Genomic DNA, 56,754 nt, shown 5'->3' with positions numbered 1-56,754 from the left:
TTCATTTCCTGCTAGGCCTTCTCAAAGATCAGCTCCCTTGTACCTACGTGATTCCACGTAACACCAAGTGTCTGCTTTGGGTTGAAATAGTTCTTAGAAAATTATGCCCAACAGATTATTTGGTAACCTATTACAAACAAACCATGGAGATGTCGAAAGGCGTTTTCCCAGACACCACCATAGTGAGTGGCCCAATAAATTGTGAGTTACACAATTAGTGTGTGGCAGTATTAGGTCTCCAAAAATTTAAACACCTTCATTTAAAAATGTTGCATTCCTAAAAATGCTAAGGATGATTAGAGCCTTCAGAGAATCATAACCTTAACACCATGGAGAGTCTCGTCTTGGTGTTGATACCTGCGAAGGGTTCTGAGTGGCAGTTCTTAATTCAGGTCTGGTCAGGTACCAATGGCTCACATCTGTGATCCTAGCTATTTAGGAAGCTGAGATCTGGCAGATCTAGGTTCAAACCCAGCCCTGAAAAAAAATAACCAGCAAAAACGCAAGGATTGGAGGCATGGTTCAAGTGGTAGTGTACCCAGCCGTGAACAAGAAACCTGAGCAAAGTGTGAGGCCCCAAGTTCTAATGTGTGCTTCATTAGTCTGGAATGTGGGATTCTAACACTATTTTTGAAAAAGTGAGTGGAGAGAGTGGACACCCGCCTGTCTTTCCTGCCTTTATAAGAAATGGTTACAATTTTCCTCCATTTGGTATGATCAGCTTCATTATTACTGTTGGTATATGTCTTCTATTCCCTGTTTCTTCAGAGAATTTATTGTGGAGGGATGACAGATTTTATTAAAGGATTGTTCTGCATCTACTTAAGGTGACTATGTGATTTTTGTCTACTCTCTACTTAAGGTGACTATGTGATTTTTGTCTACTTTCTCTACCCTTTTTCAAAACAGTGCTTGAATTCATTATTTTAAGCAAGAAGGCAAGACACCATAATGGATGGGATGCAAATAAGAAAGTAAATTATTTGTATTTCCAGATGAGGTGATCCAAACGTAAAATATCCCCAAGACTCCACCAAAAGTAGAAAAACATTAGATCAGGTAAGTATGTGCAACAAAGTACCAGAATTCTCTATCTTGACCAAAGGCCAGATGCTATCAGACATGCCTGCCATCCCACAGTACAATGCATCAGTGACTGGGTGGAATGGCCCGTCCCTGTCATTACCCAAGGGACACTGGGAAGCACAAATAGAAAGGTCCCAGTCAAGGATGGTCTGAGCATAAAACAAGCCTTTATCTAAAAAAAAAAAGAACCAATACAAAGCAAGGCTTTGTACTGAGGCGGCTCGGTGGAGTACCTGCCTAGCCAGTACAAGGCTTTGAGCTCCAAGAAACAAAGGCCTATCCCCAAGTATATAACAGGTACTCAAATTTGTGGGATTGATGAGTGAATAAAAGTGTTCAGGAAAATCGCCAGATTAAATATAATACCTATAAAAGCTCTTATAAATGGCTCATTTCTTTTTGTATATATGTCTTCTGTGTTCAGAACACGATTAAGCACAGATGCTCTCATTTCATTTCCCATGGATTTACTGCCCAACTTGAAGACTTGTTCTTTCCTAGATAATTTGGCTACTGTTTTGTGTTCAGATCAGATTAATAAAAGAGTTCTGCAGAAGGACAACAGAGGCAGCCAGGATTAAAGAAACAAGAATTGTGACAAAGATCTGCTTCTTCTCTCCATTAGAATTAAATGATGCAAATAACCATGCTGGAAAATGAAATGATTTCAGCTTTATAAAGTGAATTTTTATTCATTTTAAAAATACCTTCTATTTTTTGTGGGGGTCATGGGGCTTGAACTCTGGGCCCGGACGATGTCCCTAAGCTCTTCACGCCTCCAAGTCCCACTTCCCACTTTCTAGCAATTAATTAGAGATAAGAGTCTCACAAACTTTAATGCCCAGGCTGGCTTTGAACCCCAATCCTCAGATCTCAGCCTCCTGAGTAGCTAGGATTACAGACATGAGCCACCGGGCCTGGCAGTATATAACTATTTTTAGATACCAGGACTTATAAAGAAATGAACTATTCATTATTTGAAAATATAATTTAATGTATCTGAAAACATATGAAGATGCAAAGCTGTGATATATTCACTCAGTAAGGTCCTGTGACAAGATGAATGATTATGCACATCATAATAATTAAGCTAGAAGTACATTGTGGAGCTCTTAGCAGGCATTCACAAAATGCCTTCATTTCTTCTTTTCTGTGCTTTATTGTAATTGCTATCCAGTGCACTAGGGTACTAAAAGCAAAAGCAAAAGCTAGACAATCACATTTACACATTGAAATTTCATGCACCAACTTTTCAAAAGAAAGCACACAAAAGTTTATTAGCCAATTGTTATAAAATACTTACTGCCTGACACCATATTAACCTGACCAGAGATAATCTTTAGTATATTCTTTTATAATTTTTTAAAAATAATTTCTTATTGTGATTAATAGAAGGGTTACATTATATTCACCAGATAGAAGGTGCATTACTTCACAAACATTGATACCCTTTCTCATGACATGGTCCCCATTTCCCTCCCCGCCACCCAGTATATTCTTCAATAAGCAATGAACGTGAACATCCGGACTCCAAACTTTAGATGGAATAAAAATACCATTATTTCCACATGTCTAGCCTATACATATCTTTATTGCATGTGTACTTTTAACATACATTTTTTTATTAAAGCAGGAAACCATTAGAAACCATAAGAATTGTTGAGTTGGCATTATACAGAAATTAATAGCTATATTGGTCTAGAAATGTTAAACTTCATTCTTTTCCCATTTGTACAGAGGTAAACACACTGTATAAAATATGCAAGGTCTTATCTATGTGATTAGAGAAACTAAATAAGTATTCTCTAAATAGTGAAAACAAAAAAGAAACCATAAGAATTTCAATGTGATTTTAATAGCATACATCTTAACCACACAATGAAAATGATCAATTATCAGCATAATTCGCAGTGATGTCTATTAAGGGCCATAAACTTTGAACTTTAGGAACATATGTACATTCATTAAAATAAATTAGATTCCTACTACTTTTCCTTCTATACATAACATTTTATATATGCCTTCATTATTTATAGAAAGTGCTAACCACTTCCTCAAATATCAGGCACCTCCATACTCAAATATTAGGTACACAAATGAACACATGTGTATATTGTTAATGAATTCCTATGTAAAAGTAAATATATATTTATATAGAACATTTTTATACTCAGAGATATTATTAATTAATCACTTAGTTAAAGACTTGGCTTGATTTAAAAAAAAGTTATCCTGGAAGACAACTCACAAATATTTGTTATATGGGCCAAAGTTAAAGTATTATGAATTCCTGTAAAATTGTCAGGTTAAGAAAAAGATGTCTTGCTTAACAAGACCTTCTTATGCCTTCTTCTGAGAAATTCATGCACCAAAGAAGAGGAACTCAAGAATAGTGAACTCATTAGCCTTTAGCTTAGGGAAAATGATGGAAGGGGTGATAAGACCAAGAGGCATTATACTCATAATTCAACATATTGATTGAAATAAATTTGTATAGATATACTGGTCTTGGGGCTTGAACTCATGGCTTGGGTTCTGTCCTTGAGTTTTTGTGCTCAAGGCTAGCACTCTATCCTTGAGCCATAGTTCCACTTCTGGCTTTTTGGTAGTTAATTGGGGTTAGGAATCTTGTGAACTTTCCTGTTCAAGCTAGCTTTGAATTGTGATCCTCAGATCTGAGCCTCCTCTGTAGCTAGGGTTACAGGCACAAGCCACTGAAGCCTGGCCTATGATATCTTTTGTTGTTGTTGTTGTTTAATGCTCCAGTTGAGGTTTGACAAGTACCCATCCATTAAAGGGTTACTAAAATGTCTGGGTGAGCTCAGCCACTTGTCTCTTGCAGGCTTACAGTAGTCTCACCTTTAACACAGTGACACATGTTGAGAAGTCTAAGACAATTTTAAGATCTTACATGTTACTTTTCACAAATGCATGGTTTAAATTATGAATCTCTCAGGGTGAGCAGGGAGAGAAAAAGAGTAAAACAGAAAATTTTAAAACTACGTATAGGTACTTCATTCTAGGATGTGAGATACCATTAATATCCTCAGTGTTATTATTATTGTCCTGAGAGCATTCCTTACTTTATAATCTTTTCCATCCTACTAAAGCAGTACTAGGTTTATGTTTGTCTTTTAGGTGTAGGAATTGAATGTATGGTGGTTAAGGAACTTGGCCCAAATAATAAATTTAGTAGGCACACTTTTAACAAAAGTGGATATGGACTATATCTGATGCAATGAGAAAAACCATAGAACATACAAGGCCAATGATCCATTCTTAAGCTGTTTGTTTCCACAGGTCATGGGGCTTAAAATATTAAAATATTTGTGACATTGTAGGTGCCACATTGAACACTTTTATCATACTTGTAGGTCAAACTCGTCATTCTAAATAAGTTTTATACTTTTTATTTTTTCTTTTGTAAATATCTCTTTTGCCTATTTTTTAAGGAAGTTCAATTCAGCATGTCAATTTAGAGTAGTACAATGTATACGAGGTACCAAATTCCACCAATAAATTGTTCTTGCACTGTGACATCTACATCTGCAATTTATGGTTTTTATTACAAAATTTTATCTAAGTTTTATGGTTGTACTTGGACATTATTATACTGAATAACAGTAAAGTTTATAGTTCAATACTAACACAACAATTTAGCCTTAGCGGAATCAGAATCTATTCTACTAAATTGCTTTGCATGACTAAATCAGTCTGAATTCCAAACAAAGCCTACACAATGGAAAAAAAATATGGTTCCACATGTGAGGTAAACCCCTAAATCTACAGCTTTCAGATGTGTGTGTGTGTGTGTGTGTGTGTGTGTGTGTGTGTGTGTGTGTGTACTGGTGATTGAACTCAGTTTTTGTTCAAAGGCTGAGGCTCTTCCACTTGAACCACAGCTCCAGTTCTAACTTTCTGGTTATTAATTGGAGATGAATCTCATAGAGTTTTCTACCTGGGCTAGGCTAGCTTCTCATAGTGATCCTCAGACATTACCCTCCTGAGTCACTATGATTACAGGTGCTAGCCCTCAGCCCTCAGCTCAGCATTCAGATTTTTAAAAAAGTATAATCTAGAATTTGTTCATTCACTTCATGGGATAAATCTTAAAACCAATTTTAATTGCTTCATCCTATGTTCTCATTTATATAAACTATCTATAAAACCTCACTTGGGTGGCCGGGAGTTTTGCCTGCTGGTAGAGTGCTTGTCTAGCATACACAAAGACCTGGAATCTATTCCTTAGTACTTCATACATAGAAAAAGCCAGAAGTAGTGCTGTGGCTCAACTGGTAGAGCTCTAGCCTTATGAGAGACCAAGGACAGTACTCAGGCGCTGAGTTCAAGCCCTAGCACTGGCAAAAATAAAATAAAACCTCACTTTTTAGCTAACTTGGAAGGAAAACATGCTCCCATTTTTTAAATATTCAAAAGTGTTTTTTTTTAAAAAACACAGTATATTGATGTAAAAATCAATGTTAATAAATTCTTTAATAAAAAAGCACAGTATATGTAGCTCATTAAAATTAATTAATCAAGATGCAACTACTAACCTTTTCTAGAGGCCCACGGAGGCCAACTTGTAAAAATAGGACTTTGCTTCAATCTAGCACCATTTGTCCATTTGAAACAGATAAACAGATCAGCTAGTTTTTTTTTAAAGGTTTCTTTTCCACCTTCCATCTATTCTTCATTCTTTAAACAATGCCAACGATTATGATTACAAATGTACAGATAGGCATGGCAAAGGGGTCTTCCTGTCTTGAAAGTTTTCCTCTTAAAATGGAGATGTTTCAAAGGAAGAGAAAGACCTGAGTTTGGTCAGATAGTTGAAGTAAACATAGGAGAGAGTCACCAAGACATTTTTACAAAGGCCTAAAATAGGTGTGATTGTCCCCAGGACAATGATTAAACTAAGTCTAACAAAAACAAAGGGCAAATCCTGCAGGAGGATGCCCAAAGCTCCCAGAAGAGGGTTCTGGGGAGTGAAGATTATCCGCAGGAGAGAAATAAAACTGAATAAGTACACTGGGTACAGCCAGCCCGACTTGTATACAGCAGGATGACCAGCCACACGCACCATCTCTACCGTGTCAGACCACAGCAGGAAGCTCCAGAGGAATATATCCCCGCGGATATCTCGCTGGGACATGGTCCTTAGGACTCCAGAATGAAAGTAGGGCTCCTGGGGTGCTGTTAGTACATGAGCCTGGCTCTGTGGCTGTGCCTCAGCAGTGGTCTTGGTGGCCTGGGAAAGTGCCGGGTTCCCTTCACTTTGCTTCACTTGATCTGTTACAGTCTTTATCTGTTGCAAAGGACTCGTATGGATGTACACATCTTCAGAATCTGCAATAAATTGATGTATTTGCATTATGATGTGTAAAATGTAAAACTCATTTAAATGTTATTAAGCCAGATATAGCAGCACATACCTGTAATTCCAGCACTGAAAACCTGAGGCAGGAGAGAATTTGAGACGAGCATCGGCTGCACAGTGAGGCACTGTATTAAAAGCAAAGAAACCTAGATAGATAGATAGATAGATAGATAAATAGATAGATAGATAGATAGATAGATAGATGGCTAGGTAGGAATATGCATACAGACATACAGGCATACATATTGCTACACTAATCAATCCAAACTTGAACTTGAAATAAAACTGTACATGTTTTCTAATGGAGACACGTGGAAAATAGCAACACACTGGGAAAAAATACAGAAGTGGAGAAGGTTCTTTGTTAGCAAGTCTATTCCTGTGCACAATGCTTCTTGATCATAACCATCTCTGTATCATTCTCCCCTCTTCTCAGAGCAGCCTGACTAAGTTGCCTTGTGTGGAGAAGGTTCTCAATGGCTAGGTATCTCCTGGATATGGATCCTGAGTCATGTTTACCATTTTATCATAACAGCCATTCTGTACCACCACAGGCATTAATTTATTCTCCAGACATATTAAGCACACATATTAAGCCCACAGACATATTAAGCCCACAGAGTTAATGATGCTGGGATGGAATTCAGTTAGGAATGGACAGAGAGGGGAACTAATACCTAAATCTAGTTGACTCCAAGCTCACAAACCCTTCACTTTATAGTTACTATTACCTAGAGGCAAGATATCATGAGCTAATTATAAAGTATAGAAGTATCATAAAATTAAATGAATCCAAAAGTTCACTCTTCCAACATCATCATTTTTCTCATGGGGATCACCATACCTCAGTTATCTGGGTAGAGAGCTTGGTGTTGAGGGGCAGGAAGTCTATTTGACCTCTCTAGGGCCCTAGGGAGGAGCCACAGGCTGAATTCAAGACTTGAAAAGCTTATCAGTAGGACTGATTAATATAAAGCAACTGTTCCCAGCCAACAGACTATATTGTCAAACACCAATCATCTGACAGGGGGGGTTGACATGAAGCCATTGCTATGTGTATACAGTGTGTGTGTGTGTGTGTGTGTGTGTGTGTGTGTGTGTGTGTGTGTGTGTGTATGTGTGTAGGTATGCTAGGCTGGGGATTATGAAGAGATAGTATTGTTGATGGGGCTGGTGGGTTTCTTGCTACAGATGGATCCTGGAGTCTTACACAGGCCAGGAAAGCTACATCCCCAACCCAATGGACATCATTATTTATACATGAAAGTAACAGCTTTCTTTTTAAACAGTTACTCTCTTACACCCCAATTCTGTTGCTAAGAATTTCTTGGCCTTGACTAAATTTATCCAGCAAACATGCTGAGCTACCATAGTATCTGATAAGATAGAACTTGGAGCTACCATATTACCTGATAAGACAGAACTTAAAGAAAGTCATTGGACTGAATAGTTCTAAAGGTCAAAATGGCAGAGTCAATAAAAATGTGTTGAACTGTATTGAGCTGAAAGTGAAAATATTTAAAAATACATTTTGATTAATGACCAATCAATCAAATGCTTGGCTAAACAACGAGCCTCTGTTGTATTGCCAATCATTAACTATTTTTGAAAACTAAGTTTAGCCAGGTACCAGTCATTCACACCTGCAATCCTAGCTGCTTGAAGGTTTTAAGGTTTCAGGACAGGACAGGCAGAAAAATACCTCATGAGAACCCTTCTCAACAAAGAGCTAGATATGGTAGCATGTCTATTATCTTGGCTACCCAAAAGTATAATATTGGTGGACATTGCCCAGATACATCCTTAACAGGAAACAAGATTGTATATGAAAATAACCAACAAATTTAGCAGGGCTGTAGACATGACTCAGTGTTAAGAGAACCTATTTAGGAGGTGGTATACCCTGAGTGCAATAAAAATAAGTAAACAAATAAACCAGAATAGAATACCTTTATAAATGAAAAACAAAGAAGTTCATACTTAATGATACATCACTTATGGTTTCAATCATTTGAATTAACAAAATACCAGGGCCCCTAACCCTTAGAAACATCTCTACTTTAGAAGTCAAGGTATCCTCTGTGGGTATCATTTTAACATAATAGTCAAAGAAGACAGAAAAATACATGCTAACAGACCATTATTAAAAGGAGGAGGAGGAGAAGGAGGAGGAGGAGGAGGAGGAGGAGGAAGAAATCTTTTTTTAAAGTCTGCTAGGGTCTACAGAACTTTCCTTCCCTCTCTTAGTAGAAAAAGCTATGTGAATGAAAATCCAACTCCCTTGCCAACTATGAGAACACAGCATGTTAGGCAGTTCCTAACTGCAAATTCAGCACTGTTTCAAGGCCAGGAAGTGGCAATCTAAGAAGTGATTCATTGACATTTTCTATACAGTCAGTGAGAGTTATATTATGTGAGCAATGAATTCTTAGCTCAAGTTTGGTGTTTTAAAATTGTTATTGTCAATATGATATACAGTGGAATTACAATTACATAAGTTAGGTAATGAGTACATTTCTTTTTAGACAATGTCACCCTTTCCTTCATTTTCTCCCAGTTTTTACCTTCCATTCCCACACAAATTATATAGTTCCTTTTCAACATTCTAGTGAGTTGTCTAGTAAGTTGTCTGTTGCATTTGTTTACCCCTCCATTTCTGTGCCCTCTCTTACCTTCCCAAAGATAGATAAACTAACCAACAAGACAAAAGATAAAAAAAATAGCAACAATGAAAAAAAATCTTGTTTGCATTTTCTGGAGTTCATGTCACTAAATATCATTTTATATGATCATATGCATATAGCTATTGAACCTTTATAACCCTCTCCTAAGAATTTTCCCCTTTGTTCTCACTGTGTAAATATCGAGAACTCTGTATAATTTATGATGTCCAAGTATATAATTTGTCTTGCCATTCAGTATGTTTACTTGTAGATTTATAGGCATATTCTAGTTACCACAAATAAAGGAGACAGTGCAACCCATGTTTCTTTGGATCTGGCTTATTTTGCTTAATATAATTTTTTACAAGTCTTTCCATTTCTTTACAAAGAATGCAATGTCATTCTTTCTGATAGAACTCCATTGTGTATAAACACACATTGTATATATATACACATTCATTCCACTGAGGGGCATTTGGGTTGATTCCATATCTTGGCTATATTAAATAATACTGCAACGAACATGGTTGTGCTGGTGGCTTTAGTGTGGCCTTGTTTGTGGTCTATTGAATAAAGGCCCAGGAGCGGAATTGCTATATCATAGGGAAGCTCCCTGTTTAGTCTTTTGAGGAACCTCCATACTGCTTTCCAGAGTGGTTGAACAAGTTGATATTCCTGCCAACCATGCAGTAGCTATCTTTTCCTTTTGGCCACATCCCTGCCAGCATCTGTTAGTTTTCTTGATATGGCCATTCTAACTGAGGTGAGGTAGAATCTCAATGTTGTTTTTATTTGCATTTATTTTATGGCCAGAGATAATTTTTATAAAATATGAGGTCCCAACCCACATGCCACTGGTCAATTTGGCTGGGAATTTAGTATGTCTCCCAGGTTAGCAAGGATTGTTTTAGTCTTACGGGTATCAGAACTCTTTTGCCTTTTCTCTCCAGTGAGAAGTACCACAACCTTGACTTGGAAAGCTCTGCTGGTTTGGTAAGGGAAGCAGAAAGCTAAAGAAACCACCAAATATTTTGGTTACTGGGAGGACCATCACCTAAATCTGAGAGCAATTCAAATGTCTTGCATTAAATACTGTTCCTTTTGGTTCTGTGATTAGTTTCCCCATCAAGTTTGTGCTTTGGGTAGTTGTTAATTGTTCTATTTATGTAAAACAATCCACAGAACAAAATTCACAAAAGCTCTAACTCAGAGAGAGCAATCTGCTCACTTCCCAGTGACTGACCATGCCCTGAGACCAAACAACAACAACAAAAATGGCAGCATTCTTTATAGTTCTCACATCTTTGTCAGTGGCTGAAACATCTTTTTTGTTAACTATGCAAATTCAAATAATTAAGCTAACATTGGGGTGAGGCTTAGGTGTGGTGTCTCACTTTGTAATCCCAGCTACTCAGGGTATGGAGGTTGAAGAATCAAAGTTCAAGGTTGTCTCAGGTAAAGTCAGAAAGACTCTACCTAAAACCAAATGAATTTGTGTTTAAAAACCAAATGTTAAATGAAATATGAAATGCTGTACCTGATTGATTTCAAGTGTCTCCTCGGTGCTTCTAGGATGTTTGCAGATGGCTATCAGGTGTGGTTTTTGTCTGTAATGAGTAAGAAGCTCAGGAACATAACTAACTCTAACTCAGAAACAGTATGGAGATTAACAGTCTGCGGTCAAGAAGTGAGGTGGTATTTGCATGTAAATAGTATCCATCTTCTTCCCCCCCCCCCCCCCAGTCCTAGGGCTTACTCAGGGCCTAGGCACTGTCCTGGAGTTTTCTCACTAGCGCTCTGTGCTCTACCACTTGAGCCATAGCATCACTTCTGGCTTTTTTTATGTTTGTGGTACCAAGGAATTGAACCCAGGTCTTTGTGCATGCTAGGCAAGCACTCTACCACTGTGCCAAACTCCTGGCCCCTCCATCTTCCTTAGTCCTGCAAATCATCACCAGATTATTCAAAACGTCTAGTACAGTGGAAGTGTTACATATGTGTGTATTATGCTAGATTATCAGCATAACAAGAAAAGTCTTATGTGTTCAGTTCAAATTCAATGTTGTTTCTTTCTCTTTATTTCCCCAAATATATTTGCTGGACACTTGGCTGGATTCAGAGGTGCCAGGAACATGGGTGTGGTGGGTGGTCAGTAGGTTCAGGAACTTATCTCAATGTCCCACAAAATCCAAATTAGTCCAGGGAGTCTTGGGAGACACATCTGAGGTGTGGCAATTAAGCACAAGTAGGATTAAGTGACCAATGGAAAGGGACTTGTCAGGTCGCTCCTAGCTAGCTTGCGTTGAGAGACTTTCAGGAGCAGTTAAGGAGACGAGGAGAAAGGAGTCATTTATCATGTGGTTTCTGTGTATCTGCTCCTGTTCTAACCCTTTCATATGTATAAACTTGGCTTTAGAAACACTATGATGCCCATGATATTATGTTCCCATTTTGATAACAGGAAGAACAGAAGATTAAAAATGCTTGCCAAGGTCACATTGCTAGTAAGTAGAGAAAACAGTACTTAAACGCCGAAGCCTTAAACACTACGTTTGCTGGAGATAGATTAAATAGGGCCTATGGGTGACAGATAAACATAAACATGTTAGACTTTATTCTACATTTGATGGGAAGCCTTTGCAGAGGTCTGAGCAAGAGAAAGAGGAGAAGTGAAGGCAATGAGGACACAATGAGGTCAGAGGAGGCAGTTGGTACTCACTCAATTTCTCAGAAAGCCAGACTATTTTGATCTAAGCACCTAAAAACAATTTCTCAGAAATCTCTCAGAAAGCCTGACTATTTTGAATAAAAGTAACCAAATTCTATTTTTCCCCAGAACATAAAATGTTCTAGAGAAAACTAAGAGCTCATGATTAAGTCATAACACTGAAGGGGGAGAATTTTAGAGAAGCAAATTAATGATTCTTTTAAGATAATTTTTAAGACAGCAAGTGAGAGATGCAAAGCACTTTTGATTATAATTTTTTTAGGACAGAACAAGATGGAAAAGGGCAACAAGTTAGAATACAGGCTGCAGGGGAATGTACTAGTGATGTTGTTTTGAAACTGTATGTTTATGGAGGTAACGAAGACAAGCAATGGTGTCATAAATGCCACGAAAGATGGATACCTGTTAATTATGGGTACTATGAGGAAGGAATGAGTATCTAGAAAGCATATAACACATTCATCTGTCTCTGAAGAGTCATACAGATGTTAAATACAATGTAGCAATATAATCGCTATGCAGTGGCTTGCTTTAAATTGATCAGAATAGAATATAAAATGACCAAGTATAGATCGTAGTGAGTGATTACAGGTGGCTAAGCACTGGCTGAGGCTACACTGTTGTACAAGCACTGACTATATTTGGGAAGAGGGAATGTCTAAAAGTTTGAGAAACAGGGTCACACCAATATCTTAACAAGGTCATGAGTTGATTTTTCATATTTGCCTATCCATACCACAAAGAATGGTATCATTCCATAGATATATTATTTGCAGATATGGAGACAACTGAGCTCCAGTTAATAAAGAGATCCTCAGCATTCAGTGACATGACCTTGATGGCCTGGAATTGGTCATGGGGGTAGAATTTACACCAATGGAATTGGCAACACCACAAATCACTTTCCCCATTCATACTCCTGCCCTGAGAAGCAGATGGTTCAAAACTCATCTCAATACTATTACCTAGTCTCAAGACCTTTACCACATAAAGATGATAATAACGATGTCTAAGACAAATATTCAGCCCATAATCAGTTCTGGAAAAGTACACATGAACAAACGTTCTTCACTGTGAAAGAGTTGTAGGAGCTTGTTTTATGAAAGATACAGAAAATGTAAGAACTCTAGAACTCAGTTTCAGTTCCTTGCCATGCATTGCATAAATCTGAAACTAAGTGTGTCATTTCTGGATTGTATGCAATATAAGATTTTAGGAGAACTTTTTGTCTGAAGATACAGCTGGCAGGGAAAGGATTGAAGATGGGTTTCCCCCTACCATTAATTTAGAAACTCATCTAATACAAGAATGGCTAAAACTTGCTCACAAATTTTCAAGTATTCTACTTTTGAAGACTGGGAAAATGTTATATTCTTAATTTCATCATCTTCAGCTTTCTATTGAGAATGTATTGCGGTTTCTCTACAATGGAGATATGTGTTGCTAACTAGAGAGTATTTTTGATTTGCTATATGTATAAGTAGAAAATCATTGTATTAAACAAATATAACATTGTATTAAACATTATATTAAACATTTCTGCTGTTTATGATGTCTCTTCCTAGACAGCTTTAACCAAGAGGGTATAAAATACAAAACAATTCATGCTAAATGTTTTACGTTCCCTTACTGTTATATCACATGCACACTCGTGTGTACACACACACACACACACACACACACACAGGAGACAACAGGAAAGAGGCTAGCGGCCTTGGGCAGAAAAGGTTGGAGATGTGGCTCAAATGGTAAAGCGCTTCCTGCTAGGAAGCCTAGGACCTATGTTCAAACCCCAGTACTATAGACAGACAGACAGACAGACAGACAGACAGACAGACAAGCTATATTTCAGTAAAATATAAACAGGAAAATGTGAGAAAGTATTACAATTGCTACATACAAATAATTGTAGGATATTTTTTCTTTTCCTTTAGTGGAACTGTTGCTTGCTAGACTGTAGCTCTACCATGAGCTCCATGAAATGGGGCTTCTGATGGGTTTTACTCCCAATTACCACCTCAGCATCTACTAGGACATCTGTTATTGGTACAGAATAGATTCACCCTGAAGATTTATTTACTGGGTGTGGGGAGTAGCAAGAGAGAGAAGGAATTTCTTTCCTGGAGTCTTTCAGAATGAGGGAGTAGTAACTCTCTAAGGGAACCAAATCACTATACTGATATTCAGCAGACAGAAGGTCCTTAGTGTCCTGCACAGAGTCAACTACTCAGATTACATATGACTCTGGTCCTGGCCATAGTACTGATCTTATGACCAAGACCTGGAAAACCTGGCAGCACAGCCTAGGGACATGCATAGCTCAAGAGTAAGAGAATATGTGACACGTCAGTGAGCCATCAGAGTGTGCCAGCCTGGACTGGCACCTGCATCGCCAGAAGATTCAGGCAGAGAGATGGCACCACCCCTGGTGGCCATAGATCAAAGCATGTGCAAACCTCTCTGGCAGTGGGGTCACCAGGTAAGGAGAGAAAAGGGCTGATGCATGATTCCAAGAAATGGTAAATTCATAGGAAGCAACTCTTCCCTAGCCAGAGCCCATGTACACACCCAGAAACAGGGGGACCTGTGTCCTAACAGTGCAATGCAAGCAGAGCTTGAGCAGAATGATATTCCCATACTTCAACAGAAACAACATGACCAAGAGTGTTTGCACATGATGTAGTCAACCAGCTCCTGCCCATCTAAAACAGGAACAACTTCACTCTTGAGAGGCTAATGATCTCCTCCTTTCATTCAAACTGAGGCTGGGGAGAGTTTTGTGTAGCTGAATGATCACATGCAAAGTTAAGCTTAATGTTCTAAGCAAATACAGGCCCATCGCGTGTATTGTGTGTATTTTCCTTATTCAGATCAGTCTCTCTGAAGTATGAGTTTCAAAAAAAATCCCACAACTTTCAAGTATCTCATGTCACATGCGCAGCTATTCACAATTTTATTTTGTCTGCTTGGGAGAAAAGGAACAATCTGATAACACATTGTGGAAATTGCTGTCCAGATCAAATGGAGCCCATAACTGAAGACTTTTATATTTGATAGCATATCATATCCTCTTTGTCCACTGGCATAGTACTCCCCTCTGCACAGTTTTTGGTCCAATGCATACAGTTCATCTAATCCTGACAACTGTTTTACCAAAAGCTACAAACCACTCAGGAAGCTTATATGTGAGGGTGGCAGTTCAAAGCCAGACTCAGCAAGAAAGTTGACATGATTCTTTTTTGCAATTTATCACAAAAAAACTGCAACAAAAAGCCAGACATAAAGCTGTGGATCAAGTGATAGAGAGCTAGCCTTGAGCAAAGAAGCTTATAGACCGTGTCCAACCCCTAAGTTTACTTCCCAAAACTTCCTTCTTCTACATAGCAAAGGGAGGGAAAGGAAGGAAATAATCTCCCCTCTGGGAGAACACAGGGTTCCTCATATTTGTCCTGGAGCACATTGCAAAACAACACATTATATGGAAACCCCATTCACCCTGGGCTCATATTGTACAATAAGCTATTTCTTAAAAAGAAACAAAGAGGAACTCAAAATGCCGTTCATTTTATTCTGGGGGGAAAAAAGTGGCCTCCCCCTCTATTCTCCTTTCAACTACTTGGTAGGCATGGTTTAGATATACTTTCAAAAAATTCTAAAGTATTTGCACTTGCTTGGTCAGCATTTAACTTGATATTTTTGTCATGGCTCCTAAAAGTTCCTATAAGCACAAGACGAATGTAAGAGTTGCTTATGAAATCTCTCTCTCTCTCTGTCTCCTGTCTCTCTCTCTCTGTCTCCTGTCTCTCTCTCTGTTTCCTGTCTCTCTCTCTCTCTCTCTCTCTCTCTCTCTCTCTCTCTCTCTCTCTCTCTCTCTCTCTCTCTCTCTCTCTCTCTGTATTGGGGTTTGAGCTCAGGGTTTTTCTCTTGCTAATTAAGTACTCTACCAACTAAGCCACACCTTCAACCTTTTTTGCCCTAGTTATTTTTGAGATAGGGTCTTACTTTTTGCCTGGGACAATAAGACCTGCAATCCTCCTGTTAACATTTCCCTCCACAACAGGGTTGAAATGCACTGCTCTCAGCTTTTTGTGTTGACATAGGGTCTTGGGTCTTGCACACTTTTTTTGCCATGGTTGGCCTCAAATATGTAATCCTCCAGATGGCAGTTTCTCTCTATCTGAGGACCAAGTACGAATGTATAAGTACATGTGGGAACTCACATGATATACTTTGAAGAGATTCTCCTGGAAGTTGCTGGAGTTATCTATGATTAAACCTCCAGAAAAGATGCAAATAAGTGGCTCTTGATTCCTCAAAAAAATCACTTAAAATTCAATAAATATCATCATAGCCATTCATTTAAGAACTTGCATTTGGAGTTAGGAATGTCACTCAGGGCTGGTGCATATGCTTTGCATGTAGGAGGCTGTGGGTTTGATCCCAAGCATCATAAAAGAAGAAGAAAAAAGAAGAAAGTATGTTTGGATAAATCAATAACAAGAAGAAATAACTCAGAAAGAAGTCATTCTTTTCTTTCTCCCATCCCTTTTCTCCAAGTTTCCCAATTTGTATCCATCCACAGTTTTGCTTCTCCTGTTATCAGTGCTCCGATGTCTCTGGATCGCTGGAGAAAACCAATGCTTCTTGGATCTACTCTTTGTTGTAGCCTCAGCACTGCTCATGAACCTATCACCCTTCCTCCAGCCCACATCATAACCAGTCCTCACTACTCCTCACCCCACCTCTTCATACTTCCCTTCCAACTTCTCCACTCTGCCCAGCGAAATGTGTGCCCTGTTTGACAATGAGATCAGGGCATTATTGGATAGCAACCACTCATTTCTTTTCTCCCCTCTCCTTCCAAACAGGATTTGATTACCTAGGAGTTCAGCCAGGATGTTTAAAAACTAGGAAACAACTTATTTGAAACGAAGGTATAGCTGAGTGGATTTTCTGCTCTTCATTTAGGATGTACAATTCCAATCATTTTCTGAGGTCTTCTTTTTTTTTTAATAATCTACACATATCTAAGTCCCATCCCAGAAATGCTAATTCAGTTCATACGGGTGGTTGTGCACTTACAGATTTAAGTACTGTAGTAAATTATTTCTGTTTATTATAACTACCAGCAAAGGTGGATACAAATCCTATGGAGACATAAATCTACAAATTTGGCTAGCTCAGGTAAGTTAATATAGTGACTATTATATTTAATTTATTGGTTATTCATAAGTTAAACAATGTGTATGCAATAGTGAATTGAACTTATCTTCATTAAACTTTCTTAAGAAAATGAATAATTCTAGGATATAGAAACAAAAGCCATATAATGAATGATTGTTGTCCTTAAGGTACTGTGTTATCTCTCATCTCTTTTGCTGTCCCTTGGTTATCTCATATTGTTACAGTATCTCATTTTGTTACCTGATGTATCAGATATATTTGTATTTGGTTATTTGAAATTGGTTAGGGAAGGGGGAAAACAAGATGAGGGGTGGGGTGCGGGGAGGGAAATGGGGACCAAGACATGTGAAAGGGTATCAATGTATGTGAATTAATGCACCTTCTATCTGGCAAATAACATGTGACCCTTCTATTAATTACAATAAAAATATATGAAAAAAAGAAAATGAATAATTTTCACATGCAGTAATAAAGAAGACAATGGATAAAGAAAAATGGACAGTTAGGATGTCAAAAATTAGAAAATCTCTGTATCAAATTGGAAGGTAATTGATAACTCCACAGCATATATTCCATCTATGACAGAGCAAAACCTAGCTTCCTTAATGTGTATAAAGCTAAAGAAGCCTTAGTTGTTGTTGTTGTTTTTTAAAAAAGGAGGGGGGAATATACCAATAGAAAAATGGATAAAGGCATAAATATATAATTTTAAGACATGAATATTAGAAGCCAGGCATGATGGTGCCTTTGTGGTGACATAGTGAGACCTGTCTCCAAAGCTTTAAAAAGAAAGAAAGAAAGAAATCACAAAGCACCAGTAGAACTATGAAAAAAAAATTAAGCAGCCACTACTACTTGAGAAACTAATAAGATACTATTTTTGACTATCAAAATGACAAAGGTAAAATGGAACAAATCACAAGGTAGATAAAAAAGCAGGTCCTATGACCCAGTAGTATTTGGAGGAGAAATGAGAAGGTTCTTCAGAGAAAGCCATGTGACTATATCTGTCAGACACCTTGAAATCTTCTGCAGACCCTAAGCCAGAAATGGTCTATGCCCCTGAGATTCCTCTTACACTTGGCCCAAACGACTGGGTATTAATGAGACTGCGCAGAAGGAACTGGCCCTGAGCCCTGGTGAACAGATTTAGTTGAAAGCCTCACCCTGCCAACCCTATACCTGGCACCCTCACTGACACGACAGAAGAAACCGCCTCCCGTGCAGAGTGCTGAGGTGTTCCCCTTAAATAGCCTGCTGACCTCATCCCTGGAGAGTGGGCTCTGACTATGCAGAGAGCTCGCCTGCGGTTATACCACTCTTAGCACCTAGCAGCAGCCCTACCATCCCCTCACGACCCTCTTCTATAGCTCTCTATATGGGCAACTAGCCCATAAGACTTCCTGTCCTCTAGCATGACTGTTGCCAAGGAGTCTGGCACCACCAGATGCCCGGGTCTTCTGAGGACATAATGCAGTCATCATCCTGATACCATTCGGCTCTCATCCAGTAGCACTTAACTCCCTCCATACCCAGCTCTGGGCTGGCCCATCGCTTCACTCACTTGTTTTTGGCTTCCCATATACAGCAGAACAAAATGGAGCTGGTGAACAATGGAGTTTTAACGAAATATATCATAAAAATAACATAAATGATATAATAAGAATGATTCTCATTATATATAGTTAAGAAAAAGCTTGAAAATCAGTTTGATTTTTTTTTTATTTGTCTGTGTCTTGGTCCTGGAACTTGAATTCAGGCCCAAGGCCCTGTCCTTGAGCTTTTATTTTTTCCTTTTTTTTCCCTCAAGGCTAGTGATACTACCACTTGTACCCTAACTCCATTTTCTGTCTTTTTGGGTGGTTAATTGGAGACTTTCCTATCCTGGCTATGAACCATGATCCTCTCAAAGTTCAGTATCCTGACTAAGTGTGAGCCATTGGTACTGGATTAAAAATCAGTTTTCTTAACTGAAGAATATACAAGATGCTGCCAGTTGCAAATTCTTTCATTTGTAAGATTAGTTGGTTTCCCTTTCTTTTTATCTCCTAACTTTATAAGGCTTCAAAAATGTATTTATATTGTTTTAGAGAAATAAAACATAAATAAAATAATAATGTTGAAATTACCAAATACAAATATATCTGATATATCAGGTAACAAAGTGAGATACTGTAACAATATGAGATAACCAAGGGACAGCAAAAGAGATGAGAGATAACATAGTACATTAAGGACAACAATCATTCATTATATGGCTTTTGTTTCTATACCCTAGAGGTCCAGGGAAGGGGGGAAAACAAGATGAGGGATGGGGGAGGGGAGGAGGGAAATGGGGACCAAGACATGTGAAAGGGTATCAATGTATGGGAATTAATGCACCATCTATCTAGCAAATATCATGTAACCCTTCTATTAATTACAATAAAGAATAAATGAAAAAATAATAATGTTGAGGGATACACATGGTGGTATATTCCTGCAATCCCAGTCAATTTGGGAGGTGGAGATTGGGCGAATGGCAGTTTGAAACTAGTCCAGGCAAGAGAGGTTTGTGTGTGTGTGTGTGTGTGTGTGTGTGTGTGTGTGTGTGTGTGTATGTGTGTGTGTTGTATGTGTGTGTTGGTCCTGGCACAAGACCTCGTCACAAAAATTAATGAATTTATGTATCGAGTTCCACAGATAAAAATTCACAGTTTGTTTTATTAATATGCCTGATAGGCAGGGCATGAAGGTACAAGCCTGTAATGCTAGCTACTTGGCAGATGAAGATTGTGGGATTGTGGGTAAAGGCTAGTCTCCACAGAAAGAAGTTTGAGAGACATCATCTCAGTCAATGGCTGGTAGGAGGATCATACAACGGCATCCAGGGCATAAAGCAAGGTGCTACCTTAAAAATAACCAAGGTAGCCCAGAGCCAGTGGTTCATACCAAATCCTAGCTACTTGGGAAGCTGAGAAGTGAGAATGACTGGCAGGGGTCATGGTGGCTGGCGTTGGCATTGATGCCTGTCATTCAAATGAACAGTGAGGTATTACTAGCTTACAGTCACTTCAGCATACAAACATTACAAATTAAACGTCCTACTCCATAAAGTTAAATGGAAAGGTGAAGAAGTTTAAGACTGAATATACACAATAATCAATAAAAAAAATACTCTTGTGAGGATTGACCTCTATTTAATTTTCCCATCTTAGAGGAATGTTGCATATGTTGATTTTGATTAATGTGATCTTCAGCTCCTTTTATAATCCATAATTAGAAACACAAAATCTTCTAGGATACAGGTGCAATAGCCATATGAATTCCTACAGCAAGATATCCAAACAGAATTCCACTCTTCCCCACCTCCCCTTCTTTTTATGTTGGTTTTGGGGTTAGAACTCAAGGACAGGGCTTTTTACATCAGAGCAATCTCTCTACCATTTGAGCCACAGCAATATTGCTAGCTTTGGGGAGATTAATTGGAGATAAAGAGTCTCACAGACATTCCTGCCTGAGCTGGCCTTGAACTGCAATCCTTAGATCTCAGCCTCCTGAGTAGCTAGGTTACACATGTGAACCATCAGCACCTGGCTTCCATTTTCCCCTTTTCACATTTTTGAAACAAGGTCTCCCTATATAAGCCAGGCTGGGTCTTGAACTCACAATCATTCTGTCTCAGACTTCTGAGTGCTGAGACATGCCCAAATCAAAACAAAAATCTACATTAAGGTACTTGATTTCCTTTCTAGGGTATACAATTAAGTTACTGGCAGTACGTATTCATTTGCTTTATTAATGTATAAGTACTACCAAAAGGAAAATAAGAATAATTATCAGAGTAAGTTTAAACAGTTATATTTGAACAGCTTCATGTTAGATCCATCAGCAATGCTAGCCCTAAGAAATGGTGTCAGGAAACCTGTCTTCAGGTCACAGGTAGGTAACAGGAGAGAAAGGGAAAAGATAAGTGCAACTTTTTTTTTTGCCAATCCCGGGCCTTGAACTCAGGGACTGGGCACTGTCCTTGGGCTTTCTCAAGGCTAGAGCTCTACCACTTGAGTCACAGCACCATTTTTGGCTTTTTTTTCTATGTATATGTTACCAAGGACTCGAACCTGGGTCTTTGTGCAAGCTAGGCAAGCACTCTACCACTAGACCAAACTCCCAGGACTGGTATGTGCAACTTTAAAAAATATGTTTAAAAGAGTACTTACACTTTTGGCTCCCTCTAAGAGGGTATATCCTGACTTTTTCAATAATATCAACAAGGATCAAGGATAAGATGACCAGAGAAACTGGCAGGTCAGGTAAGGAATCGGGTAGTAAATCCACAGCGGAGCCACTGACATTCTTTTGAACCTGTTGGTAGAGAACCATTTAAACTCATTAAATTATTATACATTATTCATTCAAAATTTCTCCCAATGATCTGCTCATAATTCTAATTTGATTAGAGGTGAATTTATTAGAGACATCAAAAATTTGGTTTGTACAAAAGCCATGTAATGAGTGATTGTTGTCCTTAATGTATTGTTATCTCTCATTTCTTTTGCTGTCACTTGGTTATCTCATATTATTACAGTATTTCACTTTGTTATCTGATATATTGGATAAATGCATATTCGGTTATTTGAAATTGGATAGGGAAGGGGGGAAAACAAGATGATGGGTGGGGGGGGAGGGAAATGGGGACCAAGACATGTGAAAGGGTATCAATGTATGTGAAGTAATGCACCTTCCATCTGGCGAATGTAATGTAACGCTTCTATTAATTACAATAAAAAATATATGAAAAAAATTGGTTTGTAGCATCTCAGTTTCCCAACTTCACAAGATTTTTGAGTCTTATTTATAATGATGTAATAAAGATTCACAAGAGTAGATGAATTTTCACATAGCAGTCATCATATTAATGGTGAACAGAACAAGACAGAGGCCACTATGACTTTGCCTATTCAACATAGCAGGAGAGAAAGAAATACACAGTGTAAGCATGGAAAAGAACGAAAATCAAAAATATCACTATGTGTGAACTATACAATGTATGTGGAGAGAATGCCCCTCCATGGATGACTTATTGTAAAAATACCAATGACATAATTAGAAAATAAGATTCTGTAAAAAACTGATACCATTCAATGTATCCTTAGTCAATATTTCCATGGCAGATTCTAAAATTTATGTGGAAATTCAAAGAACTACTAGAAGGAAATAAGAATATTTGGTTACACACCCAATGATTACCAAGCTCTAAGACAGGGAGGTGTCTGGTTAGCACAAGGATGTAAAACTAGGCAATGAGACAGAGCAGAAAACCAAGATACAGATTATAGATAAGCACACCCAATCCACAGCAAAGGTAAAACCACAGACAAATATTGAATGTTAGTTGAAAATAAAAAACATAAAACTTGACTCTCAATTGAGAAAAATGTTCAAAACTCAGTTCCAGGTAGACTATGAGTTTAAAGGAGAACAGAAAATAGCCTACAAATTTTATATATAAGTGTTTAATCAATTTAAATACTTGTACATGTGCACAGAAGATGTGTTCAGTCCCGTTTCTAGTAATGTTATTTGTAACAGCTAAAACTGAACATCAAGAATAGAACTAGCAAAAAAAAAAAAGAATAGAACTAGCAAAGTGCTGGTGTCTCATGGCTGTAATCCTAGCTACTCAGCAAGCTGAGATCTAAGAATCAAATTCAGAGGCAGCCTAAATGGACAAACCTAAGAGACTCTTATCTCTAATTAACCAGCAAAATGTCCAAACTCATCATTCAAAAAAATTGTACTCGTTATCCAACTTATGTAACCATAACACCTCTAGACAATAACAATACTTAAAAAGAAATTCAACCTTAAAAAGTCAGAAGTGGGGACATGTCACAAGTTGTACAGCACCAGCTATGAGCATATACTTTTCATTAAGAAAGCTCTGGGTTCGATCCCTAACAATTTATAAATACACAGAAGAACTGTAATATCTTCAAAAACTGACATATCTATGAAAATGGATGGTTTGCATACTAAAGCATCAATAAACATCATGCTAATTTTTTTTTTTTTGCCAGTCCTGGGCTTGAGCTCAGGGCCTGAGCACTGTCCTTGGACTTTCTCAAGGCTAGAGCTCTAGCACCACTAGAGCCTCAGCACCACTTCCGGCTTTTTTCTATATATGGTACCGAGGAATCGAACCCGGGTCTTCATGCATGCTAGGCAAGCACTTTAACCACTAGGCCAAACTCCCCGCCCGATCATGCTAATTTTTGGGGCCAGTCTTGGAGCTTGAATTCAGGGCCTGAGCACTGTCCTTGGGCTTTCTCAAGGCTATAATAGCTCTACCACTTGAGCCACAGCACTATTTCCGGCTTTTTCTGCAAATGTGGTACCAAGAAATCGAACCTGGATCTTTGTGCATGCTGGGCAAGCACTCTACCACTAGGCCAAACTCCTGGCCCCATGCTAATTGTTTTTAATAAGCCAGCTATAAACCACTTCACAGATAAATAAAACCTAAAAGTTTATTTGCCCTTACATAAAATTCAAAAACAGGCCAACTTTTGAGTGGTAGAAGCTACCTTTGGGGATGAGGTTAGAGTTACTATAAGGAGCATGGGTGGAGCTGGATAAGGTACATTTCTTGACCTCAGCCATGGTTGCCCTGGAATTTGTTTGGTAGTATTCCACTGATACTGTATATTTATACTTTTTGGATTCTTTTGTTTGCACATTATATATATATATATATATATATATATATATATATATATATATATATTTTGCCAGTCCTGGGGCTTGAACTGAAGGCCTGAAGGCCTGGGCATTGTCTTTGGACACGTTTTGCTCAAGGATAGTGCTCTGCCACTTGAGCCATAGCGTCACTTCTGGGTTTTTCTGTGTATGTGATACCAAGGAATCAAACCCAGGGCTTCATGCATGCTAAGCAAGCACTCTACCAGTAGGCCACACTCCAGCCCCGTATGTTATATTTCAATGACAATTTAAGAAAAGGAGGGAAGAAAAATATGTAATGAGTGACTCATCATAAAAGAGAGAGAGTTAAAACTCGAAATATAGCCTCATCTAAAAATGGATAAGCATTGAGAGATTGCAATGAGATACTTTAAGTTCTCCCAAGATACTTGTCTTTTATTTTCCAGCATATTGAAAATTAATTTAAAAAAATCAGTAGAGCCTCACCAGACCTGAGAGGGCAGGCTTGTAATCCTACCAGGTATGAAACAGAAAAGAGAGAAAACTATGAATTTGAGGCTAGGCTTGCCACATAGCAAGTTCTAGGCCAGACAGAAGTACATATCAAGTCTGTGTCACAAACAAAAACAGTAAAGCATTCTTTTTTGGGGCTGTCATGGATAATCAAGTTCCACAGCTTAGAAGTTTTATTTATTATAGTAGAGTCCTCTGGAAGCCATAGTTCATCAACACATTAGGCTGTTTCCAAGTAAATGCTATATCCACAGTATTTGTCAAAGTCCTAGCATGGAAGACGTCGTTCCTTTGAACTTCGTTATATTCTATTTGGAATCAAGAAAAAAAAATCCTGAAAAGCATCAACTTAGTAAGAAAGAATAAGCAATGTAGGGCTGGGAGTTTGGCCTAGTGATTAAAGTGCTTGCCTTGCATGCACGAAGACCCGGGTTTGATTCCTTGGTACCACATACGTAGAAAAAAGCTGGAAGTGGTGCTGAGGCTCAAGTGGTAGAGCTCTAGCCTTGAGAAAGTCCAAGGACAGCGCTCAGGCCCTGAGCTCAAGCCCAGGACTGGCAAAAAAAAAAAAAAAAGAATAAGCAGTGTAGACCAACTTCCAAATTTCTTACTTAAAAAAGTATTTCCAAATAGCATTGCTGCCTCTCACATACCAAGCCAAAAATAATTCATTTTTTGTATCATGGAAGGACATAGAATCACAGACACAACAATGGTCCTTGTATTCTCAAACACCTGTCTCACACTGTGGAAGGAGAATGGATGTAGTACACTTGAGAATGAGCATTGAACTGGGTGTGGTGGCTCACATTGCTCAGGAGGCTGAGATCTGAGGATCAAGGTTCAAAGCCAGCCTGGGCACAAAAGGATCTGAGACTCTTACCTCCAATTAACCACTAGAAAAGGGGAAATGGGGCTTGGCTCAAGGATAGGACGGTAGCCTTGAGCTAAAGAGCTCAGGGACAGTACTCAGGTCCAGAGTTCAAGCCCCACAATCTACAAAAAAAAGAAAGAAAGAAAGAAAGAAAGAAAGAAAGAAAGAAAGAAAGAAAGAAAGAAAGAAAGAAAGAAAGAAGGAAAGAAAGAAAGAAAGAAAGGAAGAAAGGAAGGAAGGAAGGAAGGAAGGAAGGAAGGAAGGAAGGAAGGAAGGAAGGAAGGAAGAAAGCAAAGCAAATGAGCATTGGGGTTGCAGTCCTCCCTCAAATGTCAATAAGCGAACTTCTAAGACCTCCAAATCTTGTAGAAGAAGTGAGTTTCATACCTCGGTTGTGGCTATAGAGAAGCTGAAGCTCGGAAGTGTGGTGAGGACTACACACATCATCAGAACGGGTCTCCTAGCAGAGGAGAGAAAAAAAATAAGCAACAGCAAGAATATCACATGCAGAGTTCCGGTGCCATTTGCTAATTCTGCAAGTTCTTATTCTATTCATCTCTAGATGCTTCCCCTTTCCTATTTCCCAAATTTGAGTATGTCAGAAAAGCACGTGCAGAAAAATTTTTTTCTTTGATGTATTTTCTTTGATGAAAGAATGAAAGATCTCTAGATAATCCAAATAATTAGAAACTTATAAGATTGCAAAAAGTGACATTCAGTATTCCCATCACTCGTTATCTGGACTCTGACTGAAGACATAGGGTTCTGGTGAGAATTTAAGAAGAAAGGAGTAGGAGAAAGAAGAGGAGGAGGAAAAAAAGAAAGAAAAATAAACAGATAATAGATGCAAAAAAAAGAGGAAGAGGAGGAAGAGGAGAAGGAGTAGAAGAAAGCTAGCACAATTTTCTTAACCTGTAGAGTATCATCTATAGTAAAATGATTTTCATAAAAACATACTAAAAGATGTTAAAACCATGGATCATTCAACTTACTTAAAGCAAAAATGTTAGAATCACTTAAAAACGTTTGGATAACTTTCACTTGAACCTAAAAGTAGCATAGATAAATCATTTTTATTTTTTTCAGCTTTCAGGATCTCATTAAACAACCCAGACTAGCCTCAAATTATGATCTTCCTGCTTCAGTCTCCATAGTGCTGGGATTGGAGACATGTGACACCATGTCTGGTCAAAAATTACATTATTTTTAGCTTAATTTTAGACCAGTTATTCAAGTTTAAATGATCAATCCATCAGCTCATGATTGAGATAAAATGTACCTATAATTATATCTTATTGTTAAGAAAATAAAGTATGATTAGGTTTATTAACATATAGGAACATGAGAAACTCAAAGTCTTTCTAAAATGCATCCTTAGATGCATACTATGTTAAGTTTAATAATGTGTACTGACAGCTTTGAAAAGTTTAATCTTTCCTCAGTTATTTCTTACCTCCCCCATCCCAGCCTCATCTTGAAGTGTAAATATGTATTAGAAGGGGAGACTGCCGTGCTGTCTTAAGCAGACCTAGTAATGACCTGGCTAACGCATTACAATAATATTTATACTCAATAACTTTGCTTCTTTTTCCTAGTCGGGATCTACATTCTTAGAACCTAAGATCCCCAAGTAGCACTGGCTAAAGCACACACAGGGTCCTCTTCCTCTCAGCTTGACCTCTGAAAGAGGAAGGGTGCTTGGTAATTGACTGTTCCCAGCCTACTTCTTCACCTGCATTAACTCCCTTGATGATCCCATCCACTCCTGTGGTTTGAAACCTGTCATAACCATCAAATATTAACGCTGGCCTTTTCCCTGAACTCTGGACTTGTGCACACCACTGTTTGATATCTCCATTGGATGTCCAAGAGGTAATTCAGACATAACACGTTCTCCCCCATACCTGTTCCACTCCCTCTGTGTCTGATAAACTTCCCAACCCCACTGCCAGTCTCACAGCACACCTTCCAATGCTCTCACAGACAGCATTTACTAACTGGTTTCCTGTCTGCATTTCTGTTCTCCCCTAGAAACATTTTCTCCACATTTTAATAAATGAAGTCCTATTTTTTAAGGTGATACAGGTGTCATGACTACTCTGCATAGAATTCTCAGATGCTGGGGAAATGGCAAAAGGCAGGAGAGGGCATTTGATAGGCTTTGGTTACAGAAGTTGTTTCGTGGGTAGATGGCAGTGACAGTGGGACATAAAGGTGATGTACTTGATACCCCGGAGTTATACATAACTAACTGCCAACCAACCACCTGAACAGATGCACCGCTGGCTGGACTATGGAGGACACGGATGGATGAATTGAAGGAAGGGCTGTTGGACTTCTGGAATTCCAGGAAGTGAACCTGTAGATAGCACCACTTGGCTGCAGGAAGTGTTTTAAGAAAAAGATGAGCAGGAAGAGTGATGAGGGGATAGGGAAGTGAAGGCAATGGAGAGAAAAAAGGGGAAAGGAAAGGGAAGGAAAGGGAAGGAAAGGAAAGGAAAGGAAAGGAAAGGAAAGGAAAGGAAAGGAAAGGAAAGGAAAGGAAAGGGGGGAGAGAAAAAGGAAGAAGGATGGGGAAGCAGGGAAGGAAAGGAGAGAAAAGAAAGACTGCTTGGTATAGAAGCTGGACAGGCTGGTTCTACAAGCCCAAGCTGGTGCTACCCTATTTCAATTGACAGGCCAGGGCCACCACCCAGGAAGGACTGGCAGATGGGTCAGAGAACAGAGCATTTCCACAGAGAATCATTGTCAAGCCTGAAAACCTAAAGGAATTTCCCCTCCTACCTTTTGGACATATCAAAGACCCATGGATTCTTTATTGCTTTTGCTTTCTCATTTGAGGACTGATAAAATATCATATCCCAACATTGCATTTTAAAGTACTTTGCTACAGGGTGAAACATTTCCCCAGATCTAACTTTGAATTAGTAAGGATGATTTCGATGATAAATTTTGACACTTTTGATATTTAGGTGGGATTTTAAACTTAGAATGGATCCTGGAATGATTAAGAGGGTGGAGACATTGGGAAGCATGAATATATTTCCCACATAGAGAGAACATGACATTTGAAGTTCCCAAGGGCAGAATGCTATGGGTTGGATTTTTGTCTCCCAAAGTTGTATTGGAGCCCCAATGCCCAGTACTTCCACATACAAATTATTTGAAAACAATGCTTTTTTTATAGAGGTAATCAAGTTAAGATGGGATACTATCACGGATCTTTATTCATCGTGACTGATATCCTCCAAAGAAGAGAAAATTTGGAAGCAAGAATGCCCAGTGTGAGAAAATGCAAGCAAAATGGTCATGTCAAGATGCAGGCATGGACCAGGATGATGTATCTATAAGCTGAGGGATGCCAGACATTCAGAAACAAGGAGAAAGGCATGAAACATGTAAGGGTTCTCTCTTACATCTCTCAGATGCATTTTGTACTTGATCATGACCTCCAGAACTTGAGATGTTGATATTTTGCTAAGTCAGCAAGTTTGTGATAGTTTGTTACAGTGATCCTGAAAGACCAAACACAGTAATGGAGGTTTTTTGCTAGTTTTCTTGTGTCTTTGAAAGTCTATTCATGGTAAAAAGTCATAGTAGAAGACATCTATAGTTTGGGTGGACTAAAGCAAGAACTGAGAAGCCTGGTGTAATTGATGGATGAAACTCTGGAAGGCCTTAGTGGGCATTTGTAATAAGTTGGCTCTGACAAGAACATTCCCAGAAATGGGGCCTGTGAAGAAAGTACTGAGCTCAGCCACCGTGAGCTAAAAGCTTCCTATTTACATCGCCAAAATTCTGGTCCTGAGATTAGTCACAGAGGTAGTATGATGGAGAGAAATGTCAGATAATTGCTTAGGAATGACTTGGAACTCAGAAGCTTATAGTGAGTCTCTCTTTGACTCTTAAAGTCAAAGTTCCAAGAACTTCTGTCTTTCCTGTCAGTGTGGTCTTCACTTTCTAACACAGAAGAATATTCCCTACACTACAATTTAGTAACTTCAAAACTATGTTGCAAACACTTTGGGAACACATGGTATGCACATAGCTCAAACCTTAGAATCAGTCTCTGAGTGATGATGTTGAAATTTAAATCTTCCCCAGTTCCTACAGTAGGAGGTATAAGATAAGTTCCAAGTCAGATCTTTCTGGCTTGGAAATTCATGTCGTAACTACAAGGTTACAGAGCTCATTTCAAACAAGTGGATCTTTTCACAGTCCTTAATAACTGTTATCTTATTCCTCTCCCCGCTCACCCTCACCCTTATCTTCTGGAGTTTCTGTTCCTGTTCCTGCAAGCTCCATTGATTCAGGCTTGCATTTGTGGCCTATGAATTCACTAAGCAAAATGTTCTCCTAGTAAACCTGAGCCCACACAGCCCACGGATTCGAAACCGGCTCAATGCAAGGCTTTGTGTGGACTGATGGGGTACAGTGGAGGGAAGGGAGAAACAGAACGAGAAAAGGAAAAAAATTTCCCTGAGTTTGTGTATGGTGGTACACTTGTAATCCCAGTTGGGGATAGGAAGAGATAGGGAGGATTATAATCTGATGCCAGCCCTGGTAAAAAGTTCAAGACCCTCTCTAAAAAAAACTTAAGGCAAAAAGTTCTAGGGGTGGGGATAACATGCTTGAGCACGTGTGTGAGGCTCGGAGTGCAAATTCCAGTACACTCCTATGTTATCAGCGTTAGATTTTGATGGCTATACCCTGGGCTAATAAAGGATTTGTTGGGGGAAGGAGGAGAGTTGGGTTTTTTTTTTGTATACGACCTTATATTACTCTCTGAATTTTTTATGTATAACCAATTTCCACAGTAGACTACCAAATACCTGAAGGAAGAAGGCAATGCCTAAGATGCCTGGATATACCCCTACAGTGGCCTGAGCATAACAGCAGAGGCATAAGGAATGTGTATAGGGAGATAGTTTGGACAGGAAAGCAAGGGTGGAAGGGTAGGTATTCTTGAATTCCAGTCTGAGAACTAGGATTATAGTGAGTGGTGCATTCAAGGTCAGTTTGAGGAAATGCCTGACAGGAAACCATTGGCTACAAAGTACATGCTTACTTAAGAAGAATTGAATTATGAGAAATAGGACTTAGAAAGCAATTTGGCTAGGTAAATTTAACCCTTAGAGTGGACTTCAGAGTTACCATAAATTGGGAAGTAAAACTATCTCTTCTGGAGTGGGAGGAAAACAAAAACTATCCCATCTAATGTTGAGTAATGATTCCAGAGGAGTTGGGACAGCTATGCTACCTCATTTGCAGAAGATTAAAAAAAAAATCAAGGGCAATAACCATCGTTCAGAATGACATTAGCATGTTTTCTAAAGATTTCAATCAATTTTAAAGCTAGCTAAAATGAATGTAATGATATTTAATAGAGATCAGAGTAAACTACTGCCTGGAGTTTGGCCTAGTGGTAGAGTGTTTGCTTAGCATCCTCCATACCACATATAAAGAAAAAGCCAGAAGTGGTGCTGTGGCTCACGTGAGTTCAAGAAGAAAAAAAAAAGAGTAAACTACTAAATTTGAGTATAAAACATACTATTCATTCACATAAACTGTGAAATACATGAATACAAAGATAGGCATGTATAGGCTCATAGGAATCACCTAAGAGTAGGCTGAAGAATCCTTGTTTGAGAACAGATTTTTCACAGAGGAAAACTGACAGTTGTCCTCACAGTAATACACTAGAAGAAAAAGTAATATTATATCTATAGCTGAAGCAAGTAGTCACATCATCTGAATTCAGATCTAGACATGAGAATGCCAACCAGCTTTACAAGAACATTCCCAGAGTAAAAGGTCTAGAAACTGTGGGAAAGAATGGTGGAATTCTGCACACTGAAAAGGAAACCAGTAGACTGACATGGGATATGCTGAGACAGTGGAAGGAAGGAATTGCCTCAGTGTCAGGAAGATTCAATGCAAATTCAGTTAGCTCAGAGAATCCACCCCTCGGTGGATGACTTCTGGGAGTCACCACCACAAAAGTAACAGTTTATACTCTGAGCTAGATGAGTTACTCCATGATCAAATAAAAGGAGGGTATCAGGATGCAAAAGGGCAGGGTCATAGTCACATTCACTGTTTCATGTCTACAAAGAGAATTAGATGGGGTTTATTTCCACATAATAAGAAAGGCTCTTCTAATGACTAGAGCCATAGAAAATATTAAGCATACTGTAAAAACCAGAAAAAAATTACTTATCTATATTGTATGAGATAGGATAGAAAGGGAACTCTAAGATTTCTTCTAGCTCTGGTATTTGGTAGAATAATGTTAACCTCTGGTTCTATATATACGTGGAAAAGTGTTTTTATTTAAGGGTGGAACTAATGTGCAGGAACTTTTTCCTTTTCATTCTTTTTTTATTAAAAGATTTTATTAACACTGAGTTTTTTGTATCATATTTCAAATGTCATATTTAACAAACAAGTATTCAAGAAGGAAATCTAGGCTGGGAGTTTGGCCTAGTGGTAGAGTGCTTGCCTAACATGCATGAAGACCGGGTTCGATTCCTCGGTACCACATACATAGAGAAAAGCCAGAAGTGGTGCTGAGGCTTGAGTGGTAGAGCTCTAGCCTTGAGAAAGTCCAAGGACAGTGCTCAGGCTCTGTGCTCAAGCCCAGGACTGCCAAGAAAAGGAAATCTATGCAATCACTGGTATATAAATTTTAGAACATAATTAAAATTAAGCTGTGAGTTTGTATGTCATAATTACATATTGATCTATATAATATTATGTCTAGAGTATATATCCCATCATAGATTTTTGTGTCTATGTAATTATATTTATATCTCTAAGATCATGTCAATGACCTCGAGTACCCCAATACTGAGTCATCACTCTTGTACTGTTCATACCTAATATCCACATATCAAGGAGACCATGTGCCATTTGTTCCTTTGGTCTTGACTTATCTCACTCAAATTGATTTCCTTAGTTTCATCCACTCCCAGCGAATGCCATTATTTTATCTTGTCTGTTGGCTATGTAGAATTCCATTGTATATATGTAGCACATTTTTTGTATCCATTCATTTGTAGTAGGGCATCTGGGTTATTTCCATCACTTGGCTATTATGAATAGTGCAGAGATGAACATGCCTGAGCAGGTGTCCTTATCATATCCTGGCTTATGATGCTCAAGGTAGATGCCCAGGAGTGGTATGGCGGAATCACAGGGAAGGTCTATTTTTAGTTTTTGAGAAACTCCCAAATTGCCTTCCAGAGTGGTTTTACTAGTTTACATTTCCACCAACAGTGCAGTAGGGTTTCTCTTTCTCCACATCCCCATCAGCATTGGTCCTTGTCTGAGTTCAGAATATTGGCCATTCTGATTGGGATAAGGTGGTATCTTAGTCATTTATATTTGCAGTATATTTTAGGACCATGGATGATGAACATTTTCTCCCATGTTTCTTTGTCATTTTAACCTCTTCTTTTTATGTCTTTCTTTAGTTCCCTTGCCCATTCAGTGATTGGGTTGTTGAGTTTGGGAGGGTTTAGTTTCTTGAGTTCCCTATAGATATTGGATAGTAAGCATTTGTCTGATGTGTCATCAATATCTTTTCCCAATTGGTTGGCTGTCTTTCTACTTTAGTAGCTATACCTTTGTCTATGTAGAAGCTTTTTATTTTTAGGTAGTCCCATTTGTCGAGTCTCTCTCCATTCTGTTGTGATCCCAGGACTCTGTTCAGGAAGTTTTTGCCTGTGCTTATGAATCCCAGTGTCTCTCCTACTCTATTGTGTAGCAGGGTTTCAGGTCTGATATTGAGGTCTTTGATCCATTTTGAGTTAATGTTTGTGAATGGTGACAGGCTGGGATCAATTTTTAGTTTTCTGCATGTGGCTGCCCAGGTTTCCCAACACCAATAATTGAAGAGGTTGTATTTATTCCACTATATATCTCTGGCTCCTTTGTCGAACATAAGTAGACTATAGGTATATGGTTTTATTTCTGGATCTTCATTTCTGTTCCATTGATCTTCTGGTCTACTTTTGTGCCAATACCAAGCTGTTTTTGTTACTATGGCTCTATAGTAGACTCTGGTATTGTAATACCACCTGCACTGCTCTTTTTGTCTAGAACTGCTTTGGCTATTCTAGGTCTTTTGTTGTTCCATAGAAACCTTTGGGTTATACCTTCTATTTCAGCAAAGAATGTCTTTGGGAATTTGATGGGGATTGCATTGAAATTGTACATCAATTTTGGCAGTATGGCCATTTTCATTATGTTGGTTCTCCCTATCCATGAGCACGGGATGTCTTTCCATTTCTTGGTGTCCCCTTTAATTTCTTTTGTTAGGTTTTTATAGTTTTCATTAAATAATTCCTTTACATCTTTGGTTAATTCCTAAGTATTTTATTCTTTTGGGGGCTATTGCAAATGAGATCATTTTCTTGACTTTTCCTTGCTTGTGTATTGTTGGCATACAGAAAGGCTACTGACTTTTGAGGGTTGGTTTTTTTATCCTGCCATTTTGCCAAAGTGATTTATTAGTTCTAGGAGTTTGGGAGTGGAATTTATTGGTTCATTCAGGTATAGGATCATGTCATCTGCGAATAGGGATAGTTCAGTTTCTTCTTTCCCTATGTGGATCTCTTTGATGTCCTTCTCTTGCCTAATTGCTCTGGCTGGGGGTTCCAGCACTATATTGAAAAGAAATAGAGAGACTGGGAATCCCTATCTTAGTCCTGATTTTAAGGTAAATGGTTCTAGTCTTTCTCCATTTAGTACAATACTGGCTGTAGGTTTGTCATATATGGCTTTAATTATTTTAAAGAATGTACCCCCCATTCTTATTTCTCTAGTGCTTTCAACATGAATGGATGCTGTATTTTGTCAAATGCTTTCTCAGCATCCAGAAAAACTATCATATAATTCTTAACCTTAGCTCTATTGGTATGATCTATTACATTAATTGATTTGCAAATGTTAAACCAGTCTTGCATCTGTGGGATGAAGCCTACTTGATCATAGCATATAATTTTTTAAATTTGTTTCTGGATTCTGTTGGCTAGTATTTTATTGAGGAGCTTTGTGTCTGTGTTCATCAGAGAGATTGGTCTGTAGTTCTTTTTGGTTGGGTCTTTCCCTGGTTTGGCAACGAGTGTGATATTGGCTTCATAAAATGAGTTCGGGATGGCTCTCTCTGCTTCTATTTCTCAAACGAGTTTCAAAAGTGTTAGTTCATCTTTAAAATTCTTGTAGAATTCTGCAGTGAAACCACCTGGTTCTGGTCGCTTTTTGGTTGGCATGTCTTTGCTTCCACTATCACATTGTATGAGATCAGTTTGTTCAGTTGATTTATCTCTTCTTGGTTCAATGTGGGCAGCCTATGTTTATTTTCAAAAATCATCCATTTCTACTAAATTTTCTTGTTTCTTTGATTATAAACCATGGAAGTACTTATTCATAATGAACTGAATTTTTTGAATGTCAGTCATGATTGTTCCCATGGAATCCCTAATCTTGTTTGAGTCTTCCCTCTCCTTTTTTTGATTTATCTTGTCAGGGGTCTGTTGATTTTGTTGACTCTTTCAAAGAACCAATTTTTTTATTTATTAATTTTATGTATAGTAGATCGGATTTCAATCTCAGATATTTCTGATTTTATTTTTGTTATTTCTGTCCTTCTAGTTGTTTTAGAGCTAACTTTTTCTTGCTCCTCTAGGTGCTCTAATTGCTTCTTTAGGTTGCTTGCATGAGTTTCTTCTGTCTTTTTAATATGGACTCCTTGTACGATAAATTTTCCCCTTAGGACTGCTTTTGCTGTGTCCTATTAGTTCCTTTGTGATGTATCTTTTTTTGGAGGGGAGGGGTATGGGTCTTGAACACTGGGCCTTGAGCTCTTCAGCTCAAGGCTACTGCCCTACCTTTGAGCCAAGCCCCACTTCCCATTTTCTACAAGTTAATTGGAGATAAGAGTCATATAAACAAATATTTATCTCAGTCTTCAAAATAATTCACCTTTTTCAAGCCTTATTGTGTACACTAGCAATTACTTTTATTTAGCAATGAAGAGTTGATACTTGTATATCACCACACCTAATAACCAAATAGACATCTTTGAGAATCATGTATGTATGTGTGGGTGGGTGTGAAATACCAAAAAAACACATCACTGAAAAATATGGTCTCCTAACAGCAAGAATTGAATTTATCTTGGTATTTAAAATAACAAAGAATAAAAGAATAACAATGTATGGGATTGAAAAAATTGAAGGGACTCAGCCAGATCTGGGCCTACAAATAAATCTCAGCTCAATGACTCACTAACTTTATCACTTGACAAAGTTAGTTACTTCATTAAGTTTCTGCTTCTTCCTTTGTAACATGAGAATGCTGACACCTGCATTTCACCCTGCTATAGTAATATATAAATTTTATAGCATATAACCTTTAAAACTTCCAGAATAGTTTTTGGGAACTGCTGCTTCTCTTTAGTGCCCATGGAAGATAACTATGTATGTCAGCTAATGAATAAGTCCATGAGGAAATAGTTCCATAGTTCACTAAAATTATAGATAAACTGTCCTCTACCTAAACCTATTTAAAACACTTGTGGTCAGACACACCTGCAAACAGAAACTATAGATATGAAGAGGATTTCCCAAAAGAATGCATAAATGTGGCAACAGATCAGGACTCTTGTGGCACAGCGTAGACTTAGGCCAGGTGTATACAGCCCTCAGAAATGACTAGAACACCACAGGCACCTGGCAGAGAATAGGAAGGACGATTTTCTTCTTCATTCCAATTGCCCACAAACAAGTGGGACATTGTCCTTCAAGGAGTAGTGGTTGTGTTTCTATTATGGAGCCTTATGAATCAAAGTCCAAAGTTTGTTCCAACTGGATGGGTTTGGAAAGTTGTTTGACCTGAGTCATCTTTAATTTCCTCCTGGAACTACTAAGGGTAAAACCATTCAAGAATCTACTCCTTAAGTTGAAATACTTAAATGAGATGGTATAAGATTGCCAGAAATCTACATAGAAAGAAAGCTCTCAGCTCATTATAAATGATCAGTAAAGAGGAAGTTTAATAATAATAGTAATTAAGTTTGCTGCTTGAATTACATTCTGCATTATAAGGCTTTAGGTATGTAAGCCAATGTGGAAAACACACACACACACACACACACACACACACACACACACACACACACACAACCAAAGAGCTCTTTTGTGGGCTGTAGTGGAACTGCTTTCTCCTGGGTTACTCTTGCTGGCATTTGGAACTTACTTCCACTGTTCCCTCAGAATTCCTGGTTGAGTGGAGTTTTGGACAGCCGAAGGAGTGTGAGAGAAACAGAGCCCAAATCAGCTCCAGGCAAGGTTGGAAAGCCCCTAGAGCCAACAAATTGGATTGTTTCCTGGAAACCCTCATATGATATTAGGCTTTAGAGAACTAAAAGTTCTCTGACAAGGTTGCAGAAGACACTTCCAGTATCATTATCTCAAGAACATTTTATGACCCCACCTACACTTGGCTCTCCCTTTCACTGCCTCCTGAACATACCTCTAAGCTATAGTGCTACATTATTTTATATTCCAGTCTTTATCTATGTTAAAATTCTCAGCCTATTGTTTTTGAGATATATTTGGGACCAGAAGCTTGTGCTTGAAATCCTTGCTACTAAGAAGGTTGAGACTTGGAGGGTCTAAGGCCAGCAGGGCAGAAATGTTTGGATGACTTTGTTTCCATTTAACTAGCAAAACGTCAAGGCAGAGGTGTGGTTCAGTTGGTAGAGTACTGACTTTGAACAAGAAAGTTCAGAAAGGGGCCGGGAGTTTGGCCTAGTGGTAGAGTGCTTGCCTAGCATGCACGAATACCCGGGTTCGATTACTCAGTACCACATACATAGAAAAGAAAAACAAGAACTCAAGGCCCTGAGTTTGAGCCCACAGTGGGCAAAAGAAGAAGAGGAATCTGTAAGAATCAGATCTGTAAAGAAGGTCACACCAGTCAACATCAGAGGATCCTTGTTCTCAACCACTATTCATTCATGGGCCAGTACAGTCTTTAGCAAAACCTCTAGTTGAACCAGTTCTAAGTCTTGATTTACTTAAAGTATTTCTGTATTTAACATGGAAATATTTGCTCTGTACAAGAATAAAAGAATGTATCAGCATACTAAACTATTATTTTTTAATATAAGTAACGGAACTGTTTTATCTGAAACATGTTACAGATTAGTTACTGGTCAAAGCATGCTACAGATATGAAAGATGCAATGTAAACATTTACAAATAGGCATTACAGTTTTACCAGAAAGTGAAATTCTACGTTCAAGATTTGTGTAAACTAATTCTGGTTACTTTATGCAGTTTAGTGTACAAAGACATTAGATAACAACATGCACAAGTTAGGATATCATGGGCTTATACTAGCAACACAAAATTTGTCATTAGTCAGAAAAACGCTCACAAAAAACATTGGAAACACTATACTGTCAATATGTTTATAGAGACTGTGATTGGAACTTTATCATTAATCTCACCTTCTGTACACTTGTGCTAGGCTCACATTGCTGCATATAGAGCATGAAAATACCTGACAGCAACCCATAAATACCCTACTAATGAACTCTTTTATTTGGAGACATGGCAGTACACATTTGTAATATCAACTGCTGAGGTAGGAAGAATACAGGTTCAAGGCCAAGCTAGGCTACGAAGTGAGAGAACTTATTTCAATAAAAGCAAAGAAAATAATTTTACTCACCATCCTGTAATTTTTTTGTACAGATGATGTTTCTTGTATAAGAGAACTTTTATGGGAACCCAAATTAATAGAGTCACTGAAGCCACATAGGCAATGGAACAGGAGACAATCAGCCAGTAGTGTGTTTTATCCAAACTACCCCTTGTCTTTTGATAAGCACTGGCAAACTGTTCCATCATCACCAGGGTGGGAATGCAGAAAGCAGCAAGCTCCAGAAGCTCAAAAACCACCAGCTTAATTATCCTTCCAGAAGCCATACCAAGGAACAACAAACTGTGGAAGACCCACTGCTTCCTGCGATTGCGAGCAACAGATGGACATACAGATACTGAACAAGGCCCAAGTTCCTTGTACTCCAATCACTAGCCTGCCAGTTTATTCTTTTATTGACCCTTACATGGTTCAATGATCTTCTAACTTAACAACCACGGTCTCTTAAAGAAACATAGCCATTGTGGAAATGATCACTGAGTCTATTTACACAGCCATTATTAGAAACCAAATGAACTAGAATGCAGGTCCTGCATCAGTAGGTGTAAAAAAAAAGTTTTTTTTTTTAGAAAAAAAGTATGCATTGTTAATTTGATCACAAAACCATTTTTATAATATTGAACCCTCATTAAACAAAGCCATTGGAAAGATACAATTTTAAAATGACAAAGAATAACTGCTATTCAGTCCTCTCTTTTTATGTTTACATGAATTCAAGCAAAGAGAAACATACTCAAACCTTAAGTCTCTTCCTTCGAAAACTCTAGACCTCCCTTACTCTTCTTCAAAGTATTTTAAAAGATTATATTCAATGTGGATGCTTTCTGATATTTGTGATATTTATTCATTATTGTACACTGATTGCCCATAACACATTTCCTTTGCTGGTCAGGAAGTAGCAGGTGCTAGTTGAGTCTCTTATCAGGAGTAACATATTAACAACATCGGTATCTAGCCTAAAAGCATATCCAAATATTTAAAAGACAATTGTGTCCATGAATATCCCTTCTACAAAAAAACACATTTTAGTACCCATGTAGAGCATTTCGAAGCTGTTAGGGTATAAAGTTGAATGAAGCACAAAGCTTCCTGCCCTGGAAATTTTCATGCTACAATGAAGGAAACAAACCTATAAACAACTCAGAAGAACAAAGGTCAAGGCAGGGATCAGGTGGCTCACACCAGTAATCCCAGCTACTCTGGAGGCTGAGGTCTGAGGATGGTAGTTCCACACTCACATGGTACTAGATGTTAAATTTAGGGCCTGAGCACTTGAGTCCAGCCCTCAGCCCTTCTGCTTTTAATTTATTTATTCAGGAAAATTCATGCTTTTGCCTGGACCAGACTATGATCTATTTACCTCCACCTTCCCTGCCACTGAGATTCCAAGGAAGCAATTATGATTATAAATGTGCACGTCCATTTAAAAAAAAATTTTTTTGGAAACAGTGTTACTCTTAGGGGAACGGAAAAGGTGGAAAGATGGGGATTTTTATTTTACCTTGTCTTAATACTGTCATAGTTTGAATAGTTTTACAAGCATATAAATTAGTGTATATTTTTAAGACTTGAGAAAGATCAAGTCCATTTATAAGTAATTTCATTGAGTAACAATGATATGCCCTAGTTCACTCTCCTTCCCTGGTTTTGCTTCCTAAGAAGCAATGAAAAATCAGCCATCAACACAGGAGAAAGGAGAAAATCACTACTTTCTGGCAGTTCGTTTGACGTCGAACTCAGTCTCCTTCTAGGGCCATTGTTATCTCCCAATTCCATTGGTTTACATACTGACTGAGTCCCACTTCAATGGCAGAAAAAGGCCAGGTAAAAACAGTTTTGAAAATAATAATGATTTAAGAGAAATTCTGTTGTCTATTTTTAACTCTTTCCCTTATCAGCTTATATCTCCCTCACTTGCCCTTGATAAGACATCCCCCCCCAAAAAAAACCTGTTTTACTACTACCTTTATCCTTCTGATCATTGCATTTTTTGACATTTATCTTGGTATTATTGTTTCTCGGCATGATGTCTAGCACATAGCAAGCTTTTCGCCCATGGAAGGAAGGAAGGAAGAGATCAAGTATCAGAGAAGAGAGAGGTAATAGGGGAAAATATGGGACTTCAGTTATGGCTCACTGCTCTTTTATTTCAAAGATAATGCTGTCTCTCACACTGACATTTCAAAAGAAGAAATCATATATTGTCTGTTCCAATATAATCTACGTACTTGGTTCATACGCTCAGTTTCTCATAGAGGATCCATAGATGGACAAAAAGGACAAAATCCTATAAATTACAGAATCAACTACTCACATTAGGAAAAGACTATGACCCTTTCTGAGCCACTTATAGATGCTGATACCACTTACAGTCTCTCTTGACCTTTTATAATTCACATAGCCTCAAAAATGAATCTTTCAACTGGGAACCAGTGGCTCATGCCTTATAATCCTAAATACTCAAGAAGCTGAGATCTCAGGATCCTGGTTCAAAGCCAGTCTAGGCAGGAAAGTATGAGACTCTTAACTCCAATTAACTTCTGAAAAGCTGGAAGTGAAGCTGCGGTTCAAGTGGTAGCCCAGGGACAGCAGCTAGGCCCTGAGTTCAAGCCTCAGGACAAAAATTTAAAACAATAAAATTTCCAACGTGGATACTGGTGACTCATTCCTATAATCTTAGCTACTTCGGATGCTGAAATCTGAGGATTTTGGTTCAAAGCCAATGAAGCAGAGAAGTTCACAAGACTCATCTCCAAAAACCACCTCAAGGCCAGAAGTAGAGTTGTGGCTCAAAGGGTAGAGTGCTATCCTTGAGCAAGAAGGCTCAGGGACAGTGACCAGGCTCTGAGATCAAGCCCCAGGACCAACACACACACACACACACACACACACACACACACACACACACACACACACACACCCCTTCTATAATAGGCTTGAGCATCATCAGGATGCTGGAGGGAATTGTCTGTATTGGACAGGCAGGGAAGGCTATTTTGTGAGTTTTTCAGTCTTAAAATTATGCACTAATCAGCTAGTTTAGCTAAGTAAAAGAATACCATTATGCCAATATTAAGTTCTGTCTGGAAGGAAATAATGCTGGCACCTAACTTGGAGACAAAGACAAAGGGAAATGAGACAGGACTTAAAATTACCAACCCTATAGGGGGAACACATTAATTCTAGTTCTGATTCCTTCCCTTCTAAATGCACTGACAATTCTTCCATGTAACTTCCCTGCCAGTAAGTGGAAGGCCATGGAGAAGGGCATTTTTAAATCACTCAAAATCTTTACTTGAATCATCTAATGTTGATTTCAGAACCCTGTGCCTCAGCTGACTTTTATACAGGGTTTAAGAACTTCCTGGTAGAAAACGCATTTGGTTTTCTGAAGCTGGATCTGGGCTGGAAAGACTGAGTCTTGTGGTTAGAATTCACTTCCATGTAGGAGTGTTGATGCAGTGTTTTTTATTTTAGTAAGCAGAAGATATCATTCTGTCCAAAGCAACACCTGTTCTCCACACTTCCAACTGTCACTTCCTGCAGGCAGGAAGTCAAAAACTGAAATTCTCTAAAATTGTTAGCAAGATCATTTGTAATCTAAAGATTTGTTCATTGTTTTCCACATAGGGACTGTGAAACAAAATGTACAGATTGCCAGGAATGTTCTGGTATGTCCGGGGTTCATTTCCTGTGATCATATGGTGTTGATGTGTAAGAGCAGGAGCTGGTGGCAGTGAACAGCTCTGAGGATCAAACAGGATCTACAGAGAGCACGGGGAAGAGGTGAAAGTGTGTCCCTGAGCCTCACCTAATGATTATTTACAATTTCCAAAGAGTTCCTGATCCTCATAAGCAGGTACTACAAAGTAAATCACCTGGAGTGAACTTAGTAAGATATGACATCTCTAGGTTATACTGAATTGATAGTATCAAAGTGTGATTTTTATCTGTCTAGCTATTAAATAGTAGACCAGTTGTCATAAGCACAAAGATGATACTCTATTCCCTTTTAAAGCCCTTTCATAACTGGTGACTCTCCTTGAAATTAAAAAAATTACAAAGGATATCTTACTTTTTTAAACAATAATTATGCTCACCTGAATGCTTCCCTATTATAATGCACAGATATTATTAAAAGAGAAAAAGAAAATTAATACAGATTTTTCATTCCATTATATACTGTCACACAAAATACATGCAATAAATAGGAATGATTTTTTAAATGATATAAAATTTAAAAAGTCCCTATTATTAAACTTTCTTTTTCAAAAGACTAGATTCTGAGATAGCCTTTCAACATTCCAGACTAATTCTTATAAGCAAATATAATCTATTTAAATGTAGGTATCCCTCATCAACATATATTAGTCCCCAAACTTACAGTATGCATTGTTTCACATTTTCAAATTTTATACTGCAATTCTCTAATTTTTTCTTACTTATATTCATATAACTTTAAATTGACTCCTAAAACTTTTCCATATTTCCACAAAACATGAGAAAATGGTAATTACACATTGACTTTGGTCAATGTTATTAAAATAGTTAAAATTCCCAAGCACTTTGCCTGCATTGTTCCCAAACTGACGTTTAAAACACGAACAAAACTGTAACAAATTTGAACATCAGATTGGCTTTTGTGATTTGTAAATCAAAATAACATCGCTTCTTCTATGGAATTGAATAAGAGCTCCAATAATTTGAGCAAAGGAAGTTGGACTTATAGACAGTAAAGGGATGACAGAAACAGAAATGAGGAAAATAAAGGAGCAAGTTTGGCAATGCATAGGAAACACTGCTAAATGGGAAGGTCCTTAGACTTAGTGGTCAAAGATTTTGTAGGGGGACTGCTCATCCTCTGTCTAAAATGCACCAAAATGTAGTGCGTTCTCCCCACAACACAGCATGTGTTCATCATGAAATATGTCATTCTTGCAAATCATTTGGGGACAGTAAGCTACTTCCATCCATTCTGGGAATGAAGACAATTCCAAATTCCCAGATGCCAGCCCAAGGACCACCCGGATAAGCAGCAGCAGTCCAGTACACTGTGTTAACTCTTGTTCGGGGCACTCATTACTATATCCACCAGCAATAACACCAAGCAGTGAATTCAACATATAGTAGTCAACTCCATTCTCAATTTCATGCTGTTGCTTTTGTTTTTGCCAATTCTGGGGACTGAACTCAGGACCTGAGCACTGTCCTTGGGCTTTCCTCAAGGCTAGTGCTCTACCACTTGAGCCACAACACCACTTCTAGCTTTTCTATATATATGTGGTACCAAGGAATCGAACCCAGGTCTTTGTGCATGCTAGGCAAGCACTCTACCACTAGGCCAAACTCCCAGGCCCCTCATGCTGTTGTTGAAACAAAACAATGGTAACTAAGCTAGGAGCATGCCTCCAATACGGTTTGAGGTTATGTTAATGTAACTAAACTACTAAATAGTATAGATATATTAAACTGTCTATATGTATTTTTAAGAAAACTTGTCTTTCCATTTCATTTGAGTGTGTCTTTTGTTCCTATATTGCCTAAGCCTGGACTAACTGATTTTTCAACAACTGGCTAATTATTCTAATAAGTAAGTATACAAGTAAAATATGTGATAGCTTAAGTCACCACCACAAAAGTAGTGGCCCTGATACAATTTCCATTTTTAACTTCTAGATTTATCTATAATTAGAACCTCCTCTATAATGATTATACTTCACATGTCACAGAATCAATATAAATTATCTGATAGATGGACTCACAGTAGTAACACATCTATTTGTCTCAATAATTAAAAATTCTGAGTGACCAGACAAACCAGCATGTAGGATTTTTGAGATGATTATCAAAGTAATTCTCTGCACTTGACTGTCATGTTGCAAAAATTATTTTCATCCCAAATTATTCTCTATCAACAAGAGTCTGTGCTCTCAGTAATAAAAGAAAGTTCTATTCATACCTTGATAGACTGTCACTTTCCATCATCATTCTTTTCCCTGGCAAGACTCCAGCGACTGCATGAAGAAATCATCCTTAGTGTGTTGTCTTAGGAAACTCTACTCTGTATTTTGAAGAACATACAAGCTTAAAGGAAACCTTAGAAGTTTCTTTGATTCTGATTTTTCTTATGTGTTCATCACAGCTTCTGGTTATCACAGAACTAAAAGGATAAAGGGCTTAATTGATAGAATGTGGCAGAATTATGGGAAGGTATTTAGATTCTACAGATAGCACTTCATGAGATATATTACATAGATGAGCCTAGAATCTGTCTCTGAAGTGTCTGATATCATATGCAAAACTCTGAGCAGGAATATTTTCTTGGTGAGAGAACCTAGGCTCTATAAAAATAACTATCAACACTGAATGCTTGTGAAGTCTAAGACCAAGTGGGTAAGGAATCTTAGTTCAAAGTTAATAGAGTTCTTGGTATTTCCTAAACCAGTATGACAAAGAGATTACTTGGGATTCTTGTTAAATTATTGCTTACCAAACCCATCCCAGATATACTAAAAAAGAATCTTTAGACATATGGCCAGAAATGTGCATATTGTCAACTTTCTCCATGATATAGAGTGGCAAACTTTAGTATCCTTACAATCTTTGCCAGGTTAGACAATTTATAATTCCACAGTTTCAAAGACCTACTTCTGTTGGTAAAGTTGTAAGGTATTCTGTGTCCTGAGAGTTGATAGGGAAAAATGATACCTCAAAGGGTCACTTCTGATGTTGCTAGAAGATATAGTTATGATGTTCCTTCCATTTAATTCTCTCCTCCAATAAGTTCAAAGATAATCTTTAAAAAATTGATATGCATGTATTCATTATTAAGATTTCTCTTAGTAAATTAAGATATAAATTAAGATATAATAAGATTATTAGCTCTAGTAGAACAATTCAGAAAATAAGCAGTAATGTATTCAGTATCATTCATCATTCAAGTCTGCAGAGGTTCCTGTTGCTATTCTTTGCCTATTGGCCAAAGTTTGTAATATTCTATATATTAACAAAAATAAAATTCTAAAGGCCAGTGATTTCCAATGTCATGGAAAGGCAATGAATCAGAAATTGATCCCTCGGGGCCAGGAATTTGATAGTGCTAGAGTGATTGCCTAGCATGCATAAAGACCCAGGTTCAATGCCTCAGTATCATATACATAGAAAAAAGCAGTAGCTAGCCTTGAGAAAGCCCAAGGACAGTGCTCAGGCCCTGAGTTTAAGCTCCAGAACTGGCAAAAAAAAAAAAAAAAAGGAAAGAAAAGAAATTGATTTCTCTACATTAAGGTATTTCCCACATAACCTGTCTCAAGGCCAGAAAAATCTTTGAAAGCTTATTTTGCATTTTTCAAAATTTAAACACAGTAGCACCACCTACTGATCACTTAATTCAGTACTTTATATAAATTCTTTAACAAGGGAACTTCTTAAACAATTAACTAGAAAATACCTGAGGCATGATTGGTTTTTCATAAAATAATATAATGATAATTACCAGAGGGAAATCTTTACTTTCCCTTACATGAGGGAAATAACATTGCCTGCTGCACTCCAAATATACTTTTAGTGTGCTGGCTTTTCATTTGCCTCCCTCCTCTAGGAAACTCCCATCATTCTGGGCTAGCAAATGGGAAGCCTGGCAGGAGATCAGAGAGGGGCAAAAGCAGCAAGCTAAGACATTCCTGCTGTGAGAGCTACAATTCTGTCAGCTGTCCTACATAGGATTGTATACACCTGTCCCCATGGACTTAGAGGTGGTGACAGTTGGAGGTGCCCTAGCACCCCTTGTTTGTTTCCTTAGCATTCAAGCCTGCTTAGCAGATCCTCCTGAGTATAATTCTGCTTTCTCCAGGGTTCTGGCTGATACAGAGAGCAAGCTCTCTCTCTAGAGACTAAGCCTGTTGTGTTCAGTGAAGTAGAATTATCAGCTATTCAAGATTTAGTATAAGTAGACACTGTAAAAAATCTTGTGCTCAGTACACTGGCAGAGCAGATTCAAAGAAGAAAAAAAATTTATCATTATCCTGGAAAGATGATGCTGAACATACATAGAAGATAAACCATTTTTAAGGAAAATGTTTCAGCATAACTTTTAATATCTATACACAGTTTTACTAATCTTAGGTATCAAATAGATGGGGCCAATTATGTTCCCATCATTACCTACGGAGTCTGATCAGATAAGAATTAGAAGGCTTTCTTCAAAATGCTATGAAGTGAGCCAGTTCAAAGACCTGGAACCACTTACACCTAATGAAGTCTAAGTAGGTATTGTCATATACAAATGCTCACCTCAGATGCCTTTCATGAAATACATGTGCATATAGATTACAAATTTCTCCATTAGTGCTGTGATCCTGGAGCGCAGAGTCCTGCTTCATTCTTCCCTGAGCTGACAGCCTAGTCAGGCTACACCCCACATAGTAGAAAGCGAACCCCACCTGCTCAGTGATGCCATAAGGGCTGCACAGAATGGAGGATGAGAGTATGAACTTTACCTAGGTGTGAGTCCTTCAAACCACCCTGCAGCATGACCTTGGGCTCATTTCTCCAGCTTCAGTCTCCTCAGGTATACCATGGAACCTTCCATATCACTCTGGTTTAAATAGGTTATTTGAAAAACATACACTGGTACCCCGATCAGGATAAGGGGAATGGTATAGCTTGTTAGGTATATCATATTACAGTGATGCCATTCTTTTACACCACCTAGAGGTTATGAAGCTAATAAAGATACTGAAGCCATTATAGTCTCACACACTTCAATTCTAGGAACTGTTCCTTGACAATCCTATCAACTGCTTGTTGACACAACACTCATTGGAAATACATGACATACTTCTAGCTGGGCACCAGTGATTCCCATCTATAATCCTAGCTAGTTAGGAGACAGACATAGAGGACCTTGGTTTCAAAGCCAGCCCAAGCAGTAAAGTCCACAAGACTCCACCTCCAATTATCCCATAAAATGCTCAATATTCAACTGATAGAGTGACAGCTATGAACAAGTAAGCCAAGCAAGAGTGCAAGGATAAGTTCCAATCTCAGTACTAGCAACTAAATCTATTCTGGAAAATAAAGTTTAATACAGATGGATTAAATTCTGTTCTACAATAAAAACTTCCTTGTACTCTTTCATATGCTGAAGCTAGATCTAATATAAAAATACACTGGCATGGAAAGTTATACGTGACTCCAGGGATTCACACATTCTTAGGAGAGGAACACAAACATGCAATGTCTGCATGTATCTGATCATATAAAATACTTGTTAGAATGAACTTCATGGGCCAGTCGCAGTGGTTCACGCATGTAATCCTAGGTATTTGGGAGGCTGAAATCTGAGGATCCCCATTCAAAGCCAGCCCAGGCACTAATGTCCGACACTCTTATCTATCTCTAATTAACCACTAGAAAACTAAAAGTGGGGCTGTGGCTCAAGGGGTAGGGTAGTGGCCTTGAGCTAAAGAGCTCAGTGACAACGCCGAAGCCCAGGGGTAAAGTGGCAGACTTGAACTGAAGAGCGCAGGATCAATGCCCAGGCCCAGAGTTCAAGCCCCACGACCAACAAAAATAATGAATTTCAGGAAATGGCAAGAATGGACAGTGCAGATATATACAGATGTGCAGACATCTCTATTGTAGTGTATCTTTGGGATATATACAGAAGCAGTATCGTAGGATTGTGTAGATTTTTTAGATGACCCTCCATCTGCTTTTCATAGTGGCTACAATAATTTAAATTTCCACCAACAGGTTTTACAGACCCACCACATACAATCTCAGTCAAAAATCAGAAGGCTATGAGGGCTTATTTCTGAGGCCTTCTATTCCAGTAGACGGTGGATCTGTTATCAAGACCATGAAGAATTATAGTTTGAAGACAGGTATTTGTTTTTGTTTAGGATTGCTTTGGTATTCAGGGTCTTCTTGTTTCCATCTGACTTTTAAGACTGGATTTTCTATTTCTGGCAAATATTGCAATCTTAATGAGAACTGAGTTGAATACATAAATCAGTTTCAGTAGTTTGGTCATATCATGATAAGCATTCTGTCAATCCACAAATGAAAGAGATCCTAGTGTTTTATTGTTCTCCAATGCCTTGTAAGTTCTATATGTTTTTATAGTTTGTTTGTTTTTTTTAACCAGTCCTGGGGCTTGTACTCAGGGCCTGAGCGCTGTCCTTGACTTTCTCAAGGCTAGAGCTCTATTACTTGATCCACAGAACCACTTTTTGGCTTTTTTCTACATATGTGGTATGGAACCTGGGTCTTTGTGCATGCTAAGCAAGCATTCTACCAAACTAGGACAAACTTCCGGCCCTGTTTTTATAGTTTTATGCTTTAGTTATTTCTAGATTTTTTTTTAAAGGAACTGACCTTATTGGTCAGATCTGGTGGTGTAAAGCTACTGACTGGCATGTTCTTATGCTCTGCTACTTTGCTGACATGTTTACCAGACATAAGAGTTTAGGTAGAGTGCTTAGTGTCTTTCAGGTACAGGATCATGTTTGGTACTGAGATAATTTGACATCTTTCTTTCCATTTCATAGTCCTTTCCTTTGTTCTGCCTTATTGCTCTGGCTCGTTCAAGCACTTAATTGAGTAAGAGTAAAGATATTTTAGATATTTTTTCCTGTTTAGTTCATGTTGGTCATACGTTTGTCATACAATTTTTAATTACATTGAGGTAAATTCCTCTATTCCTAGCTTTCCTCGGGGCTTTTCATGAATTTGGTAAAAGGCTTTTTCTGCCTCTAATGAGATGATCATGATTTATCCTTTATACTGCTTATGTGCTACATTGCATATTTGCATATGTTGAAACATTCATGTATCCCTAAAACAAAACCAACTTGAACATGGTATATATCATTTTAATGTGATTTTGGTTTATATTAGTAATTTTTTGCCAAGGAAACTACTTTTATTGCATCCTTTGTAGTTACTAGGTCATTCTTGGACTTGTAGATTGGTAGCAGTCCTTCCCTCTTCATTCCTTTTCCTTTTGTCTTTCATCTAATAGTTCAAGGATGACTGAAGTCCATTCTGGTAGACAGGGATCCCACATAATCTTGGGGGTCTGATTCTCATTAGTTTTAACCTCACTTCCAGCTATATATCAATTGGTTTAGATTCTTTGGTTTCAATTTGGGTAAAACTCATCTGCATTAATTTAACCATTTATAGTCTAGATTTTTCCAGTTTGTTGGAATTTATAAAAGTTCCTTATCTTCTGAATTTTATCATTATCTGTTGCAGTACCTTTTTATTCACCTTTTTAAAACAAATTGTATTCTTTTCCTTTTGATTAGTTTGGCTAGGCATTTGCCAATATTCCCAAAAACATTTTTTTTATTTCTTGGTATTAGGCCTCAACTTCCTTGATTTCTTCTTTCCAACTATGATCTGGTTTGCATAGCTGGGATAAAAAGTGCACATTACCATGCAAAAATGTTTATTGGGTAAGATGGGGCCCCATGAACTTCTTGTGGGGGCTGGCATTGACTCATGATCCCTCCTGTTCTCTGTCTTATAAACAGCTAAGACAGGTGCTAGCAACCACATTTGGCAGCTTTGTTTTCCTAAGACCTTTAGATGCATTCATTAGGTTAAGATTTGACTTTATATATATAATAAACTATAAAACTTCCCTCAAAAACTGTCCTTACTGTGTTCTACAATCTGTAGAAATTGTCCTTTGAGTCTAGGAAGTTTTAAATGCTGATCTTTCGATGGCTCACTGATCATCACAAAATGTACTGTTCAATCCCAATGTGTTTCAAGTTCCTGTATTTTCCTAATAAATTCTAATCACAATAGTCTTGTTATAATACAGCAAATCAGTTACTTTTGTTAGGACTCACTTAATGACCTAAGGTGCAAAATTTGGAGATTGGATTCTGAGAATGTTCTGCTGCCGTTGAATGGAATTATCTATAAATGCTTATGACAATCATTTTGTAAAAATGGTGCTTCCTAATTCTGAGATCTTTGCTTTTCTTTCTGAGTGACCTATGGATAGCTGAATGTTGCCATGTGCTGGGGTCAGTTACTCCATCTTGACCTGATCATCAGTGATGTTATGAATTTGGGGTACTAATGCCCAGTATTGATAGATGTGGAATAGTATTCCCTCTTCTGTTAGTCTGTATGTTTTTGCATGTGAATTGTATTTTTGCAGACAATAAATCAATGTCTTTTTTAAAAATCTTGTCAGCCAAATCATTTGGAGACCACTGACATTTAGGGCTATGACTAAAAAGTAGTTTCCTGTGATTTTACTTTTTTTCCAAGTTTGCTGGTTTCCTAAATTGAACCCATTTCTTTCCTTTCTTATATGCCCATTTACTGCTTGACTGAAATTCTTCTCTTTTTCTTCTGCATGGTATTTCTTTAAGTATTTTCTGCAGTTTGGGCATAGTGGGCATGAATTGCTGTAACAGATCTTTGTCTTTAATTGACCTTTAATCTTTGTAATTTCCTCACTGAATTTGAAGGATAATTTTGTTGAAATATGAACACTTTTGGAGAACAGTAAAACATACTCATATTTCATTATGAAATCTACAGGTAGCAAAAAAAATCTGAAATGGTAGCCACAGTGATGCACACCTGCAGCTATCTTATTTTGAGGCCAGATGAGTGTCCATAGTGAGACCCTGTCTCAAACAACAAAAAATTTCCTCTTCCAATCAACTCCAAAAGACATCTATAAAGGGGGAACATAATGATCAATCTTTAAGAAAACTTGCCTTTCCTCCATTATCAGAAAAAGAAAAATCTATAAAATGCTTTTCTGATGTACTCAAAAGTTGAAATAACCTACCAGTTCTTTTAAGACTCTAGTAAACAACAACAACAACAAAAAGTCACTTAATAAAGGTGTATTTTCTCATGATAACAAGGTACGTAATAATATAAAGTCAAGCAGACAAAGTGAACACATAATTTACTCTTGGAACTGATTTAACAAAGTACAAAAATAAATTAAAAGGTATTATCTGGCAATAGATACTTTTGAATCCAGCTAAAGTAGTAATTCTACCTATCAGGATTTTTCCTAACAGGAAAGCCTGGATCTTTTCTCAACTAATAGCTACATGTAGAGGCACATACCTGTCATCCTAGCTTCATAGGAGGCTGAGACTGGATCATATTCCAAGTTATCTCAGGCAGAAAAACCGCAAGGCTCTACCGCAATGGTGCCTGCCTGTCACTCCAGCTACACTGTGAATAGTGAAACAGAGACACTACAGTCCAAGTGTAACCCTGGGCAGACAATAAGGCCCTATTCCCCAAATAACCATTGCTAAACAGGGCTTGAGGTAGGGATGAGTGGAAAGAAGTACCTGTCTAGAAAGGGTAAGGCCACTGAATTCAAACACAAGTACAAGAAAAAAAAAATTCGACCATACCTTTTTTTCCTGTTGGTAATCTCATTTCCTGGGAAGCCTCCTCATCATATGCGGTCAGGTAAAAAATTCATGACACCTCTATTCTCAACCAATACCTGAACATGATGGTACATACTTGTCATCCAGCTACAAGGCAAGGCGAAGTTAAGGGCTATGCCAGCCAGGGCAAAAAGTTTCAAGGCACCCATTTTGTAAGAAAAAGCTGGGCATAGTGGTCCATACATGTCATCCTAGATGATGGAAACTATATGCAAGAATATATAGGGGTACAGCGGTGAAGGCCAGTCGGATCTCAATAGAAAAAAAAAAAAAAGCCAGAACAAATATGACTGGAGGCATAGGTCAAGTCATACTTGGAAGTATGAATTTGAGTTCAAAATGCCTCTTACCCTACCTCCCAATCCCTGGGGGGGGGGGGGACACTGAAGTGCAAGGAGTACTGTCAGGAAAGTGAAAGGGAAAGGGAAAAGAGGGAAGGGGGAAGGTAATGGAGGATAAATAGAATTAAAGTATGATATAAGCATTATGAAGATACCATAAGCAAATAGTATTTTGTATAAATGATACAACTAAAATGGATTAATGGATAAGAAAAAGGTAGTTTCAAAGAATCAATAGGTTTTCTTTAATAAATTGGGTCTGATTCCTCGGTACCACATACACAGAAAAGGCCAGAAGTGGTACTGTGGCTCAAGTGGCAGAGTGCTAGCCTTGAGAAAGCTCAAGGGCAGTGAGCAAGCCTTCAAAAGTTCAAGCCCCAGGACTGGCAAAAAAACAAAAACAATAATTATATTTATATTGATAATCTGTAGCTTAATGGTGTACAATAGTATTTTCCTATGTCAGGCAATTTTGAGATGAAAAAGTCACTGCTGGATTCTGCAACCTACTTGAAAAATTAGGAAATCAAATAAGCTATCTCTTAACTAGCAGCAAAGATGAAAACTAATTCCACAATAATCTACTTTACCAATATACTTAATAAACAAAACAGCTAAAGGATGATAATTGAACTGCACTGTACTGCTTATCCTGTTTTTGTTTCAAGGCCAACAAGACTACTACTTGAGGGTTTTACTAGAACATCAATAATAGTGTAACTTCATGTAGTCTGATACAACCTGCTTCCTTTAATTTAAAGCAGCATACAAATACAGTATATCCAGAGCTGCAATTATTTATTTATTTTTCTAAACCAGTATCAATGGAAGTGAAGGAAAGCACTCTGTCCAGAGTACAGTTGTTCCTGGTGAGGCAATTCAAACAGAAACAAAAGGCACATCTGGTTTCTCTTGGGGGAAGAATAAAAAAACCTAACAATAAAAAACAGCATCCTCAGAATATTTTCAGAAGTAAATTGTTATGGTTGTATTATGTTGGATGCACAGCATCCAAAGATACACCACCCTTTTTCTTCTTCTAAACTACCCCAGGGTAAGTTTGGAGCCATAAGTTGTTCAGGGTCAATGGTGGAGGTCTTTCAGTTAAACAAAAGTAGAGAATATAAAGCACTTGATTAAAGTATGATATAAGCATTATGATCATATAGTTACTTTAACCCCACAATTTACAAATAAGTAGAAGGCAGCCCACAGAAACTCACCAAATTGCCCAACACTGGTTATCTACCAAATGACTCCTCTGATAAAATGTCAACCTGACTTAAAATCTAGTTTTCTGAGTTTTTAAGGCAGTAAACTAAAATTTCCACTTAATAGTAGAACAAACTAGAATATTTAATTTTGATTCATATCTTCAACCCAAAATACCACCATAACCAAACAGCACTTTCTTTACAGAATATCAAGAGATTTATATTAAAATCTTTTGTCTAAAGAGCATAAACTCCGAATAGTAAAACAGATACATTTTTCTGTGCTTTTTGGTTTAGCAAATAGTTATACCATGAGGACAGAACATCTTACATAAACTTTCCTCTTTGGCAACTTACAACTACCTAGCAGGTAATATTACATATAATTAATTTGAATGAAAACCTTATCAACTGTTCACATACCATATTTTGTTTTCAACAGAAGAAGATAAATTAATAATCCTTATAAATTCTGCCATGGAAACAACAGATTTATTATATGTTTTAAAAAGTCATTAAACTGAAACAACAGGTCCTAAACAAGCTATTGGATAACTTTAGTGAGGTATATTAAAACTTGCGTTTCTAACTTGTTTTATCTGTTTTACTCAATTTGTTTCCAATTTGGTAAACTTGGAAGAAATTAAATAGCAATTAGAAAAATAATTTTAAGAACTTTTTTTTGAGACTTTTCCTTCCCTTTCAACAAATTTCAACATCTTAATAGGTATGGACTAGAAATCTTTTTAAATAAACATGTCAAAATAACGTCAAAATTTTTGTATTGCAAAGGTAAACTGTAATTGAATCAAAAAAGGCTAATGTGTAGGTTTGAATGGGGAAAAACATACCAGGGTGCCAGTGGCCTCAACGACCTAAAATGCTAGTTTTTTTTTTTTTTAACAACATAGAGACTATAAGGCTAACAATGTGCAATTTTGTAAACAGTATCTGATCTTGAAAAATTAGCTTTATTACTCTATACTGTGTCATATTGTTCTGATTATGTTTTTAGAAATAAGTAATTCTAATAAGAATGCAACATCAAGTCAAATAACATCATAGACAAAGAGATAAAATGTCCAGAATACTTGACAACAATCTATGAGATAATTTTTCAAAAGTCAGTATTATGGGGGACAGGGGTGGTGGCATGGAGATCCAGATGAACAGAAAATTAAGGGTCATTAAGAAGGTGAGATTTTATATATATATATATATATATATATATATATATATATATATATATATTCCTGCAATGGATATTGTATCTAAGAATACATACATACACATACTAAAGATTTAAGTATCACACATACATATATATTTGTAATATTCATATATTAAAAAGTCAGTTAGAAGCACATTTGTTAATTGTATAGTACAGAATTACTTATCCTTTTCATAGATGTGATCATGGTTTCAGATAATGAATTACTGTCCTTATCCTTACAAGATGCATAATGAAGTACTCAGGAATATAGAAGACTTGTCAATTCACATAATATATGTATGGGTATATGAACACGTCTATAGACACATGTATGTAAACATGCAAAAGGAGATAAAACAATTGATAATGATGAGTAGATCTAGATAAACAATATTTGGATGTTCAATGTATTTATCATTATTTTTCATCTGCAAATTAATACAGAAAATTCTTGGAAAAAGCACCACTTACAGTTTATGGAAAAAACGTATTTAATTCAAGGGGCCTTTTCTGAAATAAAAAATAACTGTTTAGAGAAAACAAGCATGTGGCTAAATTTTCTCCACCTATTTTATACTAAGGGATATAAGCAGTTATCAACCAAAATCAAACAAATGACCAATGTAATTGGAAAATGATACAAGAGTGATGAATTTAAACTATGGTTTTGAGATTGATATTTAAAAGTAATCTAATAAATGTTATCCTAAAAAGTCCAATTGGTAGTAAATGAAATAGCCGAGAAAAAAGTGATTTTAATGTAAACAAGATGACAATTTTACCAATTATTCTAATAAAACTCATTTTGTAAAGTAATTGCTATAATTTTTATAGTTGCATACTATATCACATAGGGCATTAAGTTGTTTTATACAAACCTGAAACATTGGGCAAAAGATTTTTCAAATTCAATGATATATATGCCATATATAAAAGCCAATTTTATCAGAAATGAGTAGGACTGGTCTATTACAAGCATTTTAAGTATAAAAACTAAGAGATGAAGATACAAATTTACTTAAGTAGTTAATAGGAAGGGGAATCTCTAGGCACATAAGAAGGTTGGTCCTTCATCAAGCAGGAGATAGGAAATAGTGGAGGACCACAGAAATCGAAAAGAACATAGCATCATATTAAATATGTATTACTGATATGTAATCATATCTGATTAGCCACAGAGTCTATTTGGCTATTTATGCTGCATAGTAACTGAACTGAATTTGTTCCTATTTAGTTATCATTTTTATGATAACACATTTAAAATTTTATAAAACAAACTTGGAAATTAAGTTTACATTAGTTCATTTTATAAATAATTCTGCTCTTTTACAATAAGCTAATAAGATTTCTTCAAAGTAAAATATATATACATAACTGATTTCAAAACAAAAATTATTTGAGAGTCTAACTGGTCCCTCCATATTCCCACTTTGCATTTAAAAACTACTTACCTGCAATTTTCATTCTAAGTAAAAAGTACAAACAAAGATAGTATCCATTTCAAACACTCCACCATATGAATCTTTATAAACTTAGTATGTAGAGGGGAAAATTTCCTCATTCCACCAATCTGACTTTTATAGAGCAAAAAGCATACTACCAAATATTGAAATGATTTTTACAACACAAGAATTTCAAAATTAAAATGCGAAAAAGACAGAGCTGTAAAGAGAAATTTATAGAAAGGCAAGAAAACATGACTTGGGGAAAAGTATATCCATTAAAACACCACATTCAAATTGGAATGTGAAAGATTATAATCATTTAGCAATGCTTATCAAACATACCTGATGAGCCAAATGTTAGGGGCTCATAACTATAATCCTAACTACTTAGGAAGCTGAAGTCCAAGGATCAATGTTTGAACCAACCCAGGCAGGAAAGCCTGTGAAACTTAACTCTAATTAACCACCAGAAGTGGAGCTGTGGCTCAAGTAGTAGAGTGCTCACCAGTACTGAGCAAAAAAGCACAGGGACAGTCCCTAGGACCTGTGTTCAAACCTCCGGGCTAGTACTCTCTCCCCGCCACAAAAAAAAAAAATAAACCCAAACCCTAAAAACATAACTTAAGAAAAATACTTAAAGTGTAAAGTCATACTTAAAGTGTAAAGTCCAAAGTAAAATTTAAAAACTACAATTTAGGGCAGTAGGGAAATGTAATAGTGCAGCAAGACATGACATGAATCTGTGAGATAAGCCTTAATTATCTGCCTAAGATAAAGTCAGCTACCTAAGGAAACACAAGCATCTTTATGACAACAGCCTTACAAAACACAAATCAAACTGACACTGATAGAATGAACTTAAAGTTAAATCAATTCATTAAACATGCAACTTGACATGAATGTTCAATTAAGTAACTGTTAAATTATAGCATAGCAACACCAATGAAATAAGATTTACTATCAAAATGTCAGTGGAAAACGTATGTTTGGAGTAAAAGTATTTCTTCAAAAATATTCCTGAATAAAAAAACAAAAATAACCCCATCAGAATTTTAAATGAGACAGAGAAAGAGAGCAGCCAAAGAAAACTCCAGCTTGAAAGATAGCAATAAATAAACTGTTAAAGCCAGGAATATAAATTATTTTGAAATATCCACTTATATCCATTTTAATGAAGAATTAAAGGATACAATGTGTTAAAGACATTTAAAAGATTAATAAT

The 56,754-nt window shown here is 37.4% G+C and overlaps 1 protein-coding gene across 1 annotated transcript; it reads right to left on the bottom strand.

Moving 5' to 3' along the window:
* Window positions 1–5,703: 5,703 nt before the first annotated feature.
* Tmem236 (transmembrane protein 236) lies at window positions 5,704–39,072 on the bottom strand. Its single transcript, XM_090319180.1, has 4 exons — window positions 37,875–39,072; window positions 25,518–25,590; window positions 21,241–21,385; window positions 5,704–6,435 (listed from the first exon to the last, which is right to left on the bottom strand). The coding sequence occupies exons 1-4, from the start codon at window positions 38,129–38,131 to the stop codon at window positions 5,867–5,869; spliced, it is 1,044 nt and encodes a 347-aa protein (XP_090175306.1). The 5' UTR covers window positions 38,132–39,072; the 3' UTR covers window positions 5,704–5,866.
* Between the last annotated feature and the right edge of the window lie 17,682 nt (window positions 39,073–56,754).

The sequence above is a fragment of the Megascapheus bottae genome, chromosome 26 (genome assembly GCF_031878675.1).
Source record: "Megascapheus bottae isolate mThoBot1 chromosome 26, mThoBot2.hap1, whole genome shotgun sequence".
NCBI lineage: Eukaryota > Metazoa > Chordata > Mammalia > Rodentia > Geomyidae > Megascapheus > Megascapheus bottae.
This window is presented reverse-complemented; position numbering and strand designations above follow the sequence as displayed.

Excerpts from the sequence above, each read along its gene's own strand:
- Tmem236 (XM_090319180.1), bottom strand. The coding sequence starts at position 38,131 with ATGGCTTCTGGAAGGATAATTAAGCTGGTGGTTTTTGAGCTTCTGGAG. Across the intron at positions 25,591-37,874 it reads TACAAAAAAATTACAGGATG|GAGACCCGTTCTGATGATGT; the intron begins GTGAGTAAAATT and ends CTCCTCTGCTAG. Across the intron at positions 6,436-21,240 it reads TCTTAGAGGGAGCCAAAAGT|ATTCTGAAGATGTGTACATC; the intron begins GTAAGTACTCTT and ends AATTTATTGCAG.